This window comes from Lepeophtheirus salmonis, chromosome 12 (assembly GCF_016086655.4).
Source record: "Lepeophtheirus salmonis chromosome 12, UVic_Lsal_1.4, whole genome shotgun sequence".
Lineage (NCBI taxonomy): Eukaryota > Metazoa > Arthropoda > Copepoda > Siphonostomatoida > Caligidae > Lepeophtheirus > Lepeophtheirus salmonis.
Genome location: NC_052142.2, coordinates 11,105,239 through 11,177,327, shown reverse-complemented (window position 1 = coordinate 11,177,327; position 72,089 = coordinate 11,105,239). Strand labels below are relative to the sequence as shown.

Genomic DNA, 72,089 nt, shown 5'->3' with positions numbered 1-72,089 from the left:
GGTTGTAGTATATTCTTTCAATGTCGCCTACATGTCGGGGTTTAGATTAAAAAAGCTATTTAGTTTTATCAAAAATACACGAATCATTTATATTTATAAATTTCAGAGAGATGTTATGATCAATTATAGGCATTGAATTCAAATTTCTGAGATAAATTGAAATACCCAAGATTGTGAACTTTAGTTTTCTCTACCTGACTTAATTTGGCCCAATATTGTCTCAGCAATATAATTTATTAAGTTCGTCATTCTATAAATGTGGTGGTGAATTTTGGCTACTTCAAATACAATTAGCGGTGCCTTAGAATGATTATAATCATTTGTTCGTTGAAATTAACTATAATTTGTTGGAAAATCTATTTCATGTTCAATTGTGAGAAAAAGTATTCTGACTTCCTTTTGGTTTAACGTTGTTCATAAGTTATATATAATAGATTTTAATAATTAATTATGACTTAATGCATCTATATTTACATATGGGATTAAGAGGAGATCGATAGGAATCACAATGGACGTAGCTATTCTACTTCTGTGAAAATAAAATATTGTTATTTTAGTCGGCTATTGGTCTTTTCAACTTTAGTTTGATTTTTTTAAAAGATTCCAATTGATATTTCTGAGAAAAAAAAACTTTGGCACTCCAGATATACATGAAAGCGTTCTCATTTTTCTACATTCCATTTAATTTAACAATTTCAGTTGAAGTATCCGATTATTTTATGCCTCAAAAACTGTACAGCTTCATTTTACGAGTGTGCTAGTGTATGTATGTCTATTCTACAAGCCTGGTAATACCTAATAATTGTAACGGTGAACAGATCACAGAACGAAATGTAGAACGGAACGAAAATAATGGCTGAACACTGAATGAAAAAAGAAAAATTGAACGGAATGCTGAACGGAACGCCAAAATAGCAGAAAGCTTACAAGCCTGATTGGATTAAAGAACCAACACTAAATAACGTCAAAACTATTCACCTGGGAGATTAGTTTTTGGAGAGGATGTTCGATTGTCGCGTACTATATCATGAGAAGAGCGTTCCAAAACAAATAAATACCGCCCACGACAACAGCAACACAAAGAAAAATATTTTCAATTCTGCATTCATAAAATTAATGAACGCTACTCACGTATATGTTTTTGATCCTCCTATTAATTCTTCCTTTGAAAGATCTTATAAAGTCGTTCAGGGGTTTAGAAAAAGTTTCATTATTGAGCAGAATAGTAAAACCAAATCTATTTCAATATATAACCTTAAGGCAAAAACTGGCTGAAGGGGCAGTGTGCAGTGACTGCAATATAAGTATCTTATATTAATATCAGTAAGGGAATTTTCTGTTGTTTTTAATATGTTTGTTTTTTCTATTTTTGTGTTCTTTATAATTGTATCTTAAAGTCAGTAATAAATTAGCACTCAGTATGTTTATTAGTGAGTTTCTATTTGAAATGTCTAAGAACACTACATGGACACAAAATATTTAGGGATATAGATGAAAGTGCAGCCCGCAAATGCATGAAGTGTGTTATTATATAGTTTTCTATAGTCCTTGCAGGGCCTAGTATATTTAATACAATCTGTAGAGATTTGTAACTACATTGTAAACTTTTATCCTTATTTATTCCCCTCAGAGAAGACAATATTTTTCATTTCGAACCCATAGGGTGGCCCAAACGCTTACTATACGGCTCCTAGAGTGCATTCACACCTGTATCAAAGATTAGGGTGGCCATTTTAACGTACCACTGGCGTTGCATTCAATACTATTTTGAATAATTAACAAGTGGAAATCTTATTCTACCATCGTTGAGCAATTCTTCTGAAGTTAAATTATGAGCTGTTTAAATATCTCGTATGATTGTGTGTTCTTTTCCAAATTGAAGTCCTTTAAATTTCTAAAAAATAGCTTTTTATTTATATTTTGTCAAATTATATCAATGATTGAGTCATTTCTAAATGCAGGGATGAGCATCCAAATTATTCTCTGAACTAAACCTCAAACTGGAGAGATTATATATGTAATCTTATTGGTAAGATTAGTCTCTATCATAAGCCAACTGTACAGTTCTCAGTTCGTTATGCTTCTTCTCTATTCTACTGCTGGATTTTTTGAAAATTCCACAAAAGTTTTGGAGTAAATTTTCGGGACTATATGAGACAGTTGGGCTACTCCACCACCTATATGGGATTTAGTTCTTTTCACGGCTTCGATATAATTCTTATTAAAGAAAACCATTTTTTATGTTATAAAATAGATTTTTCAGCTGGTTGTGGACTTATATAAAAATATACTAATTATATACTTTTATACTAAAAAAAATTCTTTTATTGATGGAGGTCCGAATTTTGTTCCAGTTATCTTCATGAATCCACTCATATTCTATTTCATATCCAAAATTACCACCATTCCTCTAGTTTTACAACTTATGACTTTAAGATCCTATTCAGGCTTCCAGGAGCCTAAACGTAAAATAGAGGTCATACTTTTAAACACTACCAATCCTGATTTTTCTTGGAACTTCTGAAAATAATTCTAAAAAAGTTCATAGAATCGGAAAAGTATGTGCGTACAAAAAATTTATCTATTATTGAGAACATTATATTTACTTGACTGGTGTATAACATTGTTTCCTTTGTATTTTCCAAAAGAAACTGTGAAGTTATTGAATGAATTATTTTATGAGCTTTTAAGTCGCTTGGTTGGATGAAAATAGTCATTAAAGTCGCATAAGAATTATTTTTTAAATTTTGTTCTGTATTTATCGTCTTCTATCAACCATTTTGGTATCCTTAATTGAGAAGTTATATAATGTCTGTGTAATTCCAAGCAAATCAATTTATGATCAGAGAAAGGTTCAAGTTATTAAAATGTTTTTTTACTATATGAGTCAAGGAAATGAGAAATCAAAGCTCAGTCAATTTTGGATTCCGTCTCCTCCAAGAAATTCTTTGTTCGGGACTCAATTTTTTTGTCAAGTCAACGAGATTGAACCTAAGAATTATATTTTGTAGAGCCGAAGAAGAAGAGATTTCTGATTTAATATAGGGAAGATAAGCGATGTCAAGATCGATTGACATCCACTGATTCATTACTGGATGTCTAGATCTTCTATCTTTATCCCCTCTCGTATTTAAAGAAATTATTCTATGGATGCCCATATTCAATTTTTGTTCTTTAAAATTTTATTGGAAAAGAAGTACACAATTTGGGCTTATATTTTTTTGTCTGAAAGCTTCATTTATAATAATGTAAAAAATAAACTAAAGGGTAACAGGAGTGGTCAACCAATTATCAAGAAGCACCAGACTGTTTCTTCTCTCTTTCACAGGAAAAATCTTGTTTTCCCAACAGAGGAAGCACGAGTAAGACTCTCCAGAATTGTTTGGACGTCCAAATGAGGCTGAGTTTTTTTTTTTTTTTTTGGTGTCTACTTTCTCCATCATTAGTCTTATCACTTTCTAAAACTCTAAAAGAGAACCTTTGTTTCCCTTATCGGAATAATCGGTATGTACCTGTTCTACATCATCATTTTCCGGATTATTGTTTACTTTGGAAGACTTTGCTTCATCCTTTTCTTCTATAATTTGGGCCTCACTAACTTCTTCAATTTGTTTTTCGGATAGAATATCTTATTCAATTCTAGAAGACTTACATTTTTGTCTTCTACCAATTGGGCCTCCTTATTCTCTACAATTTGTTCTTCTGATGGAAGACGTTCTTGCATGGCCTTTTCAAGAGCCCTTTCATATTCAAAAGTTTTAATTCGTTTTTTCAAGCAATAATGCTTCATGTGTCCAAAATTAAAGCATTTTTGACATTATAATTCCACTTTAGAAAACTTCAGCTTAATTACATTACTTTAACTTTTATACCTTCCCTCTGCTTTGTCATCAATCGGTTATTCTTTGGGATAGTGATTAATAAATTCCCGAAATTGATTCTACCATTCAATACCATTTGCCTCATTTACTCTTATAAAAACATTGACAAGCGTCACAACTAATTTTTTCTTTTCATGAATGTTAATCCTGTCAAATTTTTTTATTCTAAAAGTGACATCCTCGATTGAACCGTCCATATTTTTTTTATTTTCATGACATTGTTTTTTTTAAGTCATCAATTCGACCCCTAACGTCTAAAGGGAATCTAGTATAAAAATAAACTTGATCAAGACTAAATCTAAGATTAGCTCCCGCAATTTCATGCTCTTTTATAACCATATTTCAATACTATATCGTAAATATCAATGTGTTTAACATGATCTCTTTTAAAGCATACACCTTCTACATTTTCCATTGTGAGCACATAAGTATCCCATTTAAAGTTATTATCAGGTTCACATGAACCGTTACATCTCTATGAATGCTTTTATTTCCCTTCAAGACATTTGAGTAACCTCTTCTATCAATCTTCGATGATTTCCTGATATTATAGTCGGGAGGGTTAGTTAACATTATTTTTAAAGTTCCAAAAATTTTTTTGTAATTAAAGAAAGAAAGTTATTTAATATTTATATATGAAAATAAAATATAAGCACCCTCCCAAAGAGAAAAAGAAAAATAAAACACAATGACTACTTTACCTTTGGGATCTCAGGAGACAATCTTCAACTCTGAGAATTTGACCTTCAATACACTGTAATCCAAAGATAACTACGGAAAAAGGAACTTCTAGTACTTAAAACACTTTTTATACATATAAAAAAAAATTTATTATTATATATTAACATTAAATTTCTTAGTTTTCTTATAATACTATAAAAACTATTAATTTTATTTTCATTTAAAAAATTTAAGGATAACTTCTAATAATTAAAGACTGATTCGACTATATTTGCACGAAATGCCTAGTATTGATTATAGTAATAATGTATATTCTTGCCTTTTACAGAACGGATTGATTTATTCAGAAATGTCTCCTATCTTCATGATGATTATTATAAAGGTTCTTCGTTGTGAAGGAATTGGCACCAGGAGTTATATTCAAGTTTAAAGTGGTAGAAGTCTTGAAATAATTTATATGTTTTTAATTTGATTCGATATCTATAACTCCGATTATGAGTCCATAAAGAGGACTTCTTTATTCAAAGAATCGTTTATTACTCGAATGAAATTATTGAGGTTACTTGTGACCAAGATCAAAGTCAGACTCATAAACAAGAGGCATTACACCTTATGAAAAAACGTTGTACTTATCGGACAAGTTGTATAATTTCACACTTATAAATAGTGTTGTAATCTGTGTAAGAGAGATGGATTAAAATATATGGTACTACTGAATTAAGACGTTTGTTAATATCAAAATGAATGTCTTGGAACGCCTGCACGATGAACCCCACATTTATTATTGTTATTTAAGCCGGGGAACACGAATATAATCTGTAAAACTTTCAATCTATAAAGGTTTGGTCTTTAAATCTTCTTTTTTTTTTAAATCAAGTTTTGAAGTATAACTAAGATTCAGTACCATATTTCGACATGAAAAAAACTATATGTATGAAAATCAAAGTAAATAATAAATTGATAAAAACATTTCAGCATCTAAAAAATGAACTATTGTTACTTTATCTTGATTATATTTATTTAAAAATGTGTACAACCACAAAAAATCGAGTAATTTGAAGGACCTTACTTAGATGCTAGTATATATATATATTTTCTTCGAATACTTTATATCATAGTTGAACTTATAAAATAGACCTTATATTTCTATTTAAAAAAAAATGCGTTTAAAAAAGGTCGATTTTGTTTGATTTTTGATCAGTTCAGTTTATTACATTTATTAAGAAATTTAAATATAATAAGCTGGTGAGGCTGCATGAATATAGATTACAATAATAATCCGACGAAAAAATTTATTACTTATTTTAGATTAAAAGAAAGGTTACACCATCATGAAATCGGGCTGGCTAGAATTTTCAATCTGATGTATTGTACCGACTGCTAGGCTAAAGACCCAGGTTTTGGCAAAACACGCAATCACTCATAGTGAATGACGTAACTATTGCTAAAATGTTCAATTTAATTTATCATAGCGACTGTTGGGCAATAAAAACAGATTTTGTCAAACCACGCAACCACTCAGTTACTCTGAAGTGAATATTAAAACTGTTCTTGAAGTCAAACATGAGTTGTACACGCGTTATAGTATAACTTAGTGTATCTGTTTACCTGAATTACTTATTAGTCTATATAATTACATCATTTATATGTAAGGAAATTAAAACAAGTTAATAGATTTTTCATATTCAAATTAATTGATTAGTATTTACTTAATGTAAGTAAATATATAAATACGGTCACTGCATATCCTAACAATTCTGAGGGCGAGACTGTAAGGGATGTTTTTAGTGACATGAGCTGGATGTGAGGAAGAAGGAAGTACTGAACTCTGTCATATTCTTTCCTGTACAGGTCAGTTATCAACTTATCTTTTTTTTTGTAGACAGTAGTGTCAAGGAAAGTTGTTGATTTGTTCTGGAAGTTATACGAGCAAGTGCATTTTATTGTGAGGTGAAGTTCATTGATTTTCTGCATTAAGGTTTTGATTTCTTCCTCTGTACAAATCCATATCAGGAAGATGTCGTCAATCAATCTCTTGTAGATTATGAAAGACATACCAAGAATAAGATTGATCACTCCTTTAATGAATTTGGCCATGAATCTCATGAAGATATTGGCATATGTGGGTGCTACCTTTGTCCCCATAGCAGTCGTATAACCATTTCATTCCTTCTTCATAAGGTATGTTGTAATAAAGGCCAGTAAAATCTACTGACACCGGGTAGGCATTGTTAGGAAGTACTTCACCTTTGTTAATTTCTTCCAAGTCTCTTAAGAAGTGGGGAGTGTCTTTGACAAAAAAAATTAATTGTCAGGGATTAGCTATGGGATATCTTTTACTAGATCTCTAGCAGAGTGATCCTCCAACATACTCATTCTCTCAGTTCTATTCTTTTGGATCTAAAGCTTTGATATCTTCTTAAGAAATGCCATCAGTGACTCCAATTTCCTTTAAGACTTGAGAGATCCTTGAGTTTTTCAGTTCTTTTCGAAGTAGATTTTATTTGTCCAGATGCTCCTTTGCTGTTTCAATGTAGTCCTCAAAGTCTGCGATGACAATCCACGATCCCTCATCATCAGGCTTAATGACCACCACTCTGTCTCTTTCGAGCTTTATCAGTTTCTTTCTCATCTTTGTTCAGGTTGAAAATGGTTTTCTTCTTTTGTGATCCAATGAGTTCACTTTTCACAGCATTACAGAACATGGTAAGTTTTTTACTTGTGCTTGAAGGTAAGTTTGTCTTCTCTGTCTTGAAGATAGATTGTGGAAGTTCTTCTTCGTCTGGATTATCTTCTTTGAAGTGAAAAAATCTTTCTATTTCAGTATTCTTTCATATCTTCTGAAGTCCACCATGACTTTTGAGAGATTTAACTCTAATCGGGCCCCACAACAATTCAGACCTCTGATCAAAAGAGATATCATTGAGGAAGTAAGTTCTACAGGCTGTTTGAGTCAGCTTCTGAGTAGGGGTCTTGTTCACTCTGAAGGTAGGTGGAATTATCTTCTTACTCAAACAAAGCTCCGAGATAACTTCAGTGGACTCTGCTTTGGTTCTTTTTTTTCGTAGAATGATGGTGTTGATGTATTCTTTTATGAGCAAAAGACATTGGAGTGCTTTGTTATATTTATTTAGCATTGTGTTCTGTCTTTTGAAATTATTCTTGATTAGATTCAACAGATTGAAATAAATTATTTTTTGAATAAGATAGATTGAGCTCCAATCAACTTCCTAACATTTTTCTGTTGGGATACCTAGGATATTCTTGAGCTGCTAACTTGTTTGTGGGTAAACAGATGATTAATTTTGGAGTAAGACAACCAACAATTCTCTAAGCTGGTCTTAGGAGACAAAAATACTATTTTTTCTGTATACAAAAATATATTTCACTCATTCTTGGGAGCCTTTTTAATTGGTTATAACTGGTTATAATAATTATAAATAAAAGAAGTACATAATCTGATAATTAAATATTTCCATTTTTTTAAAAATTTATTATTTTCTAGCAAAATTTATTATATATAAATAACCTAATATAAATTCCCAAAAATGAGGGGAAATTACATAAATTAAAGAACTATGAACGTAATTTCTAATTAAGGAAAATATAGTAGATCTTGGAAAATGAGGAAGACTCCAAAAAATTCTATAAATATTTGGGTAGGGTGAATTTTCAAATGATAATGGACTTCGAATTACCAATGATCAGCAGTTTTCTTTTTACATTAATTGATATTAAAATGTTACCCTTTTGGCTAATTTACTTTCATTTCTTGACATAACATAGTATATACTTAACAATGGATAGCTCCTAATTTCAATAGAAAAAAGTTTCACTACCAATTCAATGTTTTGACCTTTTTGTAATGAACTTGTAGAAAAATGTTAAACCGAATATCTGTTTAAGCCTCAGATCTAAACGCTAACGTAAAGTAGGAGTGGGCTGTACAATGGATCATTATATAGATTGTACTTTAGATTGTTTTTGTTTAAGCTTCAAAATATCCTGTCTATTCATATTATGACAAAAAAATTGTGTTGGTATAATAACCAAGGTGAACAAGCCCATTTAACGCGACCGCCTTCTTTATTACCCACGATTCAGTATTATTTAAATTATCAATATTCAATCTCAAAAATGGCAATACATATATTTACTGTCTTAATGAATAAAACAGAAACAAAATTTTTATAATCACAGTCAATTTAAAATTATAAAATATAATATAAGAATTATTAGATAATATTTTCTGGTAAAAAACATGAATAATATTAACTAAAATTTATTGTATATAATTATATCTATAATATTATTGTAAGTAAATGTGCATTTAATTCCTTTATTCAGGGTGAAATATTATTTTTACTGCACTAAGATTTTTTCTGTTAGGGTATTTCAAAACATCATTTGCATATATACATCTTTTTAAACTGAAGTCTTCGTTAATGTTACTTATAATTCTCTATTGGTGTATATAATCGTAATAAATAATTTTCTATATTATAGATGTTGATCTATTGAAGTCCTATACCTTTTCTTAGAACATAATATCCATATCTATCAAGTTACTTTACTTTGTTCCTTAGCTTGTCTCCAAATCATACCAAATATCAAATATTGATTTATTGAAGGTTTTTCCATAGCAAAAACGAAATAATATTATTTCAATTTATGTGCTTTGTCCCTCCTTAATATATCCCAGTCCTGATACAGTGTTGTGTCACCCCTTTTGATCCATCTCTACACATCTCTCACAGAAGGAATTAGATCAAGCTATGTAGATGGAAGTTTGTTGTCCATGTCTACATGCTTTCAGACTATATGGTATTCTTTATGTGTTTCTCCCTAACCCTCCTCTAAGTCTTTATATAATTTAAGAAGATATTTTCCCAGTACTGTCTGATTTGCAATTTCAAATCAATTAAGAATTGGCATTGCAATGTTGTATGTGAAAATAGCAAGAGTCTTAAATGCTGCTATAATGAAATCGTCCTTCATTTATATCGTGCATGCGCGAACAACAAGATTGTTAATCTTTGTCTTCTGTAAGCACTCTTTGAAATATGGAAAGGAGTCATGTACTACTTTAGACTGGTTACCAAATCGAGTAAATAGCTTTTCTTTAGAGAAGCTGAACGACTCGTAAACAATTTTCTCCTCTAAAAGTTGATTGAAGTCATCAGAAAATACTATTGTTTTGTATATATGTATGTGAACTTTGCTAATTTTTCAAAAATTTTGCAAAATAATAAATGCAGCTGTTATAAAATGTTAGTTCATACCAGATGATTAACTATAATCGAATTTAAACATTTCAAAATGTGTTTTAAAGTATTTCGCGAATAAAAGTTCACCTAATAAAGTTTTTACATTGTGTATCTACCCATTATAGCTGCTGTTATATAGATAATACTGTATTAGGACTAAAAAAACGTGATGTGATTCTGGCATCAAAGGGGCTTACACGGCTTATTTATGAGCACAATACCAAAAGTAACCTGAATAAAAATAAAAATTTGCCACTTACAGCCCACTCCTACTAATAGTAAGTTATCTTTTTTGGGTTTTCCTTTGGAAAATATATTGAAAGATCCCGTAAAAAAAACTATGTCAGTCTATAATTGTTAATAAATTGAAGTATAAAGATTGCCATGTGTGATATGGGAATGGGATGAGTTGAAGCATATAATATACAGTTATAAATGTTATATGTTCCGCTGGTATGTTAAAAAAAGTAAAAATTAACGGGGTAGCCCTAACAATTTGAAGAATTTTTGTAGAGGACAGCAGCTTAGAGAGTTAGAAAGAAAGTAAACACAAATATTACTCCGTATGGCCATAGGAAGAAGTAAGAACAATGACAAGAATTACTCCAACGAATATCCTCAATTCAAATCTGAGTCCAACGAGGACTAACACCTATAACTTTAAAACAAATCCTCAGTGGTACTCTGCTTATTTCATAAGCTAACGCAAATTTTCAATCCGACTCCGTGTTTATCAATTCTGTATAAGTAAGAATGGTTTCCCTATTGTATTAGCTATTAAATATCAACTTATTATCCTACTGTGTGTTTATCAAGGATGAACGCTTTGTCAAATAAAATGAAAACTACTCAGCGATGATAATTGACCTTTATCCTATAATGGTAATGCTCTGAACAACCGCATAGAGAGAGTTGATCTTATGGATCCATAAACTGCTGTTTATCTATCGAATCCTAAGTCCTCGACACGTTTTTTTTAATATATAATTTGCATTGAGATCATTAATAATGCAAGGGTTAATTGCTATATAATAAAATTATTAAATATTATAATAATTTATTTGTTTATTGATTGCAAAATTTTTATTCCCAAGAATGAGATTCAATATTATGAAATAGACCAAAAATCACTGATATTTTTGAATTGTTGATACCAATAAAATTATAATCACGTTATTGAAATTTATCTACATGTCACTAGTTTATAATCTTCTTTTACACATGTTCAAAAATTGTTTCCATATAATACACCTTGTACATATATTTCCAAACAAATTTTTCAATTGTATTTATTCAAAATATGTTTTGTTTTTTAGATTGCTTCATTGTTCTTGATGCATAACATTAATATACCCTTTGACTCAATTGAAGTGCTTGGCGTATTAGTCAATTATATTAGATCACCTGAATTAAAATAATATTAATAATATTCACTCCAGAGATGATAATGTTTGTATTTTAAAAGAAATCAGGACAGAGTGTTGTTATTCTGCACAGACTATCAGTAAGACAAGTGATATTAGATCTATTCAAATAAATACTTTTTTAAATGTTGATATGTTTCCACATTTCCCCCATTTTTTAAGATATGAGAAGCTTTTAGGCTAAAGTACCGGAACATTCAAGTGATAGACCTACCTGGTTAAATGTGGGCCTCAAAAGTGAAAAAAGGAAAAATTAAATTGCTGCCCATTTCTGGATATTAATATAGAAGTCTTTGCAACTCAATCATAAACTATTGTATATATTTGTTATCTGGTTGACTGTGAGACAACTGGAGTAATATATTGCATCATTTGCTCAAAACCAATCTGTGGAGTCCAATATATTGACCAAACAGGAAGATCTTTATAAGACAGAGTGCGAGAACATACAGATTACATCAATAAAGAAGAAGAAGCTACTGAATTACATTTCACCGTACCCACAAGATGCACTATATGAAAATACAAATCATTGAAAAAATGACTTCAAATATGGAAGTGATGAAACTGACTAGAGAGGGAAAGTGATTATATTTCAATGATCCTGTTAAATTTTTTAGTAGCTTGCTGGGCAGAAACATTTGAATCAAAAAAGTCAACTAGTCTAGTAGACATGTGCCTTACAAATCCTTCTTCTTTAAGAATCCATTTAGGCACTTTAAAACTTCGAGTTCTCCAAAGGCTGTTGAATTCAATTTCAATTATTTTAGTATCTGAACTAGGTTCCGAACGATACTGGCAGCCTTAATTCTTGACAAAAATTATGCAGACACGAGAGAATGATCAATTCTTGAAAAATGTAGGCTCCTCCTCCAGGAAACTGTTTCATCTGAAGATGTGTCCTTCATAACATCTACTAAGTTAACCTGCCAGATAAATTAATATATAATGTGTTTATTAGTGTAGTATACATCCTCATTCTCCAGATCCACATTGAAATTGCCAACAAGTAGTCAAGGAATGTCATCTTTTATTTGAAAATTAATAATGGACTGAAAAAAAAGTTTACGATTTCTCGTTATGGCTGTAAGGGTTTATGACTGAGAAATAGTAATTAGCATTAGCAAAAAAAAAATTGCGCCAATCACTAGACTAACATGTTCCTTTACTACAGAATATTCATTCAATCTTTTTTAACACTTTCGTTAAAAAACAATCTTTCTTCCTTGCGAATTGAGATCTTGTTGGAGTTAATAAAATTTTCTTGGTATTTATATGGGGTTTCAGTCATCTCTCCGGTGCAACAGGAATAACCTGTTGTTACCTATAAATAGTAAGCCTGGTACATAAATATATTTAAGATATCGGCCTCTAAAATATCATAATGATTATAAATAGTGCAAAAAAGTGAATTCCTCTTGTCAATCTGTGATGCCTATGTCAACAAAAATAAGCTAGTGAATATACTTAGTTGTACTTCAGTAAAAAAACTGTTTATTTAACAAATATCCAAGGGATACTACTTAAACGTAAATAGTTTCATTATTTGACTCAATTCAACTTGTTCAAGACGATCCATAAAAGCAGAAGAAAGAATAATTTCTGAAATCTTATCTTTGAAAGTAGATCAATATGATATCCAAATTGAGAACATTACGGGGAATCTCCCTACTGTACAAATTTCTCGAGGGGATTTTCAACACCAGCAAGGAATAGTACTTATATTGTCGGATATATATGACATTCATTATCTAAAAAATTCCTATGTCTACACATCTCTCAAAATATATAACTATGATATGACCAAACATCAGGTAAAATAATCAAGTAAATACTCAACTACCATTAGTTGTCATAATACCTCCAACTAGAAATGAACTTTGTAGAAGTGAGATAGCAAGTATTTTGGCAATGATCAGAGATTCCTATTAAGTATATAGATCTATTAATACTATATTAAGTCATACTCTAGAATCACTTTACTTGTAGTCGAGGGTATTATGATAGTTTTTAATAAGTAACAGTAATTGTGTATTTACCCTGTATTTAATCCAATATTCTATGAAAAACAATCAACAACATGCAAATCTGGCCACTGTTCCTCAACCTATATTTGTAAAATAGTTGATACACTTTTCAACGTTGTGTTGAAGAATTTTGTGTTGCTTACTGAAGATGAAATATATGGCATTATCAATACAACAACAGAAACATTGCCAAACTGCATTCGAACTAACAGATGATTGTACTTCCAATATTATATTTTTTTTATTATATACGAAATAAAAAATATTTTTAAACTTATGTAAAAAAATATATGCTTAGTTAATATCGAAAGTAATATAAAATAAGTTTTAATTTTTCTGGATATAAAATGAAATTATTATTAAGTTAAAGGATAAACATAATTTAGGGATAAGTTATAAAACTGATTAAGTTAAAGGATAACATAAGGCATTGATTAATTTAAGATTGTGATAAATTGTTACGAGTCGAAAAAATTTATCTATGTTCATAAATCCTACTAGTAATTTTTCATTTTTGTAATTACAGGAAAAGAGAGAGTAAGCCTTCCTGTGTGAGCGCAATATTTTTGTTTTCTTTCGAGTAGTTCTAGTATCCCTAGATCAGTAGCGTTTTTTCTTCATAAAAAGGATCTCAAAGGAAGGGAGAGCGAATACAAACTCTCCATAGGGTAAGCAGGAGAAAGATCACAAAAGGTAGAAGAGAAGGGTGATTATAAAAAACAAAATGAAGTCTTGATGATAATCAGAATCCAAAAGAATAGAATCTAAATAATAAAAATAGGTCAATGATATCACTGATGATCCAAAACTTTTGATAAAAACAAACGCAGTACACTTATAATCACTTATTTATAAACAAAACGTAATTAAAATCACTAAACACGCAGAAATTAAATTAAAATCAAGAGACAAGGGACGGAGCGCTCCTTGACACTTGACATACATAAATAAAACTGTATTTATTTATTTATTTTTATTTTCAGATATTGGCATATCATATTTTTTAGAACTCTAATTATGATGCTGAGCAATATTCGATATCAGGTGTACAATTTTTTTGGAAATTTTTTGACTTGATCATCGCCGATTTCGATAATTTTTGCTGAGGGATTTATCCCAACTAAAGGATTAAACCAAGCAACGTATCGATCCCCATAACCCTGAAGAAATAGTATAGTCAATAAATTGTCATAATATTTTCGCAAGATGTCGCTTTTCTATGACGTCATTCATTTATTTATTGTACGTAGTATTAACAAGTTTGAATAAGTTATAATACGTATATAATTTATTGTTGTCTTAAATTTTTTATACTTACATATTATTATAAAGCAAATTTGAAACAAATTACTCCAAAATAATGGCTCATTGTAGTGTCCGAGGATGCAAAAATAGAACTGGGTCAAATTTCCAAAAGCTTAAAGGAAACGTTCGCTTTTTTTAATTTACCATTCCCAAAACTCAAAAAGAAGTAGAAAGAAGAAAAAATGGATATCAAATCTTAAATGCCTTTCTAATTGGAAACCCGCTGGCTATTCTGTATTTGATTATCATTTTGAATAATAATTCCCTTTCTATAATTGTTGAAGCAAAAAGTATGTGAATAAAGAAGTAAATAAAAGTAAAAACAGTACAGTACTTGATTCATTCACGAGAGAACCAGAAATGATTCTCCAAAATACTAGAAATAATAAAATATCTAGCTGGAAAAAAATGAAATTTTGACCAAGATATATTTTTTCGCTAATAATGACATTAACCTTCGATACGCTACTTGGTTTAATGCTTTAATCCCAACAAAAGTAAACTATATCTGAAATTTTAGACTTATGTGAGAACAAGGGCCCGTTTCATAATTTGCTAAAGTTTGCCCCTTTACGAAGGATATTCGAAATTCAATGGGAGATATCTCCGCTCAGACTCAACTGATATCAAAAACATTATTTTTAAAATACAAACAAGACCAATTGATTTAATAATATTATTTATCCAAAAACTACCATGCAAACATTTTGCAAAATATTAAAAATGGTCCCCTAGACAAGCTTTGAGTTTTATCTTTACCTTTTTTTTGTTTAAAGTTGAACCTACTTATACGCTTTGAGTATACAAAAAATTAGAATGGAATCTCAATGGAATCATCTTCATTTAGGCCTAAATTTGAAAAATGTCATATTGTTTATAACAGTCAGTTCCTCAATTAATCATGAAAAAAATTAATGAGTATTTTTTTAGTATACTGTAGGCTAATTTTTGATATGGAAGACTTTTCTGAAAATTTGTGATCCCAAATATCAAAGTCATTATTCCTAACAGAGGCGAATACACACCTTGGTCTTCAAATACAAAAAATAACAATTTTATGCAATTACTCATGTACTATTATCTGGTACTACAACTGACGTGATCTCATTATGGTACATTTATTCCTGTGCCAACTACTGAAAAATGTTATTATAACATTAGCAAATAATAACTACATTAGCGCATTGCTCTTAACACTATTATTAGTTATTCAAATTGAGTGTATAACGGGCATCTTAAAAAAAGAAATTGAAAATGAACATGGTAACCCTGAAAATTTGAAGAATGTTTTTGGAGGAGATTAGTTCAATTAGCTATGACAAGGGAAGTGGGGTAGAAGGAAATAAACGAGTACATTGGCAACAATTACTCCAATGTTTATGAACAATTTTACTCTTAGTCCAAGAAGGACTTACAATTATACCTCTACAGCAAATTCTCAAGGTTACTCTCCATCTTTTATAAGCACACATGAATATTCAATCAGGTTTTTAAATATAACTCACTCTATTTGGGAAAGGAAGTTCACTACTCAGGAATTAAATAATAATTTAACACTGCTATGGGAAAGAAAATTCATTCTTCAGATTATTAATTCCAAAAAACACAGGCCAGTCACAAAAATTTAAACAATTTACATCACTAGGTATTATAACATCAAAAACTGTCTGTGACGAAAAATCACGGGACCCCTGAATTTATTTCCCTGCTCATGGAAACTTCCTGAAGTCATTCAGATAACGAGTAAAAAAAGTTGACCTTACCGTTCCCCTTCTCACAATAATGTTCTAAAAGTTCCTCTTTTTCAGTTATTGTTCCAAATTTTAGAGCAATTCATATATGATCCGCTCATAAGTATCTCTTAGAAACCTGCAGCTTCAGAAGAGATGTTCAATAGTCTCTGTCGCTTCATTACAAAACGGAAAAATACTTCTTTGGTCATTAAAGATTTGGCTCCAACCTCCAACGTTCCTGAGAGTAGACGATAATTTAGCCATCTCTCAGAAAATGTGAAGTATTTACTCTTTATCACATTGATCATGTAATAACTTATATGCTCCTTTGTTGATGTTTTTACTTCTCAAATAATCAGAAAAAATAACTTAAGTGGATTTTTTCATACACTTCCTAATTTCTGATGTAGAAACTATCTAGGGATTCATCCTGAATGCTACCAGGGGCCTTGTGACAACCTTAAAATTACCTAACTCTGATTAAAAGGACTATTCATACATTTATCAATTAGTGAGGTTGCTCAACGAACGTCCGCGGCAATATTGGCAGAGACAGTTCGCAGTTCCGTAAAATTAAAGCTTTATCCAATGTGCAGTTCCCAACTGAAGGGCAATTCAAACTGTTATTAACATTCACGTACCCTTTACATAGAAAGTGCATTCGTTTGGAGTGTAATGCAATATTCTTGAGAACATTTTTAAAACTAGGAGTTTCCCATAAGAAAGACTTGTCTCTCTTTCAGAAAGTCATTGAGAATAAAACTCTAGGGTTCCTAGATATTCTACATTTTTCTTAACCAAAAAAAGTCCAGAATCTCCCTATTTCTGAGATGGTCATCACATACAGTCCTCAATTATTCAATGGAATGTCAAGCCTATCATGAGAGGTGTTCCTTTTCCTTTTTGCTTAGAGAGGCGAGTTCTCTATAGAAGATGAATTTTTTAGAAGCTTTTCATTCTATGGAAATACTCTTGGAAGATGAACCACTTTTGGGACAATGTAAAAGTTCCAGACATATATTTTGCCCCACATATTCAGGTTGAAATTTGTGAAGAAAGAGGTAGCTTGATTAAATCTCCTGACGGTTTCCTCATTATTCATTACTCCCCACACCTAGAGAGTTTAATGCTACTTGGGGTATGAAAAATTGACCACCCTTTTCTATCAGTCCTCCATACGTCCTGAATGTCTCTATTATTCCTAGATTAATATTTAATCAAGAAGTTAAAGAGAAATTTCTGAGTAGGGTCTTATCTATTATGCAATGGCCAGTTCAATCTCCTGATTTGAACCCAATAGAGCTATTGTGGGAACACTTACACAGAAAAGTTAAGGGAAAACTACCCCACAATTAAGAATTAGTTGTGGAATATTTTTAAGAATGCTTGGAATGATGCCAGACCTCCCTATTTTAAAAAATTAACAGCAATAGTGCCTAAAGTCTGTTAAACAGTTATAACGGCACAGCTAAGACTTTTTGATGAAGCTAAAATTTTAAAAAAATATTTCGTTTTTTGAGAAATGAAAATTTATATCCATATTGAACTTCAATTTTCCTTTATATTAATAACCTAATTACTGTGTTACCTGATGAAAAAGTCATAGGTAGTTAGAAAAATAAGGGAAATTATATTTTATCTAAACTTTTCTTGCCAGTGTATGTGTCTGTCATATACTTATTCTGTTAGTCCATACATAAGAGAAACTTTTGTATGGTTAATAGTAGGTAGTTCATAAAGTTTCTAGGATCCTAGTAATCTTTTGGGTATCAAGACAATCCGTCTTCCCGATGCAAATTGAGGGGAAACCCCCAAAAGGCATCACCCTCTCGTTAGAGGAGAGTAGAACAGGGATCAAGAGGTTAATTAATTTTTTGTAAAATTTAAACGCAAACCCAGACAGCCTGGGGATTTATTAAGCCTAGCATTTTTGATAATGGCATTTTTTGACCTGTTTCTGATATCTCAACATCGTCGCTCGGTTCGCAACTCTAGCCATATAAGTTGAAACAGTTTTTAATATATAACAATACATTTAAAATGACGATCTTGATATTAACATGTATAGGGGTTGGCAGCAAAACGTGACTTCGAGAGGTTGCTTTAGAAATACAACATTAATTTTTTATATTCGATAATAACAAATAAATAAATAATAATACTTGGTAACTCTAATAGCCACCATCAGCGTCAATCACAGCCTTTACACGTCGCTGGAAGGTCTTGCAGGAGTTGCTAACAAACTCTGCGGAAGCCTTGCATATTAACTTGAACTCTTGAATAAATTTTTCAAGCTCAGAACCATTTCTCTTATTTATTGATCCCTCATTGCGTATAGTATCTCTCTTTACAGATTTGGTTATGTTGTTTAGACCCCAAAACAAAATATGAAAATGAACAACAGATATTTAAACGGAAGTATACATAAACTGGCTATATTTCTTATATAATTGAAATTTACAAATATATATATAGATTTCTTATTAATATTAGTTATTAAAATGAATGGCTAAGCACAAATTCTAAATAATCAAAAAGTATATAAGCATGCAACATAAATTATCAATTTAAGGAATATTTAATGGTCGGGTAATCAAAAAGATTTTCATATCATGTATCAATCGAATTAATTTATTCACACTCAGAAACATACGTTCGAATGTATACCTCTTAATAGAATCCCAAAGTTAGAAATATAATGTAACTACTTAGTTATTTCCAAAATTATTTATAAAGACGTTCAACATTAAGAATAATTAATTTTAATTATGAGACGTCGTTACGCTTGCCTGTCTTTCTCCATTGTTTAAAAGACCTTTTGCCTTTACGCCAATTTTTATAACTTCTCTTCAGATAATAAAGAGACGAACTTATGTCTGGGTTTGCCATTATAATGTGATTACTTTTTTCAGGAGGAAATTTTGACATATTGAGAAGAATATTTGTTGGCCATCTAAGAAGTTGATTAGAAAAATCATTATGTTGTTTTATTTGAATTCTGAAAATTAAATAAGATAATGTATAGAATGTTATTGATAATGCAAAATGTTATGATTACACAGTCCAACAGCAAAAATGGTACAAAAAAGTATATGCTCTATTTAATAGAGTTTGATCCCTTGGTTTCAAATATGACCTTATTTTTTCTCTCATAGCCCCGTGGCCTTCTGAAAAAGACGAAACATTTTTTCTTATTTTTAAAGTTCAAAGCTGTTTTAAGACCTCAGTGTTGAAGATAGGGATAAATTATGTTAATATATTTTAAGAGTAAATATTAAAAAATTCTAAAACTATTTTTAAAATGTCTGCATCATACTTTTCACTCGAGTTATCTTTGTTTAAAGTGGAAAATAGGAGCTTTTTGTTCAGAAGTTCATAGCTTCAAGAAGAATAGATTCAAAAAGCTTAAAAGTATTGAATTTGATATCTGAAAGTTGAACTTTTATTTTTTTTTTTAAAAGAGCCTCTCCAAAAACGCTCTATATCGTTGTCAATTTCAGATAAGGCCACGAAAATATTTCAAGGAAAAACTCATTTTGGAATTGATCTCATAATAAAAGTCCATAAGTATTCGTATGTTCCAGCTAGAAGAGATAAAAACAAAGACAGAGAAGAAGAAAAGAGAAATAAATTGAAAAAGGACTCCCTTCAATGTCTGTTTTTTATAATCCCTTGCTCACTACGGGTATGCAACCAGTCAGTCCTCTTGTGTGCATGAAGCTTGAAATTATTGATGAATACAGTTTGAGACATGAAGCTTGAAATTATTGATTTATACAGTTTGAGACAGGAGGCTTAATGTTATAAAAAATTGTATAATATATCTTGTCTTTATCTCCTTTTTCTTTTTACCACTCTCTTTTCTTCTTCTCTGTCTTTGTTTCTATCTCTTCTAGCTGGGCAATACGAATACTTATGGACTTTTGTTATAAAATCAATTCAAAAATGAGTTACATCCTTAAAATATTGTCGTGGTCTTATCTCAAATTGACAACGATATAGTGTGTTTTTGGAGAGGCTCATTTTTTTTAAAAAAAGTTAATACTTTCAGATATCTAATGAGGTACTTTTAAACTTTTTGAATCTATTCGTCTTGAAGCTATGTGCCTCTGAATAACAATCACCTATTTTGCACTTTAAAAATAGATAATTCGAGTTAAAAGTACGATGCAGACATTTTAAAAATTTTTAACATTCGGCTTTAAAATATATTAGCATAATTTATCCCTATCTTCAACACTGAGGGTTCAAATAGCTTTGAACCTTAAAAATAGCCAAAAATAACAAGAAATGTATGTCCTTTTTCTGAAGTTCATGAGGCTATGAAATAAAAAATAAGACCACATTTGGAATCAGGGGATCAAACTGTACTACAATAGTGTGATTTTGTTGGATAGTCTTATTTTAAAGGGTTTAAATTTCACAAATTCCAAAGAAAATATTGATTCAAACAATAAATACAAATTAAGTAATTCACGCATCTAAAATAATATATATATTCAAATGTTTATATCATATTTATTTGAGAATCGAAATTCTACTCTGATAGGAGTATTAAATTTATCTTTGAGTGCAAAATTCAAAACTGATCACAGTTTTTTTCTAATCACTGATTTCTGAGTTATCTAAGTTCCTATTAATTTGTAACTATTATCCTTTTGTGTTACTTTTCAATGCTAATTTAGTAAATCAAAGATATCTTCAATAAAAGTTATTTGCAAGTGTTTCAAGATTTAATATATATATATCTAATTTATAACTCAAGATGTTTCTTTTTTAAGACTGAAAAATAATGAAAAATGTTCTTCTTTTGACCTTTATAACAAGGGGTGTAAATATTTAGTCGGTGAGTTTTGTGTTCATATTTTTCTGACAAATTGGAAGCAGAGAACTGTTATTTTATGTGATCTTTCTCCTTTTTTAATCATTGTTGTGATAACATCTTCTTCTAGTTTACCAATTATCTTAGTACAATATTGAATATAATTAATATTATAAGTCAAATGCCTTAAAAATTTATCCGTTCACCAGGATTCCAATTAATGGGAGCGTTATCTATCCATTTTCCTAGGACTGCATATTTTCCATTTGAATATCCTAGTCACACGCCTTCTTATCCTCTCTTCATGTTCTTTTCAAAAGATCTCGTCTTTTTGTGCCACACTCGGTGGATCTCATCTTCTTTAATGGAAGGATCGTTCAATGTGTAGATGTCCCTTCCCATCAATGTCTGTGATAGTGACTAATGACCTCGTCAATCATTGCTTCTATGCTCAAAAATATATAAATTCCTCCAGATCTTCTACAGAATCATCGTAAACTTCTATAAGAACTCATGAGTTCTATAAAAATACAGAATAATCGACTAAAAGACCCAGTGAAGAACAGAAAGAGTTCTCATCCTCCATTCACTGTTCCTTCATTGAAATTATGAAATCCTTTTCTTCTTAAGTAAACTATGGTTCGTCTTTTAGCTTAAGAAAACTATTCTATTAATAAGAGTCTTTCTGTCTCCTTGATGAAAATAACGTAGAAATAACTTATCTCCATCATATTGATGGCAATTCCATTTATAAGGCGCAGTTTGAGATATATAACCTGGACACAAGCATCACCATTGATTTCTTTATTACTTGTGTGCCTCTTTTGTCTTTGGAAATCAAGTGGAAGATTATTCTTAAAGATAATGTGTCTCTCTTTGCTCAACAGTTTTATCTGCAATGTATATTCTATTCTGCTAATTAGTGTATTTATTTCTGTATAAAAATGTCTCATTTCACTTTGTATATGTATAACTTACATTTGTCGCTAATAATTTGTTAAATTGATGTGTTTCATTTTATTTTAATATCTTCTATATCGTATCATTTGTTATTTTATATTCTTTTGATTCTCTGCATATAAATTTTATTAAAATGTTTAATTATTATTTTAGATAATAGTTTTTTATTTGTTTTTTTATCAGTATTTTTTTAATTTAACCATAATTATTTAACTAACTATCGCAAATATACGTTATAATAGATTAATTTATGCATTTACTAGTAATTTATTCCCACGGGTAAAGTGATAATAGCTACTTTTTGATTTCACATCGTAGAATATATTATGATGCTTGCAACTTTAAGGGAAGAAATATAAGAGATCTCAATGTTAGTAGATTTATACTATAATATATGAGCAGAAACAATTATATATATATACATTTACATGAAACAGATCTAATTCTTATACTTTATAGTTTTATAAAAAACAAAAATAATTTCCAGTTATTAATTAGTGTCGTAAAATATTTTTTTTTAAATACTAATTTTATACATTTTTATTAATATAGGTAAAAGGAAGAAGACGGAAAAAAATAAAAGGATAAATAAGAGGGGGGAGAAGACGCACAAACATTGCCTTGATACAAAATGAGTGGAAATATTCTATCTTTCAAAATTATTGTATCATTTGCAGCTGATTTTTTAAAATAAAATTCAATCAATAATAGTATATGTCTCACTTACTCTCGCTCACTCATTGTAAGTCAGTCTTCCCTCTACTTTTTCAAAAATGTGTAGAATGATTTTTTTCCGATTATATAGTATCATGTTGTCATTTAAATTATTCATAATATTATTTTATTCACATGCTAGGATGTAAATCAAAAGAAAATGAAAAATAGGGATATTAACTCACACTCTGTACGATCAAATTAATTCAGTATTAACCAAGTCAAGTTATTGGGTCGTGAAATATAACACTTAAGTGGATTACAATTTTTTCAATTATAAAATAAGACTAAAAACATATTCAGAAGCTTTGAAATCCCCTGTCGTAAGAAAAACAAAAAACAAATACTTCAAGATGATAAACAAGTTCCTAAGTTTATCAAGATTGAATGGAAAATCTTAGAGACATTTCCTGTCAGCACTATGGGATAAATATTTCCAAAGGAACTGGTGGCAATAAGTTATAAGCAGTGATGAATATTCTATGTCCCGCCGGTATGTTAAAAAAACCAAAAATTAACCTGGTAACCCTCACAATTTGAAGAATGTTTGAGAGTAGAACAGCTTAGCTGTGATGACGTTTTATTTATTAGCTGTGAGCAGTTCTTAGAGAGATGGAAAGAAAGAAAGAAAATACAAAATATGCTCCGTATGATGCAATCTCTGAAGCTCACCTTTTCAGTTGTTATTGAAAGGATATTGTTTATTACTGTTGTGATACTTATGACTTTTAATAATGCCATTAGGTACATGTGTGTGACTCGTATAAAGTAAAGGAATCAGTTCCTGAATGGCAGCAAGTCTTCCGGAGTCCTTATTTCTTTCTCAAATCACCAGGCGGATAAGTGTCTACTTCATTGTCGTCATATGGGATTCAAGATGCATATTTTACTCCGAGAGAGCAAGTGTATTTCCTTAATTATAATGGCGGAGGATATCCTCCTCCTTAGAGAAGGACTTAAATGAGAGGAAGATGAAAAACGCTAATCTGAACCCACATTAATTTGGATTGTCTTTTTTGACCTTAAAATTCATCAAGAAGGGATAAAATAATCTATGTAGGTGGATACATTTAAGGATAATTAGTGCATCGAGTTTTCCTAGTTTACATACTACAACATCAACATATATTATTATATTTACGGTATCTTTATTAATGATCAAATACGTTGAGGTTTTCGAGGAAGAGTTATCAGCATAAGCGTACGAAGATATATCATGTTCTATTCATATATAGCCTTATCAAGTTATAGGGATTTTCTGGTGGTCCACCGGCGTGGTTTCCTCCCTACAAATGAAATAAGCCTGTCAATGACTCTTCTTAGGCCATTTTCCTTATCCCATTAATTCCAAACCTTACTTTCATCCTATGGCCATGACTCCAAAAAATATTAAATTGCAACGTTCATATGGTAACTCTTTTTGTCGTTGCCTTTACTGTTGATTCCATCATTGATTCGGCATAAGCCCCATATCAATATATTTTATTCTTGATAGATAATCTCCTATTAATATAAATTTGACATTTCAACTTTTTCAAATGCTATAGAATTAAAGCTTAAGGAAAAACGAAAAATCCATTGTTGAAGGTTACCAGATTATGTTATTTGTGAGCTCCTTAATTTTAATTATTGTATTATTTGATGAGTCTTACAATTCAGATTGAGTGTTTATAAAATTTTAATATAAAATAGTTGACACTGTGACTGGTCATTTTAATTGCTTGCTCGAACTTAATATAGTTATAAAGAAACTTACAATTACTTTGCTTCATCAATATTTCAAGAAAGTTAGATGCCAATTCAGAATCTAACTACTGAGAAATATAGATACCTATTATAAACGATCGGAACAACGCGATAGTGTCCAATTAAACGAAGCATATTGCCATTTTAAAAACGTTCATATTATCTTTATTCAACCATAAACCTACTATTTACATAGTCTGTTCTAAATTGTCTCTAATTATTTGATTTTGAACCGCAAAACCTAACCAAATAAGGAAATTTGTGTGTAATATAGTGATGATTATTTTTATACTTTTATAATACAATTTATAAAAACGGAAATATATTGTTAAAATTTATTGCTGGTTATGTTTATTGTATTATAAAGCTTTTTTTGATAATTTAATTTTTTTTTATTATTATATAAAACAATAAATAAATTACTACTTTCAAAGCTCTCCATTTTTGCTAGAAAATCGATGAAAAAAAAGCTTCTTATGCTCTTTAACATCTTTTCAAGCAACTTTTCCAATTTTACAAGACTATAACAACTATTCATGTAGATGACAACTAATTTTTTAATAAAAAATACTATTATAAAATTTAGTATTAATTAAATTTAGAAGATTTATACGTATAATTATAGTCAGTTATATTTATATTGTTTATAAATATTTACATTAATTTTTTAAATCTAAAATACTCCAATGTAAGAATTGTAGCTCACTCCCTGTTTGAAAATTCAAATACAATTATTTATTTATGTCATCATTCAATCTATTTATGAAGGACTAGTAAAGATTTAACATATTTTTCCTTCGATATTATCAATAGAAAAAGGTGAGCTTCTGAGATTTTGCTGACTTATAAAATTTTCACTCATGCATATATCTAGTAATTCATGTATAATGGTAATGCTTGGAGCAAAGGTATGGAGAGAGTTGGTCTTATGCACAAGAAACTGCTGTTTACAGTTTATCGAATCCTAAGTATTTGACACGTTTTTGTTAAATAATTTTTGTGGACACCATTAATAATTTAATTCTTCTTAATTGCAAAATTATTATGGCCAAGAATCGGATTCATTATTATAAAGTGCACCATAAATAATTTCCGTTGTCATCGTTGAGACAAACAAAATTATAAAAAAGTTATTGAAATTATTATGTATATCACATATTTACTCGAGTTTCATATAAATATAAACGAAATTGTTTACTGTACTTTTAAAATAGATCTTATGTTAATTTGCTAGTTTGTAATCTTCCTTTACGCATGATAAAAAAATGTTATCATATAATGCAACTAATACATATATTTTCAAAAAAAAAAAATCAATTGTGTTTATTCAAAGGCACTTTTCATTGTACTTACAAGGCTAATATTAGTTATTTTTCCATTGAAGAAAGTATAATTAGTTTAAAGTAAAAATAAATGTAAAATTCATTAACAATATTGTAATTAAAAATTATTTCATATTTATGTAATATCTTTCAAAGGGTAAATGAATTGATAAATATTATTTGATCGCTGATAATTTATGTAAAAATATATGGAGTTACGACGAGGATTCTAGATTTTTGGCATGCCATCTTTGTAATTCTAGTCCAGAAGATGTTCAAAGTAGAACAACACAGTAAAGCCCAAATTCACGAAAGGGATTTGAAACTAAATACAAGTCATATAATTTATTCCAATTATGAACATTCCAATTTTACAGAAGATATAACCAAATAAATGATTCAGCATATAACGATCGAAAAAACGATTACTTCCATAAACAAGCTTCAAAATATACTGCCCTATATGAAATCTCTACACTCTCCATCAATGCACGAAATAATTTCTAATTCAGTTAATGATATGAACATGTTTTTCCAAATTCGTCATTGCACATCAACTCTCAGCTACGAAATAAAATAATGTTTATCTCTGAACAACTCGTCCTTCTAAAATCCAATCCAAACCTCAGACGCTTTTCTCCTACCTATCTAGCAACTTCTCTCGTTTGGAAAAATACAAGTCCTGCACTTTATAAGCAGATGTCCACTGATGGGATAACTTTGCCATCACCAAACCACTTGAAAAGACTATCATCGTCTTTTACTATGAATGTTGGACTATCTTCTTTATTTAAATACTACTTATCTACAACAGCCAAGTCACTATCTGATAATGAGAAAATAGTTGTACTTTTGGTCGATGAAGTTTTTACTGTAGAAAGAGTGGAGTTTTTTTGGAGGAAGATTAACAGGGTAGGATAGAGGTCAAATTAAAAAAACTTTACTTGTTTTTATGATTAAATCAACGTGTTCAAGTTACTGGGATACTGTTGCACTTTATCCTATGGTTAACCTCAATTCCAAAACACTTTATGACTTGTTCATACAGATATACTCAGAGCTTTTGAATATTGGGTTTAATGTAATAGCTGTTTCTATGGACAATGCTACTCCTAACAGGAAATGTTACCTCAAGTATTTTTGTAATGGATCCTGGAAACCACAAATACCAAATCCAGCAACTCCATAATTTCAAAAGCATATATAACTGTTTCCAAAAGAGAAAAATATTGAGATGACCTGATTTTGGTGATATTAACCTCTTATCTCCAAATTTTCAACAAATCATTGAATTATACCAAATGGAAAAGCATAAAACTGTCAAAATTGCACACAAGTTAATGTCAAAAGCTATGTATCCAACTCCTATTGAAAAAACCAACGTTTTACCGGTTGAAAGTATTTTCTATGAAATCACAGTTTCAGCACTTCAGTATTACTCCTCAACGTATCCTGCATGAAAAGTTATTAGAAACTTTGTCTCCGTTGTAAGAAGGTATTGCAATATCGTAACTTGTAAGATGCCTTCTGTGGGAGCTCAAAAAAGGGATACTTCAATGGAAAAACTCAGGAAAGGACACGATAATTTTAAATATCTTTCGAAGTTCAATGCTTGCTAAATTCTATGGCAGGAAGAAACAAAAAATCACCATATGTGACTTACAATGGAAACCTTTACAGCCTTGAAGTAAACTACAAGTGCAGCCATAATACTTGCTCAACATCTACTTATGAACTGGGACTTTAAATACGTTCTTCTCGGTCAAGTACAAAGTGATTTTATAGAAACTAGATTCAGCCGATATCATTAGCTCTCTGGAGTAAACTATTATGTTTCAGTAAGATAAATACTTGACACTGAGAAGAAAATTAGAATACTGTTACTTGCTAAATTTGATGGGCTTAATATGCGAGAAATAATGAACATTCATTCAAGTGGATCTGGAATTCAAGATGTGGACATAAACAAGTTCAAAACAAAATTTTTAGCTTCAACGGAGGAAAACAAAATGACTTATGAACTTAAAAGAAGTGACGAAGCTCTTTTTTATGTAATTTCTGGCTATAATGCATGGTCACAAACTTTAGGACTAAAATGTAATGATTGTTTCGACTTTCTTGTATCTTCAAAGATTTCCCTTGGTTACTTTCAGTGAATCTGGTCTCGGAAGAGTCTAAACATCAATTCTTGGAGCAAATAAATAGAGGAGGTCTCTGTTCTCCAACAGACTTTTGTTTGAATATGATCACCAAAGTATTTGTGGTGTATCAAATTATATCCATAATTATGTCTCAAGTAGGTTTGATGCTTCATTCGTGGAAGCCTGACCATATCCTTCCAACGAGGAAGCTTCTAATTCTCGTGGGATGGTATCCCAATTTTTTGAGGGATCGACTCTCCTTCTGGGGACTCACGTCTGTTGGATTGACGTTTTGTAATAGTTAGACTCCATCAATCCAATGAAGCGTTTACAGAAATCCCATGCAATAAAATCCTATTCTCTTCCGAAGGAGTGACTTAGTTCGTTCCTTGCTCTGCGAGAGTCTGACTCCGTCCTTTAAACGAAGTGGCTCATGCAAGCTGTGATAGTTCGACTGTCAACCAAGGAAACAGCTACAGAGCACCTTTGGTATCGAATATCAATCATTTTCTATAATATAATGTCCTCTAGGACAACACAGAAGCCAGTGGTCCTGGAGAACAAGGATCCTTAGGCATAAAGACTCACATCACTGATAATTAAAGGTGATAATTTTGGTAAGAATAGAAAAACGTCCAAGGAGAAATAAATAAATACGCTTGGCCTCATTGATTAAATAATATACATCTTCTTCTATCAATCAAGAAAGTTATCATTCCCACCTTTATTATTCAATATTAATATTATATTAGATGGTTATAGTCGATAGAGACTGAATAAAATGCCTAAAATAATGTCGCTTTCTGTCTGGATTTATGAAAATGGAGGCCCAGGAATTTGGAAAATACTTACCGGATGAGAAACAGATAGCTTGTTGGATTTGTAGATACAAATGTGCCTTTAGTCCCCTATCTAGGATTACACGCCACTCATTATCCTCATCTCATATCAAGAGCATAGATATTCATCAAAAATCAAGTTAATGATGAATACATCAAATCAGATTTTAACTCTATCTCAAAAGATGCTTATTGGATGTATATACCCTTATCCATTGCTAATCATATACGTTCAAAAAATTATTTGGATCAATCTGTTATTTCAATATTCTGTAAATATAATTTATTGTAATTAGTTATATGATTCCAATTGTTTAATTTTGTATATTTAAGATAAATGCATGATGGTATATTTTTTATTATGTAGATTATATTTAATTAAAGCCTTCTTTTTTAAACTTGGAACTTCAAATATATTTCGAAATACTCTACTTTGTCGTTTCATTAGCTATTATTCTGAGAAGAAAGTTCATAATGAAGTACAATTTCATGCAGTGTGACGTTTTCAAATCTACTTTAACAGATTAAAAATTCTAATTAAATTATACATAGTATATCTTAATTAAACATTTTGCTAATAAATACTTTCGTTATACCCCCAAAAATCATAATAAAGCAGGCAGCTGATAATCACATCAGTATTTCAAAACAATGATACCATATGTTTCCCCCCCCCCTTTTCCTTGCAAGCGGTTTTCTCTACAATATTATCAACTTTACTGATAATAAACAATAAACAGAGGAAAACAAGTAGTCAGTAGGAGAGTAATAATAATAGTCTGTCTACTTTAATACTGTAAAAGAGAAGAAGGAAAATTTGACCCCAACGTGGAATAACAAAAAAAAGTGGGAAATTTTGTTGCGTCTTGACGAACGAGAGAGTCAAACTTATTTATAAGGTGGAGAGATCCAGGATGACCGAGAGACAAATGAGAAGAAGAAATGGCGTCGAGGAATAAGACTACACTGTTTATAAGATCATATGCATAACAAATTTCCATGTCTCTAGAATTCCATGGATAACCAAATGATACATTGATTTAAACTTTGAAGATAGTTGAATGATTTCATAATTTTTAAATATAATAATATTAATAAATAATCAAACATTGTTACTTTAATTTTAAATAATAAATACCAATTACATTTTACAACGATACAATTATGAAATTTTTCTACTAAAAATATAAGAAATTAATTTGATAAAAACTAAGTCAATAATAATAATACTTCTATGATTTATGATAACATTTACCTATCTTCATAAAGCAATGTTTCATTTCACTATGATAATATCCTTGACAAGACCCTAAATCACACGGGACCTTTTCGGTATATCAAGTGTAATATCTTGCCATAGATTTTCAACAATAGTTACACTTGTGAGTAGCAGAATCTCTTTTCTAATGATTTAATGGCTACTTGTATCTGATCCAAATTGTTTTGAATAAACATTATTTCTGACAAAATGGACTCATTCTTCAAAACATCTTTTACTTTTTTTATTGTATCATTATTTTCATCCATTCCATTAATATACTGTTTGACTGAATTGAAGTGATTGGCATAGTATTCCATTGCTTTAAGCCAAGATCCCTAACGCGTTAGGATACGTGCTGGTGAGAGGGAAACTTGGCATAAAGCAGTAAATTTACGTTTCCTATCACTGGAATTAAAAATACTTTCTTCCCTTCGGAGATGAGAGTGTTTGTATTTTCAAAATAATCAAGACAGAGCGTTGCTATTCTGTTCAGATTATGAATATAATTTACATTGAATTGAACTTCTTGATTTATATAAGTTAATGTAAACATAAAAACCCTACGTAATACCCTTTTGGATGTCATAATAAATAGAGTCAGCTGTTTTAGATACTACAATAAGCAACTTATGAAAAATGTTGAAAAGAAAATACATAAGATCTTTGTTTATTTCAAAAAGTCGATCGTTTACTGTTATAGGGAGGAGTAAATTAAGAGTATATAGAGAAGTCCTTCGTAAAACACATAAAAAGAACTTTAATATTTCTATATTATAGATCTATTAACATTGAAATATCCTAAATTTCTTGCCTTAAAGCTGCTTATATGATATATTATACAATGAACAATCAAAAACTAATGGCTAACACTTTAGCCGTAGCAATAGATTACTAATAAATTGATAAGTTAAAGTATTATAACATAGATTTGTGATGTTAAGTTAAAAAAGTATGGGTAAAATAAAAAACAACTGAAATAACGATTAACTATTACAAAAATAATTAATTAACAAGCTGCCCATGTATAGAGACGTCCTTGCAATGAATACATAAAGTAAAAGGTAGAATAGAGTACCAGATGAGATATGAGATGGGTATCGAAACGAGGCAATAATAATAAACAGGTGAAATATGTTTTGGCCATAATTTACTTTTTTGTCCACCAAAACTAGTGACTAGGTCATTTGAATCGCTTATCTAAACCTATGTATTTCCTGAAAAACGAGCACTCTTCATGTATATAGTGCTCCCTTGGTTTTTCTTTTGCTGGCATTAAGATATATAGAGACAAGATACTACAGAGATGTTCCTTTCAACCTAACAGAGCAGAAAAGGTCAAATGATGTCAGCAAGCATGTTCTCAGTATAAAAAAATACTTTGGTTACTAGATAAACTAAATATATTCATAAATAGCTATGAAAAGAAATAGTAATAAAAATTAATTGTTGTAGGTAATTTTTATGATATTTTATTATTTCCCATATATATATCAATTTACGGAACATTTTGCTAGTCAATTTTTCTTCCTTTGAAAAGAAAATCTCCCAGATAATCTTGTTAATTATTTTTTACAACTAATTTATTTTCTTTAGTTGTGTTAATTGATTAATTGAAGGTGGTCACAGAATTAATGAGAATGGATGAAAGTGTAAATTTAATTTTGGATTCATCTCCATCCCTGAAAAGGTAAAATTATCGTCCAAAAAATTATGTACTGTCTTCAATTACCCAAGTTCTCATGATGCATCTTACCTTCATTCCCATGTGATTCTTGTTTAAGAAGAAATTAATTGGAGAATACGAAGATAAAGAAGAATCCATTTACTATTTCAAAATGATAATTCGTTTGAGACATCCATATTAATGTATCAGTTGATTCCTGAAGCAAATTTTAAAGGAATGGTAATAACTTAATTCCAGCCAAATTTTAATTTATTAAACTCTATTTAAATGAAAAGTACTCAAGAACTCTTAGAGAAGAGCAGAAAGTAAAAAAGTGATATATTGTGTCATTTATGGGGGTGCCTGACAGTACTTTCTATGATTCGTCTTAAGGTTAAGGATCCATAAATAACAACTTAAAGACTAGGCTCACCAGTTACTGGTAATAATATTTACCTTGTAAATATACATGAAAAAGCCAAGGAAGATATTTTCAAAAAGAAGTTGTCTATTTTTGAAATTTTGAACTTTGTTGAACAAACTCAAGAGTCAAAATCTGCTATACTGAATATCAACTGAGGAGTTAGTGACTCAAAAGAGCTTTAAAGTTGGAGAAGAAAAGAAAAAAGCCAAATGCATCTCATTTAGTTAAAGATGTCCCTGATAAGAAAGGCCACAATAAAACAAAAGTTAACTTTTTAGCTGGGAAAAAAAATTGTACTCGAAATTTTACAAAGAAATAAATCATTGATGGTCTTGTTTCAGAAGCATATTCCTAAGAACATCCAAGTTTTTAGGAGTATAAAACTTTTTCGCTTGAGGGTATTATGAAAGTTTTTGATAGGCAACAGTAATTGAGTTTTTACCCTGTTTGTTATCCAGTATCATGCGAAATACTATCAACGACTTGCAAATCTGGTCACTGTTTCTCTACCTACATTTCTAAAATTCTTGATAAACTTTTTAACGTTGTGAATAAGAATTTTTTTTAAATTTTAAACAGATATCGAAAGTAATATAAATTAAGCTATAATTTGTCGGGCTATAAAATGAAATTATTAAGTTAAAGGATAAATATAATTTTAAATTAGTTAAGAAAATTGATTTCTTTAAGATCGTGAGACATTCTTACGAGTCGGATAAATTTATCAATCAATTTTTATAAATCAAACTAGTCATTCCTCATTTTTCTCTCCTTTCCTGTTGAAAATCCTAGCAAGGTCGATTACATGATGGTCTAATCTAAAGTATAAAACCAAGTATCACATCAAAGGCTAACGTCATTATTAGCTGAAAAAAAATATTTTTTCCTGTTCTTTCGTAAATGACTCAAGTATTATACTGTTTCTACTTTTATTTACTTCATTATTCATATACTTTTTGCTTGAAGAATTATGGAAAGGGAATTATGATTCAAAATGATTTTTTCACATACAGAATGGTCAACAGGTTTCTAATTAGGAAGATATTTTAGATTTGTTATCAATTTTTGCTTCTTGCGACTTCTTTTTAATTTTTGGGAATGTGAACGTTTCCTTGTAGCTTTGGGAAATTTGAATCAGTTCTATTTTTGCATCCTCCGACACTACAATGTCCCATTATTTTGGAGTCATTTGTTGCAAATTTGCTTTATAATAATATCCTATATAGGAAGGAAGTAAGGGAGTTATTGTCAGTATGTATGTTCAAGTTTCATTTTATTTATGGTTAAAGAAGTAACATGGCAAGCTAGCAATGGCAATGAGAATAAATAAATCACATGGTCAAACATTTGAAAAATTGCATTGTATTTACCAAAATCAGTATTTTTATTTAGTCAATTATATTTTGCATTTTCAAGAGTGTCAAAAGAGAGTGCAGGTTTGACTATATTCACATCAAATGGACAGAAACAAAAAAAAAGTTTTATACAAGGATGTTTTACAATAGAAATTTACATATTATAGTTTATAGTAAATCGTTGTAGTTTATAATTTTAACATAAATAAGATATTTTTCATTGGGTATCTTTAAGATAGCGTTTTTGTGCTAGTGTAAATATAAAATATTTAAGACAAGAATAAATTATATACGTATTTATTACTTATTCAAACTTATTAATACTACTTAGTAGATACAATAAGTAAATGAGTGATGTCATAGAAAAGTGATATGTTATGAAAATATTATGACACATATTGACCATTCTATTTCCTCAGGCTAACAGTGATCGATGCACTACTTGGTTTAATGCGTTAGTCTAACCTTAAGGACTCTAGGGAAAGATTGGACACTCAGTATAAAAATAGTATGTTTTCTCCTTCTCTTTGGTGATTGGTTTAAAACTGTTTGCTACCATTAGGTCTATTTTAAAGGCCTTGAAGTCCATTTATGTTCTTCTGTATGAGCTTAATTTAATTTTTGATCATAATTAGCCAATCCTTCTTATCTCCAGGCTTATCCCCCCTGAAAAGGTTTAATTTTCTAAAAGACATCAATCGAAAGAAGTTGTAGATCAATGTTATCGTACGTACTAATTGTAATCCCGACAAAGACTTACGATTTTGCAAAGTGATCAACTATTTTACTATGTGAGGATGTGGAAATTAAATTAATAGTTTTTTATGAGAAAAAAAAAATTCTTGGTAAAGAAATTCATATTTTGTTTCAACCAAAATGTACCTTTTTTTAAAAATTTACACTCACCGTAATGTATATAATATTCTCTTGTATGAAAATTCTTTTTATTTAAAAAAAAATCCAATTAGTCATTTTGTTTATTAAAGAAAGTAATCAAATATGTAAAAGTATTAAAATTTTTTAACAATATCAATTACCATAGAGGGAAATATTTGAAAAAATAAGGTCCACCTACTATTATTTCCTTCCATAGTAATCTAGAATAATCGTCCATCAGTAATATTGCTTTCAAATTTCCCTAGCCGAAATGCCTCTTTAAAATCCTTTTCTCATAGAACAGCCAATAATGTACAATATTTTTTAAAGTATTCCATCGAGAAATCCTCTGTTCCCGGAGATTTATTCTTCTTATTATATGACATTAAATAGTCTTCCATGGGTTTTTGGGATATAAATATGTCCAAAAAATCTTTAATAACTTTAGAAATCTTTGGCATGTTTTTTTTTATAGAAATGATCGCCTGATTTATATTTCCATTGAGTATTATGTTTCTCCCACATTTCTTCTTCTCTACAGACTGATATTTTGAAAATGTTCCATTACAGCAAAAGAAATTTCCTTAGAATTTACAATAAGTTTTCCATTTCGTCAACTTAGAATTTACTGGCTTTCTGGCAATTTGACTACTTTCCATTTTCTCAAGTTGCTCAAAAATTACATTTTCTTTTCATAAAAGCTTATTGTCAATCCTTGTTGCCTTAACATTTTCACCCTGTATTTTGCTTCCTCAATAGTACCACCATCTTTATCCACACATTTATCTTTCAATTTCCTTTTGTTACTGAGCCTTACTCTAAGTTTTTATATATTATCGTCTTGAATAATCCATAATTAACTTCAAAGCATGTGAAAATGTTTTAAATTCTCTCTTAGGGTACATTGCTGCTACTCTTTAGTGTTAGAGATGACTAGGTCTTAGTTTTGTGAATCTTAAATTAGTCCAAGAGGGGAGTTATAGAGATTGTGGATATTGAAGGCACTATTCCCTAATTAACATAATTGCCTGTGAACTCCTAAGATTTTCCTAATTGCTCTCAAAGCAATTATTCCCATTCACATCTTTAATGAAGAAATTGAACATTTTGTTACGCTTCCTACGATCTGTTGGCGGCCAATCCATTGAAACTCCTTCTTTTATCCTATTAATCTATTGTTATTTATGTAAATTGTACGCCCAATAAGTAAGGCAGATAATTTTGGTAAGAATAGAAAAGCGTGCGAGGACAAGAGAAGAAATACTTATGGCATCATTGATCAAATAATATACATCTTCTTCTATCAATCAAGAATGTTATCATTTCTGCTTTTATTATTCAATATTAATATTATATTAGATGGTGATACTCGATAGAGAACTGAATTAAATGCCTGAAATAACGTCACCTTCTGCCTGGATTTCTGAAAATGGAGGCCCAGGAATTTGGAAAATACTTACAAGGAGGAAACAGATGGTTGCCAGATTTGTCGATATAAATGTGCCTTTAGTACCCTGTCTAGAATTATAGACCACTCAATATCCTCATCTCATAACAAGATTCATCTATAAAATCAAGTTAACGATGAATACATCAAGTCAGACTTTAACTCTGATCTCACAAAGATGCTTATTACATGTAATATACCCTTATCCATTGCTAATCATCTACGTTCGAAAAATTTATGAGAAATACACTGGTAAACCTATCCCTTCCCAAGGAACCATCATTAAATTAATGGAGCATGTTGGTACTGATGTCATTTATAGAAATACATATAAAAATATTTTGAGTCATCCACACCAAATGACGATCAAGTTATCAGTAAAAAGTATAAAATATTTACTAATTTCGAAATGGAAATCTGAATTTTGTACTATCTAACAGTAAGTATTCAATTTTTTTTTAAATCTAACCCTAAAATATGATTATATTTTAGCCAAAATTATCAAGAATTATCATACACAACTCATTCAATGGCAAAAAAAGGTGCTTCAATGGTCACAACAACGAGAGTAGTAGCTTTGGATGGTTTGCAACTAGTTTGTCTGAGACTAGTTTCTTCACTTAAAGACTTGGGTATGATAGTTAGGTTTTCCAATATTACAAGGCCAATAAATATTACTTTTTTTATCACTTAAGGCTTAGCTATGGTTGATGGGCTCCAAGAAATGGTGTTCAGAAAACTCATAAAAGGTAAAAACAACTGCTTAAACGGTCACAACAACAGGGGTAGTTATATTGGGTGTAGCATTATAATTAGCAATTGTGTATATCCTTCATGATAATAGTATGTTGTTATATAAGCATAAATAACGGGGAAAATATCTTTTTTGAAGCTCTTAATAAGGAGTAATATCGCCGGACATTACTTCATAATTAGCTTTTGCTCTAAATCTTTAAGATGGATTTATTCCTAACATTTTGTTTATTAGTATATTTATTGTCTAATTTTATGATCTTGACATTTACTTTATTAATAATAATTAGTTAGATCTCATTGGTAGAGATATATCTATCCTGTGCACAATTGTATATAATAACTTCATCATGAAGAAGAGGGGTGATTATCTTTTTTTGATTAAACTCCACGTCTTACTTGTGTTTTGCAACCTAAAGTTATGACATATTTTAATAGATTCCGGTGTCAGAACAAGAACAAATTATTTGGATTAGTCTATTATTTCAATATTCTGTATATATAATTTATTGTTATTAGTTATATGATTACAATTGTCTAATTTTGTATATTTAACATAAATGGATGATGGTTTATTTTTTAGTATGTAGATTATATTTAATTAAAGCCTTCTTTTTTAAACTTGGAACTTCAAATATATTTCGAAATACTCTACTTTGTCGTTTCATTAGCTATTATTCTGAGAATAAGGTTCATAATGAATTACAATTTCATGGAATGTGACGTTATAAAATCTACTGTAACGGATAAAAACGTCTAAGTCAACTATACGTAGTATATCTTCATTAAACATTTTGCTAATAAATACTTTCGTTATAACCTCAAAAATCATAATAAAGAAGGTAGATGATAATCACATCAGTATTTTAAACAATGATACCATATGTATTTTTTTCCCCTTCTCCTTTCACGCGTTTTTCTCTCCCAATATTATCAACTTTACCAATAAGATATAATGTAACACAATAATTGATTTTAGTGAACTTAATAATTTTGTTGGCTTAAACAAGGGCTTGAATTTAAGATGATTTATATATTATTCAATAATATATGTAGATAAAGTATTTACACATATAACAAATTATAAATATGATAAATATAAATATTTGTTACATTTAAACATACGATAACTTATTAATTTTTCTTGTACATGGGCAATTTTTGGAGTTTGAAGAATGTTTTTGTTTTTATTAATGTTTTATATTATCATTAGGGTAAGAAATAAAATTCTTTATCATTACATTGAAAAACTTTTTAGAAATTTTTGGAAAAAAAGAAGAAAACGAATACCCATTCTCACAAGTAATTTCTAGTTAGAAGCTAAAATAATTCTCCTCTTGAATTCGTATCATGAATAGATTTGCAAAAAGTTCATTTGATTGATGAAAAGAAAAAACCGAGACTTTGTTTCTTCGTCATTCATAATTTCCATATACGATTTTACACAAAATCGAAAAACAGATAAACTATGTCTGATGGTGTTACTAATCCACCTGTATTTACCATATTCATTAACTCTTCTTTTAAATCATCAAGTCCTTTCATTTGGCTTTCATCAGATGAAAGGTCAAAAACTGGAGGTATATCACTGCCTTTAAAAAAATTAAGACAACCCTCTCATGTATTCAGCTTGATAATGGATTTTGCCACATATCCAGATATGTAGTAAACAACTCCTTTAAGACTACTTACTTCTGTGCTTAGCTTTAGAATGGGAGCGTTATCGACTATTCGTACAATCTGGCTTAATTGAAGAATTGATCAACTTTAATTGTTCAATAGTCATTTTTGAATGTGAGTTAGTCTAGTTTTTTTCTTGGCTTCCAGAAGTTGTTAATTGGCGATGTAGTAATTAGATCATCCAAGTTGACGATATTTTGAAAAAAACAAGCTTCGATAGGATCAGAATTAATTTTCCTTAATAGAACATAATCCAATCCTTCAATTTCTAATAAATAAATAAAGAGTTCAATTAAACTCATAATTGAAAATCTTATAGTAAAAAATGTCTTCATGCTCAAGCCACACTTTCCTGAGTTCTGCCAATCGTAAAAATGTAGCCATTGTAGCAGTAAAGGGCGCCCATATCGAGAAATAACTTTGTAATTGTTTTTTTTAATAATACTGGGTGCAGCGAAAAAATCTTTACACTTCGTTTTTGCTACATAAATCAAAGTTTTTGTGAATGTGGTAAAATTGTTCCGGTCAAATTCTAAAAATAAACAGAAAAAACTTGATCTTGCTAATTGACTAAGAAGCCCAGAAAATGCCATCTAAACGTCACCAACAAATTTCGTTCCTTTTTGACCACTGGCAAGAAACCAACAGAAGTTGCGAACCAGTTGAGGATCTCCAGGCCAATCGTCTATGCCGTTATGAAGTCGAAGATGGTGGACAGGAAGTTTGGGTTGAATAGGAACATGAAATTGAATCTGAAAGAAGTCAAGGGGAATACCAGGCTAATCCTTAGAAGCGATGCAGGAGCACACCAAGGACTATAGCGTTTCAAACCCAACTGTCTGCAGGACCATCAAAGAGGTAGGGGCTAGAACCTTATGAAGTTGGAGTGGCCCCTCATAGCACCAGCTATGAAATAGACTTATCTCAAAGTTGCAAGTCTTTGTTGAATGACCTCGAGAAGGTCAAGGCTAGTCGGGTTGTGATCTTCAGTGATGAGAAAACATGGACAGCGGACAGGGTGCAAAACCACCAATATGACAGGTATTTGTCCTTTTCTTTATTCTTTGATGAGTAATGATATTGTTTTTACAAGTTTATAGTAGATAATATAGGAATAATAATTTAATGACATTTTAATATAGTATTGGTTGAGTATATGTATGTTTATGCGGATGGTTATTGTAATTAATTAAGTGGTACTATTATTCAGACAAAAAAAATAATTGAGTAGGATATTAATTTTACTTGTCTTCGTTTGCCACCATCCTGTGGCTTATGTTTTCTATATCACTAACTCTCCAAACTTGCTCAATATTTCATTACGTATATTCATTTTTTTTTTTTTTTTTAAATGAAGCACAGTTAATCTCGGAATAACTTTTTGTTGAAAATATCAGCTCCAAGTCTGAAATTATGTAAAAAATCTGCAGCCAAAATTGGACAACCACTTTGTACCATTATAAATTTCTATTGGAAATCTCATCAACAAGGGCTCCTCCATATCCAATAATAGGGGAGAGTTTTTCTCGAACAAGACTTTTACGTTTTTTAAATGGAATAACAGACACTTGCACTCCTGTATCTACCAGAAAGTTAACCAATTTTGAGTTATCTTTGATAAAAAAGAAGTTTGATAGTTAATTTACAACCTCCGTCCCGTGCAACCGAGGGCAATGAAAACAAGTAAAAAAAAATGGCAACAACCTTATGAAAAGGTAGTTGCGTTCATTCCAAATTTAGAATGATAATAGCAGATATTTTTTTCTCCTTAGATTTAGTAATTTTGGACGTGTTATGAATAAGTCTTTTGAAAATATGATTGATAAGAGGCGAAGCGGACTAGTCTTCAACAGTGGAAATATGTGAATTGCTAACTTCTTTGGCTGCAAAACACATTTGCTTCAACTCTTAAATTGAATGGGACTGTGCTCTTAAGTACCATCACTGGTCTCCAGGCACATTTCTGATGAAGGCCTACGGTAGTAAATGATGACGCAAATCATGGATGTATTCCTTGTCAATGAGACGCTCAACTTCATATATAACTTCCTCAGGGTAAAATCCCAATGAATTGCACAGCATATCAGAAATTTCTTTAATTTTATCTGAAGGTGAGAGACCCTATTTCTGTAAAATTGCCTTTTTTGCACAATCATACATGAGTCCTTCTTTTTTAATAGGAATAGACCTAAAAACTTCACTAGATATTGTTAAAGCTATTAAACAATATTTGGTCTGATCTTCATTCATCTTCCTTATCAAAAAGTCCAGCTCAATTCTTCCAAAACCAATTTTCCGCATCCATCACCGAGAATTTTGGAAGACGTAGTTCCACTGCGGAAAGAGTTAAGTTGCAGACTTCTTCCGCTACGTACTTTTGTTCTATCTGAGGGACTTTGTCCACAGGGTCTTGCCCATCAGAATGAGATTTTTTCGGAGGCATGATATCACGTCGGGATGGTCAATGTTAAGATTTAAATATCTTTATATTAACTCAGTAAAAATGATGTTTCCTTTATACGAAAATAAAAAGGAAAAACCGAATACAAGGTACTATGATGAATAATTAATATCGTCGAATCAAGTCAAACTCATACATCTATATGACTGTCTCTTCTCCTCACATTGTTAGTGACTAGTATAGGGCCTCCTGTATACTTCAGAAACTCCAATAAATACTACTTAAAATGATGAATTTGTTTTACAAAATAAGGCTATTTAAGAACAAATTTGAAATTTATTTTCTAAAATTCTATTACATAATTGAAATTAATATAAGTATGATAGTTACTAGTAATTGATGTATTATATACATATACGACACACAAGAAAAGTGTTTTCTTATAGTAGAAGATGAATCAGAGGTGACTTAAGGAAGAATGGACCCAATAATTTAAATGAAGTAGCTACAGATTAAAAATGAAAAGTCTCTTTGTTCTTCATTATTATGTGTCTTTATGAAAGTCCTTAAGTCTCAGATGCATGAAAAGCAAAAACATATTCCATATAAAATCTGGATTCAATCAAGGTAAATAGAAATACAAGGTTATACCACTATGTAATGGGCTTGCTAAAATTTTCTATCCGATGTATTGTACCAACTGCTATTCAAAACAGGCAGATTTGGACAAATCACGTAACCACTCATAGTCTGTGACGTGACTATTGTTAGAATTTTTAAGTTAATGTATCATACCGATGGCTGGGCAAGAAAAACAGATTTTAACAAAACATGCAATCACCCATATACAATTATGTCAATATTGAAAGTGTGGCAGAAGTCAAACCTCAGTCATACACGTATTATAGTATAAACTTATATTTTTATTACCCATGGATTAAAGGATGTATTCTAGAGCATAGAGGCAATGACTATAAGGTTAAAAGTATTATCAGAGACTTTGATGATAGTGGATATCTACAGAATGAACGATCCTGCCATTAAAGGAAATTAAACTTGTTATTCAGCTCAAACTATGACAAGTGCAAAATGTTGTAAAACTGGTAATTGTGATAAAAACTGTCCCAGTAAGTATCAGAAGTTAGCGGATTACTTAACGAATCAAGAAAAGGGAAGATTCTCAAGAAAATGATGAAAGTAATAATACTCATGAACCGAAAAACAGTGATGAGAAAGATCAAGAGATTCTGACAAATACGGAAAGATCTGGTTCAAAAGAGTAAACCAAAAATCCCAAAAGACAAGAAAGTGATAATACTAATGAACCAGAAAGCAGTACCAGAAAGGTCAAGATATTCCTACAAATATGGAAAAATCTGCTACAAAGGAAAGGACTAAAATTACCGAAATACAATCAATTTTGTTGTGAGTACGGCTCCATATGAGGGATAGTTATTCTGCAGTGAAGCTATTGAGAAAATAAAAATATAAGATTTTGGAATAAGGTGGTTCATTATTTTATATCATGTAGGCTTGTATCTACAAGAGAGAAGACATTGGGGAATGGAGAGGATTTTATATACTGGAAGAGTTCCTTATCCCTTAGATTTTGTGTTGGAGTACACAATATATGTGGTAAGGTACAATTTTTAAGGTTAGTTAATATTTAATCAAAAACTAAATTGGGAAATGGATAGATATAATAGTTTTTTATTGATCTTGCAGGAACTGGGAACAAAATTTCTTCTCGTCCGTGATGGTACTATGATGATGTCAATTTGTCGTTGTTTTTTAGACTTGTAATAACTCGTTTTTGCTACTTCTCAGACTAGAGAATGTAAGTAATGTATAAGTAAGTTAAAAAATGTATAACAGTAGCATCTGGAAAAATGCATTGTTAATATTGCTTACTCTAAATGGGAAATTGGATAGATATTATACAAAAAAAAAATAATAAACTAACCACTCATTAAAAATATTGTATTAAATCTTTAAATTGGGCATAAATATGTAACTTAATACACAACAACATCACAAACGCACTGATAATATATGGCTATAAAGTTGGATATAACACTCGAAAAACTAAAAGCAGCAAAATACGTCACTGCTTTATGTAACTATTAATGTATATATAATGGTCTTCAGTAATGCACAATAATGTCAAAATGCAAAAATATATATGTGCAATATTCAAAGAAACTAAGGTAAATTTTCGAGAAATGTTATTGCCTCTACGGGGAGAATCAAGGGAGTAGCACCTGTCCATACGGATTTCAGGGTTTGGATTTTACTTTTGCAATTTTTCGTAATTAATTATACACAACACCTGGATGTAGTTGGATGTTGATATCCCTGGTACAGCAGACTCAGTTCAGAGTTCGTTTTGTCTGAAGTCCCAACAAAAATGGATAGTGGAGAATTTTTTGTGACTCTGATTATCTTATTAATTTTTGTTTTTTCAATTGATTCCGTCCCCAACAAGAACTCGTCCTTGGTAACTTTGAGGTTTCCTTCATGGGTCTTTCAATCATAAAAGTCAGGCGCTTCAATTTGCTTAAGAATGTATAGCTTCGGTTTTTTTCGAGCTATCCCTACCACAGAAGCCTAAATGTATATGCCCTTGAGGAATCGTGCAATAGTAGAATGCATGCAATCTCCTTTGAACTGGCCATGGTGGGCTTCAAAAAAGAAAAGGTCGACATTGTGGACATGTACTGCCTACTGAACGAAGTAGTGTTACATCACAGGCATATTGGGTTCATACTTTGTCCCAGAAAACCATCACAAGACAAAAGCTTTAATTCCAGCCCAATCCTTATGTTTCAGCCAGTTGTAGATTACGCTGCTAACTTCATAGGCTCCACCATGAGATATAGTGTCCTGCAATAGATATCAGTGGCCTTCATTTGAATTAACTTCGTATATATTAGGAAGTTATATATCCTGCTGGAGATCGAAGGTTCCCACCATATATGAGGAGTCTTCCTTTGGATTGACGTTTGGATGCTTCCTTCAGTGTTCTAGAAACATTTTCTCTTCCGGGTGAGTGTTGAAGAGTTATTTACTGAAATATTTTGCTCTTCATTTGCATCGTAGTAGTATGTGCATATCGGGCACATGTCCATTTGTGGGAGGTGAAATGACAAGTACCTTTTAAAAGTAACTATGCCCCAAACTGAACTGTCGTACTGTGATAACTGTTCCATGAGTTATCAAAAAGTGACAATTGGATATAACTTTTTTGTTAAAGCGAATTTTAACGTAATTTTTCTACATATTATAGATATCATATATTAAATATTAGAACAACCATAAAAAAATCCTCAAAATCGAGTTATCATAAGTGTACCAAATAGAAATGAATTGCATTAATTGGTCGATTGAGAGAGGTTATGCATTATGCAATGGGATTTCAGCGGTTCCTCAATAATACTTATTTTTTTAGTTTTAGGTTATTATATCGTACTTTGTTGTATTGTGATCTCAGCCATTTTTGTTATCTCCTCTATTAATTTTTTGTTTGACATCTCTTCAGTATAACTATTTAACCTTTGACGCTTGTCAAATTTGTTTTTGTAAAATTCTGTTCTTGATTATGGTATTCATTGTTGAATGATTTTATAGATGCTAGATTGCTGATTTTATTTTCGGTTTCGTTTTACCAAATTAAGAAGTGAAAGGATTGGTTCTTCCACAGAGACAGAGTCATCTATATTTCTGATGGGCAATTAGAAGAAAGTTCCCATGTTGTATTTTTGTATAGGTATTTCGTTTATGGCGTTATTGAATTTGTGGCTTTTTTTTCCAAAATCGAAGATTTGGGAAATTCTATTTGAGTGGGTTGAGGAGGGATCAGGATTTCCTCCAAAACTTCCATAAGTGAACACTTGATACCAAATAACCGGAGATTTAATTGTTATTTGTTTGGGAGTTGAATTCTTCTTGTGTTTATCACATGGAAAGTACCGATAACAAAATAATCCTTGTTTAATCTTGGTCTATCATATAACCCAGTATAGTTCTTTCATACATTCACGGATGCTAAGAAGAATAGGAAGATTATCCAGAGTAGACTGGACTACAGCCCTTTATCATCATCTCATGCATCTTTCAAGGCATTTTCAATATCCAAAAACTTATTTCCTTTAAATATTAAACAATTAGATACTTCTCAGATAAAATGCAGGAAAAAAATTACCTACCCTTCCACACATTAGAAGGGTTCTAGGCAAATTGTAAAACTAATTAATTTCTTATGAATGGGTTTCCTTTTCTACTTCATACAAGCTATTGTTAAAATTCTAAATCCTTCTTGGACACAAAGTAGAATTGAGTATTGGCATCGGAGTAACTCTTGCCTCTCTTCCCCCATTGTCAACGCTACTTTTAGCTGATTCGATGAAACCGCACGACATCTAAGCTGCTCTCGTCCAAAACATTATTGAAATTGTCAGGGTTACCATTTTAATATTCGCTTTATTTTTTTAGCATAAAAAAAAATTAGCACCACTGGGATGGCACACTCTGAAATTCCTTCGGAGAAAAGAGAAATTATTTTATTGTTTGATTTCTCCTTTTTTTGAATATCCAAAAGCTGAGAATAGTATTTTTTTATTATATATTAATTAACTTTACTTAGTAATATATTTTATTATTATATAATATAATGATAAATGTGTAATTTACTATTCAATTGTCAATTATTGGCAGAGTTGGGGACTTGGTTATTTTACTTCAAATTATAGCTCTGAATCGAAAATATACTTATTAAAAAAACTAAACCTATCGTTGTTGAAGGTATTGCTGGTCATTTTTTAGTTCTATGGCTTAAATAAGAATAATAAATGTGGTTTTAGGTTTTTGGGCAAAAATGCAGTTACAGAGTCTTATTGATGTGTTGTAAGGTGCAAGAGATCTACTACACTCCGAAATTTCCAACCTTTAGCCGGAGTCTAAAATCTTCTCTCATTCTTTGCCTCTTAGAGGATAATCTTTGAAGGCTAAGGATGAAAGCTGCTATCTATAGAAAGGATTAGACACCAACCCAGAATTTAAGAGTATGCCTATTACAGTTTTAAATATATACATTGAAGACGACCGAACAGATAAAAAATCATGGTCTATTAAAAAGAAAAAAAAGATAGTTCTATCAATATTTACAACTGAATCACAATAATCTTCCAAAAGATAGAAATACAAATTGGGTATCTTCTGAAGAAAGACACAGCAAAAAATTTAAACGATCAAATGAAAAAATATACGTTCTTCAATTCTACAATAATTTAAAAGTTTGTCAGATATCCAATTAAGGTTTTTTTTTTAGCAAGAACTTACTTTTTATCCATATCAAAACCATAAAAAGCTTCTACCATCAAAGATTAAGTGCATTGTGAGGTAAAATAAAGTTAAGATTGTTGATGCCGTTTACCATCATAGGCTATTTTAAAGTTAAACTTCAGGAAAAAAATTAAAATTTAATTACATTATAGAAACAAAAGAGATAATTCAAAAATTGAGGAATTGATTGCTTATAATGTCTTGTGTTCCAAACAGTTGTAATTTGCGAATATGCTATCACTATCATTAAGGACGGAGGAAGATTAATAAATACATCAGACTTTGTTTTTTTAAGTTCTATGTGCCTAGTAAAATTATATAATTATTTTTTAATTTATTGAACTGATTTCTAAAGGTTTAATTGTTTAAAGTTATACTCCCTCGATTAACACGAATGAAAATAGGAAACATATAGTGTGATTCTGGACAAAAAAAAATTGAATAAATAGTCAAACGTCAATACCCAATTCTTTGAACGGTTTTAAATCTAAAAACTATTGATTTATCATTATAATTATAATCTATTATATTTTAGCAAGTAAATGTACATTTTATTTCTCTATTGAAGGTTGTTTTTTTTTTAAATGCATTTACATTTTTTTTCTCCTGGAGTCTTTATAAATGTACTATTGGTTTATATAATATGTTGCTAAATTATAAATATTGATTAATTGAAGTTATAAACTTGTTCTAAGAACCCAATTTTTGTGTATATCAAGTTACTCCTCCAAATTGTTCATTGTCTTGTCTCAAAATCATGCCAATGAATAAATATATGTAAATATTTATTAAATGAAAGTTTTCATTACAATAAATAAGAACTTTTTATGAATTCAATTTTTCATATTTCATCACTTTTATTATTTCCCAGATTTAAGCTAAAAAATTAAGAAAAAAAAAGAGGCTGTGTTATAAGTTCCCGACACTTCTAGCAAAAGTTGTGATAAAGTATGTCAGAAGAAGAATAATTAAAAAAGGAAAAAGATGAGCATTGAAAAATATACTTTACGTACATCAGTTAACCTAGTTTTACAACCCTTATTTTTTATTTCAGTATCATTGGTTCTATTTACGCGTTTATAAGTTAGTAACACACACATACATAAGAAGAAGAAAAAATTATCACTGATCAGATTTTTAACTTTCACAATCTCACATACTTCTATAATCTTATTTAACTTGCTCAAGTGATCAAAGTATTTAACTGCTTAATTCTTGATTTTTTTTCCAGGCTAAATAAAAAATAAAAGTTAAATTCATTATATTTTTAAGTACTTAAGTTGGGATTTTTAATTACATTTTTATAATTATCAAACATTTTGAGGAACATTGTTTTTTTTGGTTAATTGAATATACAAACAAAATTTTAATTTTTCCAAAAATTTTCGAGTCCGTTATTCAATTTTAATATTATGCAAAATTGTAATAACTTTTTCCGTATAAACTCTGGTGTCCGATAATTTTTGTAGTATTTTTACTACTTTTATAGGTTTTGAAACAACTTTTGAGTGAGGAAAAAATATATAACTTACATGAAACTTAGTTTATTCTTTGCAAAATTTTATGTTAATTTCAATTATATTTTTATATACAATGATAAAATCTAAAGAAAATACAATTGAAAAGTTAAAAGACCGCCATATTTTCGGGTTTTGTTTGAAAAGGAATTACGCTTCTTTTTTCATTTGTGCTACGGCAAAAAAAGTGCAATTGACGTGTGACAAATAACTCATTTTAAAATTGTACTTGTTTTTAGAGGGCATAGTTTAACTTCAATGTTACTTTGTTTTCTATTTTATTAAAAACAATCAAAAATAAATTAATAAAAGAATATATAAAAATCTAATTGTTTACCTATTTGTATTTGAATAAATTTGTTTATTTTCATACAATTTGAGTCATTATTACGGGTTTCGAAAAATTTCACCACTTAACCTCGATAAAATTCTCCATCAAATGAATATCTTCAAATCAATATTTTAGTCAAAAATTATTTTAAACAAAAAGGTTGGACTGAAGAATACGAAAATTTCCAAATATAGAAAAACATATGTTATTATATTATATTAATTTGCTAAATAGCCATCGACTTTAAGCCAATGAAATGATTTGGCGAAAATATTTTTTGACTTTTTCTAATATTGTTTTCTAATTTACCAAAATTAATATGAAGTTAAAGATGAAAGAGGCAGTAATATAAATTTGATGTACCTGCTTTGCTGATCCAAATATTATTAATATAAAGAAACAACTTTAAAGGCGGAATATTACTGACACTATATCGTTTGAGGCCTCTCAGCTTCTAAGTTTGTAATATAGAGCTCTTATTAAATAAAATTCAATTTATATAGTTGCATATCCTATAATTTTTTAAAGTGTGATTTATTTTGTATTTGACATTTTGAAAAAGGTGTTCTATTATATTTTGAGGTATTTATGACTTAGATACACGCTGAATAATGTCTATATGTAGTGATGAAAAGGTTTCAGTAATTGTCATTTTAAATGAAGAAACCGAAAAACAACATGGTAATCCTAACAAATTGAAGAATGTCTAAAAGGAGAGGAAGAATAACGCTCATAAAGTTTCATTAGATCAGCTACAGTCAGCTGTGACAATGAAGAAGGGAGGAGAAGGAAATAAGCAAGCACCTTATCAAGAAATATTTTGATGTCGATCCTCAATTCTACTCTGAGTCCAACAATTATAACTCTGAAACAAATAGTAAAGTTTACTCTTTGTCTTTTAGGAGCACACACGAATGTTCAATCAGGTTTTGAATATAATTCAACTAGTACAAAAATAAGTTCTTAAAAATTGCAGGGTTACCATGTTGATTATCTTTTTTTTTTCCTTTTTCACATAACGAAATGGCTTTGAATTTTAATGATCGATGTACTCCCTTTAAAATTTCCTCCATCGTAAAGCATGAAACCAAGTAGCACATCGAAGGCTAACGTCATTATTAGCAAAACAAAAAATATCTTGATCAAAATTTACTTTTTTTTGTCCCCTAGAGGTATTATTATTTCAAATATTTTGGATAATCACTCCTGTGCTCTCGTGAATAAGTCAATTGATGTACTGTTTCTACTTTTATTTACTTCATTATTCATTTTTGCTTGAACAATTATGGATAAGGAATATGATTCAAAATTATTTTCTCATATAGAATGGTCAGCAGGTTTCCAATTAGGAAGATATTTAAGATTTGGCATCTATTTTTTCTTCTTGTGATTTCTTTTAGATTTTTGGGAATAGGAAGTTAAACACAACCATCGTGTCCTTGAGGCTTTTGTAAATTTGACTCAGTTCTATTTTTGCATCCACTGACCCATTATTTCGGAGTAATTTGTTTTATGATAATAAGTAAATATAAAATATTTAAGACTAGAATAAACTATATACGTATTATTACTTATTCAAACTTATTATTACTACGTAGTACGTAAAATAAATTAAAGAGTGACGTCATAGAATAGCGACATCTTGCGAAAATATTATGACAAATATTGACAATACTATTTCCTCAGGTGAACGGTGCTTGATTCGCTACTTGGATTAATGCTTTACTCCATACTTAGAGGGAATTTTTTGGAATTATACAATATTTTTCACTAAGTAAGGAAGTAGTAAAATGTTGGAACTACTCTTTGAAGATCGAACTCTGAAATTAGATATTTTTTTAAGGGAACTATTGATCATTACAGCAAAAGTTCAGCATTTTTATTTTATTTTAATCACAAAATTTCTTTTAGATTTTTTAGGGTAACAAAGACTATGTGGGGACAATGGCTAAAATTTATTGAGTAAATAAACAAATATACTCTCTGTTAAGTTTTTTTAAAAGTTTCATTCAATTTTTTTAATATAAATTGCATCTTAAATATTTTAATTTAGGATTGTTTTAGGGATTAATACTTTAAAAAACATTTACTACTCTTTCGTTTGGGATGCAAGGATCAGTCTTCAAAGATGATAATTACATTTCCGTCACCATAATAAGTAATTATCAAACAAGATCCTCTATTGCACAATAAATCCTGGAGATCGTTTAAATACTTTCTAGTCGACCTTCCAATTAATTAAAAAAGAATTGTAAAAGTTCTTGCTCCAGCTATTATCTAACTAACAGAAGGATTTTTTCGACATATGGTATATGTCTAAAGATTTGATGTGAACCAAAAATTATATCTAACCAAAATAAGTCCATAAATATATTAAATGATTCCTTAGATAAATCATCATGAAATACAATTTCAAAGACCCTTAATGGTTATGTCAATGAAACTCTCATAAAATTGACAACTGCTTTTATACATTCTTATATATTCCTATATATTGAAAATTGAATAAAAATAAACTGGAACCGATAAATTATTCTGAATCATACCCCAAGTTATATATTTTATGAAATTGTTAATATTGATTGATCTACTTAAAATAATTTCATACGGTTTATTTTAGTAGAGAAGTAAAGGTTAAATATATCACAATTTATTGTATTATACAATGAAAAGGGGTTTCTGACTCCCTATCTATATATCTTGTACACCATCACAATTACTCATTTTATACAATTTGGAGGACAGTACAGTGATAAGTTAATGAATAATATTTTTATATAATATAAAGATATCATATTCACAAATAAATATAGACTTGCATGGACAAGGTCTCCATCTTGATCTATAAGTCTTGTACAATCCTTGATGTGAGTCAAGATTTCAATATCTCTTCATGTCGTTTTGATGAAGAAATTGACTGCATATGAATGTTAATTATTATTTGCAATGGAACGTAGCAGTAGCATTCTGTGATTCCTTCACAATGCTTTAAAACCTACGTATTATATATAATTAAGGGTTGAAGAATTGTTATTGTCTAGCTTGTTTATACTCTATCCTCTGCTTGAATTTGAGATTTGTTCGTAAAAATTGAAAACTTCGTTAATCTGTATCTTAACCATTTATCTCGGATATTATAGAACTGATTTCTAAAAATCTTCTTTTAATTAATCTTAACTTGTTTTGGAAGGTATTTAGCATAGTTAATAATTAGTTAGATTTGCGTGTAATAAGATCTCGGGGCATACCCTGGCCAAGTTATGGCAGAGAATCAACTGAAAAACACAGGCATTTTTATATAAATATATTTCACAATGTTTACTACAATGTATGTTAAACATTAAAAAAAATATATATTTGAAGTCAGTAATTAAATTTACTTGATCTAACTAATTCGTTTGATTTGAGTTATGCCAATATTTCCTATATTTATTTGACAGTTACATAGTAATTTGAATTTTTGACAGATATTACGACTTCATCTTCGTATTTAAAATTTGAGATCCCATGAAGAATTGCCAATTCATCGGATAGAAGGCGCCCTAGAGGCCATTCTTGTACGTCAAATAGTCCTTAAAGGACTATACGCCTCCTCTAAAAAAAGATCATATCACCGGCATCTGATGTTATCAAAGGTCTTAAATTAGTAGCACCATAAGCATAAGTTATTTCCTAGAAAATTGGAACGGCATTTTTTATTTGGCAATCTGAACAAGGTTTTTATTTTCCAAAGCTGTTATCATTATGTTTTAATATGTTTATTTCCTATAAAAATTTTAAGCATAAACAAACAAATTTGCTCAATTAACATATATATCTACGAATATTGAAATATTGCACTATATAGAAAAATTGATATAATTCTTTTTGGAAAAAATAACAATACAAATTTAAATATCAGGTATATATAATTAAATTTGTATAAAAAATAAGACTGGGGCAATTTTTTGTTGAAAATTTTTCCAAAAGAAAATTTAAGTTTGGTAAGCACAAAAGTTGATGACAATGTAAATTAACCCATTCAAGATGTTATGAGCTCAAATAGTTTAACTGTAGATTTAAAAAAACTGTTAAGTCACAGATTCCTCAATCTAGTATTTTTTTATATTGGGAACAAACATTTTATTGTATTCCATGCTCCCACCAAAGCAGACGGGAAATTTGTAAAGATAACTTTCGACAAAGTCAACAGTACTAACTAATTTTCTCTCTTTATTGTCAACAACTAGGCAATGTTAAAATAATTGCTGGCCGTTATTATCAAATTTTAGCAAGAGCTGAATATTCTGAAGAACGAGCATGTTTAATAATGTTGGATTGGGAGAGCCGTTTGAGAGGCTAAGTAGGATTTTTGTGACAGTCTCTTCTACTTTGTAGTGTTCTCTATGAACTGATTACGTCAAAATGAGCCCTCATCTTTAGAAATTATGGATTTTAATGTTAGGCTTACAAGATGTTTCACTCTCAGATATTTATAGAATAGAAAATTTCCATTTCCGTTTTACAAAAAGAACACTTTCTTTCACCTTCCTTTTCCATAGATTTATTGACAAATATCGAAGATTTAACAAACATATATTGAAACAATCCTCTTTTCATACTCGAAAAAGGGATTAAAAATATTATCCTAGAGCTGTGAGACTATCGTACAGCAGCTGACAACTTAAACAAAAGGAACGATTATGAACTATTTTGATTATAGACCCACCATTCAATTTTTAATGTATATTTCCTCGAAGCTTTGATTTTTGAGCTCTTTTTCATGATGAATTTGATCAAAAATTGTCGTTAAACCCCTTGCGTTTTACATCGTAGTTCATAAACCTCATCTGAAAGCTATGAAGTTATGCAAAAAAATACCTTAAACAACTTTTTTTTAATCTGTTATATAAGAATATGGCTGACATCTACCCTATTTTTTTACCTTAAATATTTCAAATTTAATATCCTCTAATTTTGATAAAACTTATATTAGTACTAAATAATATTAATTAATATATCCCTTTAGAAAAAAGGATTAGAGTTGTAGATCAATTGATGTTATTGATAAAAAAGGTTTAATTTGTTTATTTATATAAAATTATATGATAGAATTTTACATTTAATGATTTTTAGTGGGGTAATGCTTATAAAATTATGCGAATTGTGTGATTTCATACTAATTCACTTATAATATTTATTCTCATAAATTGTGTTATTATTATTTATTTATCAACAATAGCCAATGGTTTAGTTGAACCTTTGGTGGTATAAATGCTATAAAGCTCAAAAATAATGAAACAAAGCTTCTTTTTTAATAATTAAACAATTGAGGTAGTATAATTTTTAGATTGACGATATTATATAAGCATTACTTCTCTAGAAGCGATTATTTGAGAAATAAAATTATCTGAACAAATCAAATTTCTTATGTTGGTTATAAAGCAGCTTTTATCTCTAAATTATTATGCATAAATTAGTTGGATATTAAAATGGAAGCTTGGTTTATTTGATTATTTTTTGGCTGATTAATAGAACCAACCCATTGTTATTGAGTAACAAATACATTCTAACAATAACCACTTATTAAAATTAATATTACAAGGGAATTTGTATAAAATCACAGAATTGACTCACCATTATCAGCCCTACTCCTCTAAAAAAAAACCATTAAGAGTGCAATTTTGATACTATGTTTGAGATATTTAAGGGGGGGGGGAATATGTTCAAGGTTAACCATACTTTTTATAACAGAAAAAACCATTATAAAAGTGGGCCCGGATTTTTTCAGTTGTTACCTGATTAAGTGAGAGTGCCCCATGCTTCAATGTATATTTATTTAAGAAAGCTATCATTATCTTCTTTCTTTCTTTCTTTTTTCTCACCACACCATTACTAAATCTATGGAGTCCAAAATTAAATTACTACTAGTATTGTAAAAGATTAAGGAATAAATTGTGGAAAAAGATATCTTACCTTAGTCGAGACTACAGGTAGATCCAGAAATTACTTATTTCCTCAATGATCGGGAGCATGAAAACTTGGACTTGACCTGAACACTAAAAAGGCGGACTCAAACACAGCTATAAATATTCTATCTAATGAATCTTTACTCTTTTCTTTTATTATATTTAGAATGAGTTATTAAAAATTATTGATGGAATATGAAGAGGATTTATAAGGAAGAGGCAAAATAACTAATGACAATTATGAATATAGGTAGATACGAGTATACTATTATATCTTAATATTTGGTTTGTTATATTGATGGTACTATATAGGTTTTATGGATGATAACCTCGACGAAAATGTGTAGTGCCCTTATTCATCAGTACAAATTTAAGCTGTGCATACAAATTTGCATATAGCAGAAGTTTTATATGCCATGAATGGATAATGATATCGTTGTTGATTGATTGATTTCATCACTGTTTTCAGCCCTAACATTGAGATTGAATTGAATTACTCAGCGAAGTAATTAATCGTTTTTATCATCATAATTAGGAAATAAAATATTTACTTCAAAGATATGAGTGTTGGTACTTTCGAAGTTATTAGGAAAGAGCGTTGCTATTCTGTTCAGACCATGAGCGAGACATTGACATGCAACATCATTAAAAATGATTGCTTAAGGTGCCATTGATAATGAAACCCCTAAGTCTCTCGCCACAGAATTTTTTCAGTTGTCTACCTTCTTAACATCTTCCAAATTTTTTAAATAAGGTCAACCTATCAATACTACAGTCATGGATCGTGGTTTAGTATAAGAGAAGAAAATTGTCATTTCCTACAATATCTTTCTTAATCTTTGTGGGAATCCACTAACTTTGTGATAAGGTAGCGAGAAGGAATGGTTTTACCAGTATAAAGTTGTGTAAATTTTACTAAATTTGGATGACTATCAATATGGAGTGGTACATTGCCGGAGACATGCATCATGTTCATATCCAACATAAAATTAAAAGCATTAGGACTTTTTTCAATTACATTCTTTGAATATAGCTTCAAATTATGATGGTGAATACGACTTAAATTATGCTGTTGAAATTCGAATTTTCTGAAGGCTTGGCTCCCAAAACCACAAAGGCCATATAACAAAATTCTATAAATCTAGACTTTTTCCGCTACATTATCGGCAAGAAAGGAATCAAAATTAATAATTATCTAACAATTATATAATAAAATTGAATATTATTCAATGTTAAAAAAATAAATTTAATTGTTATATTTATTTGTTCTTATTACATTAATAATCTTTTGTTTAAAACATGTTCAACTTCTTCATAAAAAAGTAATATTGGAATTGCTCATACAATAAGTCTTAGATTGAAGTAACAATTTAAAAAATTAAACTACATACCATATTGCCATTATATTTTATACAAATGGAAATATTTTTTATAATTTTATCTTATATTAAGGAAGACATACTAGCTATAAAATTGACTTAATTATTTATTTTTAAATTGTGTATCTTTTTTATTTAACTTTTAATCTAATTTCGGAAATTTCCATCACAATTATACATTTAAACAGTTTTTTTTTTTTTTTTGGGGGAGGGGGGGGCTTGATGTTGACAAAGGAATAGTTCTCTGACATTGAATGCGATTCATGAGAATGACAATTTTGTAATTGAGAGGCTAATATGATTTCAATATTTAAAGAACAGGACAATTTAATATTTCAATATCAAAGATCCATATCCTTCCCATGTCTTTATTGAGAGCAATACCATTGAAGGACACAAATGCTCCAGAACTGGATCATTTTCTTCAAATTGGAACAAATGGTAAGTATTTAAATCTTGATGAAAACTGAGTAACATAATTAATGGATTAATATTGTAACCATTCTACGCTATACAACCTTGGCTGGGAAGTTATGATAAAAAGTCTTTGTTGGACTAAGACTGAAAAAAAGGGATACTTACTACTGATAATTGAAAACTTTTTTTGAGGTGAAAAAATATTACTATCACCTAGCTAATCGTTAAAAAACGAGAATTGGCTCTAAACGGAATTGAAATGGCGTAGTTAATTATTATTGGATTAGAATTCAATATTCATAATTAATTGAGAACAATACCTGCTACATTTCCTTCTACAAAGTATAGATTAAGATACAATGAAAGACAATATTTTTTGTCAAAGACTACCTATGAAACTCTCATCCATAGTTGAATCAAGGTTATTTTATTATACTTAGAGGAAAGATTAGGAACAGAGTAAAAATTTACGATTATGTAGCAAACATTTTACTGACAATTTGAACTGACAGATTCTTTAGAACATCAAAAAGTAACAGTAATTTTTGATGGAGTATGTTTTTTTAGACGCATCAACTTTATTGATGGAAATAGATTTAAATTTAGAAATGTAATCAATGAAGCCGACAGCATTATACATATGGCAAGATAAAGATCATTATCACATAGTCCAATTGTTAAATCAAATTCATAATCTTAAATTTGTTATCAATTCTATTTCAATATCAATACATTAGTTTTAAGATACTTGAGTTTAATTAAATCATTACATTAGCTTACTAAGAAAGTTTTGAACTACATTTAATCCTAAAATTTGTTTGCTCAAGAAATCCTAATAAATAGTCAGTATTTTCATTCTTTTATGTATCGTGATCCTTTAAAAATATCACTATATGCTGAGCGGAATGACAATGAAAGAATGTTTACAATTAATTATTCATGATCACTATAAGTATTTATGCGACCTCTTTATTACATATTGACTTGTTCTTTAATGCCGGACGTGACAAAGTTACATGATCTTTTGTTAGATTCAATTCCACACATTCGCTAACGCGTCTCATTCTAGTATCTTCTAATTGATGAAGAAGGCTCGTCATAATTGATAGATATCCTATCAAATGATAGTCAATACAAACTAGTAGTTACAATACATATGGGCATACTACATTTGGTCTTAGATTGAATGATAGAATTGATGACAGCAAGACTAAAGAGTTAACACAGAATAAACCTTTTATTTCATTTTCCTAATGGATTTGATTGAAATCAGACAGTATTTTTCGTTCCTCGCTGCAATCCGCTATGGAAAAGTGATCCTCTTGAGAAATTGTATTTTTTTAAACTATTCGGATACATTCAAACATTTACAATTCAAATATCTGTTAAAAATGTAACATAGGCAAGGATGTTGAACAAGGAATACAAAACACGACTACAAAATGATTAAGGTGTACCCCTTTTCTTTTCTCATGCAGATGAAGTTAAAAAGAATTAGAAATAGAAAAGGGAAGACACACCACTTACTCTTTTTGTAGACTTGTTTTGTGTTCCCCGTTGGATACTCTTAAACATAACGTAGAATACAAAATTAATTAAAACCTTAGCTAACCTGTAAACAAATGACAATTAAAAACACTATTATAATATATACACGATCAGGAATATTTAAAACTAAATATTTACAAAACAATATTAATTGATGATGATTTAAAACAAAAAATCTCAATTTTCATTAGAATATGTGTGTAAAGTTTAACAATAGGAAAAATTCTATCAAAGGTTCTGTTCTTTTATGTTACATAATCTATAAACAATATATTGTGTTTTTATAATTATAGCAGTAACTTTTTCATTATTCAAATAAAAGAGGAAGTTTCCTTGTTGATTGAATAAGTTATTAAACATTTTAAGAAAGTTTCCATAACTTTTTGATAAAAATTTTATCGCTACAGAATATGATTAGTTGTTTCCTTTGTACATTGGCAGAAGAAAAAAAATTAACATTTGTCATTAAAATGCTTATCAGCCACTTTAAGAGAACCAAAAAGTATTATGTATTGAAACCCTCTTACTTTTGGCGTAAAAAAATTATTTATTATTACCAGCGTTTTCGGAAACACTTTTTTATGCTGCATCGTCCCAAGTATACGTTAAAAGGTGTCAAGTTGTGCATGTATGCATATCTTTTTGTAAGTAAGATGTACTAAAAAATATATATACAAAAAGGGATGAATGCACGCCCTCCTGAACTGTTTTTTTTTTTTTTTTTTTTTTTTCAGAAAATAGACGAACAATTAAACAAGCTATTTTATTCATCAGAAAATTTTTAAAGTTTAGATTCACAGTAATATCAGAGTTACAAGTGCAAACAAAATTTCAGTTGGCACATCCGATCGTAAAGATTGTTCAAACTTTCTTGCTATTTTAGAATATGCTTGGAGTATAATAATAATACTGTAAGGAAATTTAAAATTCCTGAATATAAGATTAGAAGAAATTCCATTTGGCTTAGCTTTAAAGCTATATTCAGATAAATTTTCCAAAAGTAATCTTTTTCGCATAGCTTTATTATCCAATAGAAATTCAGAGATTTATATTCATAAATAAGAGATAAACTAAAAATATACACCTACATACCTATACTACTAATTACTAGAGATTAGTTTTAAGCAGTACAATTATCATTATGCATATACATATTCAGTCATATATTTTAATAACCTTATATACAGGATTTAACATAAAACACTTTTTCATTTAGCGCCATTTGCCATAAAAACTCTTTCTTCTTTTTTTAATTAGCACTAATATAGTTTGCTGTAAATATAAAAAATATCCTGCACCATAAAAGACCAAAAGGATCTCAATTCTTGAACTTTACGTACAAAGCAGAAATATAACTAAGATGAAGAACGAATTAGACTGTTTCCAAAACACTGTGGCCTCAGTAATTAAAAAAGGACACGACTGAAATTCCCCAAGAGGAGTAGGGACACGACTGAGGACGGTTGCGTTTCAAGGGGCTGTTTATGCTACAATTACAAAAAAGCTTCCGTAGTGCCATGTTTTTGGTAATCAGGTATTTCCAAAAATTGATTAACAGTTTGGAACAACTTGAATCCGGGAACAATATGGAGCTAGGCCACACACAGCTAACAACATCCAAAATTTCATCAAGAACAATACCCCAGTTTTCTTTCATAAGGATTATTGGCCTTTCTGTAAACTAAAAGTACTCACCTTTACTATTCTATCCTAGGGTGGCTAAAAAAGGATGTTCCCTGGAATTAATTACGTATCAGAGAATATGCTAAAGTCAGCCATCTCAGAGACATGATTTAATCTTGAAAAGTTTATTCATTTATTATATATTCCTTGATTTGGTCAGATGGAGTACACATTATTGTATTACAATTGCTCCATCCGGCCTAGGTGTTAGGTGACCTAGGTGTCTTTGATATATATTTTATTTTCTTGAAGCGAACGAGTATCAAATTTTTCGCAGATTTAATTCAAGAGAATAATTTATATCGATTGTGTTGATCATTAAGCTATGTTGCTCCATCTTGATAATGTTGATTTCAAGTACTCATTCTGAAATGCCCACCCCTTTCAATATATTCCATGTTATAATATTAACAGCACCTCAAAAAATTATCATCACCATGCGCCACTAAAACAAATCATGATGTATCGGTAATAAATGTTTTAGATTAGACAGGCTTTCTTGGATGTCTTAAAAAGCAGGTAAATATCTTTCTCAGATTATTGAATAACTAGTTGGATAATTAAAGTGCAGTGAGAAATTTCAGGATTACAAAGTAAATTACATGTGTGGAACAGTACATCAGTTACTTAAGGGATAAAATTTTTGAAATATATAAACCCTCCTAACACTAGAATGAGAATATCGACGACACTGAATAATACAAAATCTAAAATACTTTTATAGTTGATACTATAGGATAAAAATTTTTATTGATTTATACTAAGATTTAACTTTGGTCATTCAAACCTGACCAAAGTTAAATCCTAGTATATATTTAACTTTGGTCATTCAAAGTTGAATTATACTATTTCAAAGCTTCTTTCTTTGAAAAAATATTTCAAATATTAGGTATTGTTTAATATAACTATTTTCTTATACTTTGAGCTATAAATGATAAAATTATTGATTATTATATCAGGCGTTTTATTATCATATAATACCCTTCATTCAATATCTTAGCAAAGTAAATTAAATAAATAACCAATGGTAAGACTATCTAAATACAACATAATATTGCTTGTTTAATATTTTTACTTACAAATAATATCCTGGGTTATCTAATAATTGTTGAGATTCTTTATTAGTATTAAGACCTGCTATTATTAATGACTTGATGGATAAAATAAATAATAAATTATATCTCTTCATTTTATCGTTTAAATGTGTTGGTGGGAGTGTTTCTCATTTGAATGATTTCATTTATACTCAATGCTTAATGTATTCATAAAACACGCGTTTAAGAGTATAAAGAAAACTCTTTAACAATTGATAAATGCTTTCTAATACAATATTATGATTTTTTTATAAAAAATTCCATAGTTTCTTTACGAATTTCATTAATAAAATGTATAAATATTTACAGAATAGTTAAATATATTTTATTATTTTCCTTTTAACTTTTCATCATTGAGCTAAAGTCAAATATAGACAATTTAATTTTTGTGCTTTAATAATGACCGTGATGGGACTGGTTTATTTATTATAAAAGGGTTTTTTGGGGTTTTATTTTGAGAAAACGCTAAGCATGCTACTAATAAATTTGATACTTTGACAATAAATGAATTATTAATCTTTTAGTTTTAAATCAGGCTTTTAGAAATACTGTTTTTTTAAATTAATTGCAGTATCTATTTTTTCATTTAATGTTAATTCTTAACAAATTTGACTCGAAAGTATAAATATGTCTTGACCTTTAAAGTAATAGGTACTTACCTGAGATAATTATTCTAACTGATACTCGATATTGCCTTGAAAAACCTTTTTCGATTCCTGTCTCTTATGTATCCTTCTCATCCTTTAATTTATACAAATTTGTATTCAAGAGAGGTATTTCCTTACTTATCAAGTCGAGCTTGAATCTGAAAATTATATTGTGATGTGGAGACAGAAATCAAATATTATGGTGCACTTTTTGACATAATTTGTATAAACGGCCCTAACAACGATAATACAGTCTTCTTCGAAGAGAGACTGATGTCAATCATTTTAAGGAAACCCACCATCACGGGTTGATATTTCAAAATAAAGCTAAAAGTTTGTAAAAATTTTATACTAAGTTCATTAAATGATCATGCAAATTCTACTATAATACTGAAGGCTCTAATATCATCGTTTGGATTCTGTGATGCTTGGAACATTATAAAACATTATTAACACATGTAACAAAAAACAGTTTGGCCTTTATTTATTTTTTAACTTTATTTTAGGCTGTGTAACATCATAATATAATATTCCAAAATCCTTTGTTTTTAGCCATAAATAATATTGGCCAACGATAATAAGAAAGGAAAACATAATTTTCTAGACATCTGCATATGTGGTGGATCAATTAAATAACAGCTTGATAAAAAAAAATCATTCCATTGACAAATTCCAATTTTATTTATTTACTTCATAAAAATTAACAGCCAAAAAATAGCTTAAAGCCTTCAGTTGAAAAAGATATAACTCTGTCAAACAGATTTGGTTCAGTTTTATACGATTTGTTTAAACTAATAAATTTTCTCTATATGAAAATTTCAAGAAAATATCATTATCAAGAACAAATATATGACTTTTTAAAGATTAGAAAATATAACTATCTTAAACAATCGAGTATTGTAATCGTATTCGAAATTTAAAGATTATATCTTTCAAAATAAGGATTTTATAGGGATTTACAGTAACACTGCGTTTCCAGGAGGGGATTTTTACCCTGGACCTGGATTTGAAATTCCATAACCTTGAACAACCATATCTCTATTCTATTGATATTGGCTTGGAATGTTGTATAGAGTCTTATCAGTTTAAACTAATGGTGTAAAAATGAACCAAATCTGTTAATTACGCCATATAATTTTAGACAAATGGAATAATCTCATATTATTTTTCTTTTTTTTTCTTTCCATCCCCTCTCGCAGGAATGGCGTCAAAAAATGACTTTGTTTTTTTGTTTCCTTTCTTTTATTAGCCAATCGACAATAAAAACTCTACGTGATTATTCAAGGTCTTTAGAATTATATAGATAGTGTTACAAAATACTTTTAAAAAAATTTTGAACTTACCTTTAAGCTTTAATTTATCATATTATAGCCTCAGATATTTAGCACAACGATGTTGTTATAAGTATAGTTGATAATATTGTAGAGAAAAACGCGTGCGAGGAGACAGGGGGGAGAAAGACACATGGTATCATTGTTTAAAATACTGATGTGATTATCACTGATAATCACATCAGTATTTATCAGTTGCCTGCTTTATTATGATTTTTTAGGGTGTAACGAAAGTATTCATTAGCAAAATGTTTAATAAAGATATAATACATATAATTGACTTAGACGATTTTTATCCGTTACAGTAGATTTGGAAACGTCACACTCCATGAAATAGTAATTTATTGTGAACTATATTCTCAGAAAAATAACTAATAAAACGACAAAATAAGAGTATTTCGAAATATATTTGAAGTTCCAAATTTAAAATAGAAGGCTTAAATTAAATATAATCTACATACTAAAAAATAAACCATCATACATTTAAGTTAAATATACAAAATTAAACAATTAGAATCATATAACTAATAATAACAATAAATTATAAATACAGAATATTGAAATAATAGATTGATCCAAATAATATCTTCTTGTTCTAACATCGGAATTCAGTTCAATATGTCATAACTTCAGGTTGCAAAATACAAGCCAGAGGTGGAGTTTAATCAAAAAGAGTTGCATATACAATTGTGCACAGGATAGATATATTTCTACCAATGAGATTTTAATAATTATTAATAATAAAGTAAATCAAAAAATAATGTTAGATTTCAATCCATATCTTCTTCCAATCTTAGTAAGAACAGCTTTTAGAATCCCACTTTCATTTATTTCACATTTATCTAAAAAAAGGAAAAGTTAATCCATGCAGTCAAATTTAACTGATAAGACAATTCAGGCAACCATTCTTGACTTATTGTAGTTTTCTAACATGACATCGTAAAGATTTAGAGCAAAAGCTAATTATGTAGTAATGTCCGGCGATATTACTCCTTATTAAGAGCATCAAAAAAGATTTTTTTCTCCACTATTTATGCTTATATAACAACATATATACAGAATTGGTAATTATAATGCTACACCCAATGCAACTACCCCCGTTGTTGTGACCATTTAAGCAGTTGTTTTTGCCTTTTATGAGTTTTCTGAACACCATTTCTTGGAGCCTATCAACCATAGCTAAGCCTTAAGTGATAAAGAAGTAATATTTATTGACTATGTAATATTGGAAAACCTAATGATCATACCCAAGTCTTTACGTGAAGAAACTAGTCTCAGACAAACTAGTTGCGAACCATCCAAAGCTACTACCCCCGTTGTTGTGACCATTTAAGCAGTTGTTTTTACTATTTCATGAGTTGTGTATCATAATTCTTGATATGTTTAGCTAAAATAGAATCATATTTTAGAGTTAGATTTAAAAAAAAGATTGAATACTTACTGTTAGATAGTACAAAATTCAGAGTTTCATTTCGAAATTAGTAAATATTTTATACTTTTTACTGATAACTTGATCGTCATTTGGTGTGGATGACTCAAAACATTTTTATATGTATTTCTATAAATGACATCAGTACCAACATCCTCCATTAATTTAATGATGGCTCCTCGGGAAGGGATAGGTTTACTCGTGTATTTCTCCATAAATTTTTTGAACATAGATGATTAGCAATTGATAAGGTTATATTACATGCAATAAGCATCTTTGTGAGATCAGAGTTAAAGTCTGACTTGATGTATTCATCATTAACTTGATTTTTTAGATGAATATCCATTCTCTTGATATGAGATGAGAATAATGAGTGGCGTGTAATTCTAGATAGGAGACCAAAGGCACATTTATTTCGACAAATCCGACAAACCATCTGTTTCTCATCTGGTAAGTAATTCCCAAATTCCTGGGCCTCCATTTTCAGAAATCCAGACAGAATGCGACGTTATTTTAGGCATTTTATTCAGTTCTCTATCGACTATCACCATCTAATATTATATTAATATTGAATAATAAAGGCGGGAATGATGACGTTCTTGATTGATAGAAGAAGATGTATATTATTTAATCAATGATGCCATAAGCATTTATTCTCTTCTGCTCGCACGCTTTTCTATTCTTACCAAAATTATCACCCTTAGTTATAAGAAAATTCGAGTGGATACAAGATAGCTTCATTCACCAAGAAACAATATTATGTTTATGTCTCTTAATGTGCTTTAAATATAATATTCCACACCATTTCTAATAAGTTTCTAAATGTTGTGACATATCGATATACGAGGACTTTAGCGTAATATAATTTATTTTTATTTTCCTAGGAAGAGTCTCAGATTGGAGTAATTCTAACCCAAGTCCTTGTTAATTTCCTTTTCCACCAGGGTTACCATGTTGATTTTCGCTTGTTTTAAACATACCTATTATGTATTCTTATCCTATTTTTATACGATAATAAATATCATCATTTATATTAGATCACCATAGTGCATGTTTGATTTAAAAAAATATGTATATCCAAGAAGCTTGGCTCAATTTTTTTTTTTTTTTTGAGTGATCCTATTTTGTATGAGGGTGTACAAGCAAATTTACAATATTATTCTAATAATATTTACTATTTTAATCTGTTAATAATGATGTTGTATCCCGTATTAAATAATAGTAATTAATATCACAATATAATACCTTACTTCGCACAAATTGAAATAAAGTACTTAGTAATCATGTTTGAAATATTTAAATTTCCTACTCATCTTGAATAGATATTTTCATTGTTTCGATCCTGGATTTTTTTTCCCGAGGAAAGAGTCGACTCTGCTCTCTTGGCTGCCTGTTGGTTTTTCTTGGATTAATTTTCATCTGGTCGTCCCTCGTGGAATACGGAATTTGAATAAGAGCATCTCGCGAGATGGATGTTCAAGTTAGAAATGAATCCTTCGATTCCTTCTTTTTTCCTTTGGTCCTATTGATGTCGACGTTGCCTATGTAATATATTATGTAGAAAAAAGAAAGTTTTCTGAATAATCTTCATAATTCCAAAAAAAATGTATTTGATTTTAACTTTCCAGGGCATTTTGTTTGTCACTTTCCTCCCAGCTTTTAGCTTTTCTCAATCATTAGACTGTCATGCAAGGATTTCATGTCGCTTTTCTTCATTTCCTGAAGTCCATAACTATCTAAAAAATGAGAGAGAAAATCAGAATAACAATAGTGAAGCAAATACACATCTAGGGTATTATGGACCTACATATATTACTACTCCTACTTCAGGGAGGGAAGATTCGTCCAAGGTATCATCCTTGTTCAGAAGAAAATGCAATGATTCTTCATTCTTCCAACTGGGTTAGAATAAATGAATATTTATATCATTTGATTTTGTGATTCTAAGTTGCTATTACTTATTTCAATGTAATCAAATAATTAAAAGTAAAATTGCAACTTCACTTCTTCTTAAGAAGTACTCTTCATTTTTTCCCCTTCAATTGGCTACATAAAAGTTGAAAGGTTGCGTTAAATATATACCAAATTTGGTCAGGGAAAAGCTATAAACAAAAAAAGAGGAGAGGCACAAACTTATTTGTCCCATCAGTGAAACAAGCTTAACAGTATTATTCCGTTATTCCTTCCAAATCGTTTAAAGCCTACGTATAACAGTTTAAAGAATTGTGATTGTCTTGTTTACCTTTTTTGTTTTTATAATTTATCAATGTTGGAATACAATGGCAAAAGTTTTGTAAGTAGTATTCCAAGGCAAAAAAGTATAAATGCGGAAGGGTTTCAAGACAAACTGTACAAAGCAAAAGCGGCAGAAGGATAAAATGTATAAGTAGAAAACGTCACACAAATACACACTAGGGGGCACGTTCATTTCAAAATTGTTCAAAGCGAATCCCCCTAGACCAATATATAATATGTATAAACACTCATGTTTAGATCAGGGGTACGATATATATTGCAGTATTTCAACTGTAATTCGTTATTGTGACACTTTGGGTTTCAAATGGGATATAATGGGAAATCCAAGCGATGTTTGATATATTTATTAAGACCATTATCAAAAAAATATCCTCATTGTTCGGAGAGAAAAAATAATCCTTCAAGTGATTGGAGATTGAAGACTAACTGCAGTATTAAAGAGCACTTGAACCATGGCCCAAATAAACGCAAAACTTATAGAGGGAGAGTTGAATATTAAAAAAATCATTAAAAATATTTTACGTTTAATAACTAGGGAGTTCTTTGAAGCCAAATATAATTGGAAAGACACATTCCATTTATCTTTATAAAGTGAACCTTTTTCCTAAATTGAGAATTAAACAATAGGAATATTGAACAAATAAATTTATTTAGTGACACTAAGCAGGTATATTTTTATTACTTATGTTTTAAGTATTTGTAATTTTAATAAACTATTAAAAAAGGCTCAAATTATGTAGAATGTCTCTTATACCATGAATTGCAACGTATATGGCGTGTTCTGAGAGATGAAATTCAATGTGATAATTGTGGATAGAAAGTTAAAATAAATAAATAAAGTTTTTTCAATATTCCTTAATATAATAATAAAATATAACATAATAGCTTTTGTAGCATAAATAGTTATTTTTGTTTTATTTGATTAAATTTGTATAGGATTTATATATTTTGACATCCCATTGAGCGTTTGTTTGATTTTTTTTCTTCGTTCATCGTTCAACTATTATTTCTGTTCCACGTTCCAATCATAAGGTAGTATCATATACACATTATAACAACAAATCGTGAATTACACTTTGATAGTGATAGGGAGGCTGCGTTTAAGAACAAAGTTTCAAAAAAATTTAAGGCAATAATTCGATAAATATTAGTGTTCAAATGAGCTACAATTGACAAAAATCAGTTCAGGTATTGTCGTGATGGAGGTCAAAAGATAAAATATAGCTGATTTTATTTGCACCCAGCACAGTAACAAACAAGATCAACATTCACTCCAATTTCGAAAAGAATGGTATAATACATTACCATGGCTGGAATGGAACTGAAAGACTAATAACAGAAATGTTTCTGGATTCTTCTATACTTGTCCACAAGCTAAGCTGTGAAATGTTCCCTGCAATGCCAAATGTAAATAAAAAAAAGTTGAACAAATTTTTTTCAGAAGTTGGAAAAATCCTACCAATAAATTCTTGAATTCCTGGCCATCGACTGTTGAGCTACAAGATGAGCAAACTCTGGCAGGGTGAAAATATTGCAAGAAGACTAGACACCAATATGCAAGAAGAAAGTAAATAAAACACCCAGTATTTACTAACAATAGTAATTACGTTGAAGCCCATAGCAAAGCAAGGACGAGCTATCTGAGCAAACAGTGATCAGAACAGTAATTGCATGCCATTATTTCAAGTTCGCTGAGCAGGAGTCAAAAGCTAGGATAGATGGCTCGAAAGGAAGGCCTCTAAGACATCAAATCAAAAACAAGAAGAAATTATTAACACAATGTATTTAATAGTAATGTGTCAGCTAGCTGGAGAAATATATACCATCCCATTCACTGTACTGGCAGATGAAGCTACTGATGTCTCAAGAATAGAGCAATCAACAATCTGTATTCTGACCGCTTCGGAAAACTTGGTACTTGAGGAAAACTTCCTAGGACTATACGTCCTACACCATTACGACGCGGAATCTATTTTCAAGACAATAAAGGATACCTTGACGAGGTTCAATCTTCCACTGAGACTTTGTCGAGCAGCATGTTTTGAAGGAGTCGCTTCGTTTCAATGTAAGCACACTAGTGTTGTAACTAGGCAGCAGGAAAAAGAACCATGAATCACAACAACACACTTACATGTATTCAGTCAATCTTTTTGTACAAGGCATGATACAAGCATGTTCCTAAGCTTAGAAACTTCCTCACAACAGTACGGAACGATAAACTTCTTTAAAGATTCCTCAAAGAGAGCTTCCATAGTCAAGACTGTGGCAGAAGCTCTTGGCTGTCCGTAGACTCATAATAGGCCTCTCTACCTGACACGTTCCTCTGTTTTAACAGAAGACTCTGAGCAACATCAAACAGCAGCTACCAGCTGTGAAGGAAGCCTTGATTACAATAGAAAACATCGTCATAGAGAGAGACAAACAACCTAGAGCAAGTAGATTTTAGAAATTTCCACCACCCTTGAATTCTCCTTTTGTCTTTTCATAAGTATCGCCGTTTTCGAAGTAAGCAAGAGGCTCCGCAATCACTTCAGTCACCAGATGCTTCAGCAGGGCAAGGAGTTAAAATTACCCAAGTAGCTATTGAACAACTGCAGAACATGAGTGGGGGATGAATTTTTTGATAAAGTTAAGCAACAATCATTGGAATACACACAAAAACATAGCCAATAAGTAACAAAACAGCCGAGAGAGTCTATGGCTAGACTTTATTGCAAATGAAGATCTGGTTGACACAAATCGAAGAGACGCTTTTACTGTCATAAAGAAAGTTCAAATGTTCTTCGGTGTTCTAGTCTAAATCGAAAGTTTAAAAAGTTCTCGTATTTTTTTCAATCCTTTCAGAAATTGATGTTTTCGAAAGCAATTTTAATTATGATAGTTGTATTATAAAACTATATTATGGGAAAATAATATGTTATACAATTCCCAACAACACTTCTATTGGGTACATATTCAATATAACAAACATTAATAACTTTTCACGAATTTATTTCATATAAATTTTGCACGCACACGTATGTATGTGCCATTCTATGTGAATGCATGTCATATAACTTGAACTTGTGTCTCAGGTGAGTGCATTTGGGTTTGAACCTATACCAATAGATATCGTGAGCCCCCCGCCCTATGTTCCCAAAAGGTATAAAAATCAGGGTTGAGGAGTAACAGGGTGTCGTCAAGAAGGTATTCTTGCCCTGGGCGAAGTCCAACTACCTACAGGGAAACTATGTGTTATAGTTGGACTAAACTGCAACACAAAAGAACAAAATTTGTTATTTTTAGTAGCCCATTTGCTTAACTTCACGGCCAAATGATGAACCTTGTCCACATAATTAATAATTATTAAACTTGTCAAGTTCATATGTTCGAGTTAAGGTAGTGTACTAGAAACTTTCATGTTCAATAAGAGCTTTAAAAATCCCCCTCCCCCTAGCCACTCCCTCAAAATAGATCTTCAAAGTGTTTGTCTTTGTTTTATCAGTCCTTTAAATCATAATTAAACATCTAAAAAAATATATAAAGTTTGACTTCTTTATTAAGTACTATTGGAACGGAACGCTAAAATCTCTGTATAGAAACTCTTTATATAAACCAAAGAATAAATAAATAAAGAACTAAAATAGCAATACGGGTAGTTCTGATGAATTGGTAGTGTACTGTTGTGGTGTGTAAAATTGCAGAAATCCAAGTCAACAACTGATTATATGTCTTAAAAATATTTCAATCGGTCTGGTATTTATCATAGTTATTATTACTTATTAGTTAATCATTATAAATATTTTTTTATGAATATATCTTCTCCTAAAAGATCAAACGCATCGTTGCTAACCCATTGCTTCTACGCTCAAGAATGGATAAATTCCTCCAGATCTTCTACAGAATCTTCGTATAATTCTACATATATGTGACCTATCGAGTTCTATTAAATGACAAAATAATTGACAGAAACTACAGTGAGGAAAAGAGAGAGTTCTCATCCACCATCCACTGCTCCTTCATTGAAGTTAGTGAGTCTTTCTCTCCTTAAGGCAACTCTGCTTCGTCTCATACTTTAAGGAAACTATTTCATTGACAAGTATTCCTTAAGTATATAATGTAGAAATAATTCATCTCAATCATATTGATATCAATACAATTTATATATTGGAGTTTGAGATGTATGTTCCATATGGACAATTATATAACTTTAACACTTTAAGCGTCATTCCTAATTAGTGATTTCTTTAATACTTGTGAGTATCTTTTGTGATTGGAAAACAAGTGAAAGATGATTTTAGACTCTATAAGAAAAATTTGTCTACAAGGCATACTCTATTCTACAATTGCATATAAACAGTTATTGTATCTTGTATCAAATCAATCTATACTTATATTATTGAGCAGAAGAGTTACACAAAGAAAAATATAATGGAAAATACAATTAGGAACAAAAAAAATTCCTTTTCCCCCCACAAATCTTCATTGAAACTCTTGTGTTTAATCTTTCTAAAGTGAACTCCTACTTTAAACAAACTCTTTCCTTGATAAGAGTCTTATAGTGTCCTTAATGCCTATAACGCAGAAATCACTTCTAAATAGTCTCTATCATAAATATCAATTCCATTTATAGGCTTGAATTCGTGTGTTTTACAAATATGGACAATGATAAATTTTATCACTTCAAGCCTCACTTCCAATTTCCTTAGTACTATTTTCCCTTAGGAAAACAAGTAAAAGATTATTTTAAACACTCAATGGAAATGTGTTCCTCCTTTCTCTATATTTTGGTCTATAATGCATTATTCTATTATGCTATTACATATAAATAGTTATTGGGAACTGTTATGGGACTATGTGCTTTAAAAAGTAAAAGTGACTTCGTAACTTTTATAAATTTCTATTGTGATGTCTTATGTCGTTGCAATTACTAAACTTATCGACTCAGGAATCTTCTTCTAAACAGCTAAATTGCTTATAAACATATCGGAATATTACTCTCTCGATACCTAAGATCTTTACAAAAATAAATAAATTACTAAATATGTGCCATACTCGATAATTATAAGTTGTTTGATTTAAGATAATAATTGAAATGTATCAAAGTAACAATAAAATTGATAAATAAAAATAAATACAACATCAATGGTATTCTTCTAAATCCACATTGTTGTCCATTCTTGCCCAGCAGTCAGTGCGATACATTAGATTGCAAATTCTAGTAATAGTGACGTCATAGACTATGAGTTTTTGGTCCTTTGACAAGATCTGCCTGTGTTGCCCAACAGTCGGTACAATACATCAGATTGAAATTTCTAGCAAGCCCGATTACATGATGGTCTAAACTTGTACTTATAATAACTTTGTAATGTACTAGAACATTTTGTCTAGTGAATTACTGCATTCGATTCCTTATTTTTTTTAACATCTCAGAGGAAAAAATAAAATAACTTATGAACAATCTCGCGTTTTCTATTTCTTGTAATAAAAAAAACAATTTATCTTAAAATCTATACAAAACGAAACAAACTTCTCCAACACAAAATTAATCAATATTCCTTCTCCTCAACTCATTTTTTTGTTTACGTTTACTTCTTCTCAATTCACCTTTGGGGAAATATACTCTAATAAAGAGATAACTTCTACATTATTTGATTATTACTTAATACGTTAATTTAAAAAAGAAGCAAACTTAATGATATAATTATGAACTACTAAATTTCCTTAAATTGATTATAAAATTAATATTTTAAACAAAATGTAAAAATTCGGTATATTTTATTAAGGATGAAGGAACTAAAGTGTGTAAGAAGAATTCTACAATTAATATTTCCTTATTTCGGTTGTGATAGCAACAATGTGAAAATTTTAATACATATTTTTGTAAAATATCTTTAAAAATATTATATTTATATGTTAATAATAATAGACCAAATATTATATTTTATTGTTAATAATCACAAAAAAATTATTAGTTTTTAGTTGAATATTTTTTGGCTGTCCCTAATGGAGTAATATATTTATACTGAGATGCAAATACGAATATTTATTCAGTAATTAATCTAAGTCAATTTAGTTTTATACCTAAAAGCGAATAAAATTTAATGACATTCTCATACTAAATAATAGTTAATTCCAGTTAAAATTCCCTATTTAGGTCGAGTTTGATATTGTGATGATTGAAGCCGAGTCAAGTTCGAGTAAGGCGATGATACTCATATTCAACTTCGAGTTTCTAAAATCGGGTTCGAGTTTTTTATCAAGAAAAACCATAAATAAGATAAGTTAAATTGCTTATTAATCCGATATATATGTATAGCACTGGCGCAAGTTAAGTCACACACAAAGAAAATTATTTCAAAAAGTTGATGCATTAGCTTAGCTTATTGAATTATCTACACTTTAATACTATACTAATCGAGGTTATCATGAAGGTTAATGAGCATATCTACTACATCGTATTAAATC

General features: G+C 29.8%; 5 long non-coding RNA genes across 6 annotated transcripts; 2 read left to right on the top strand and 3 right to left on the bottom strand.

The window, feature by feature from the left end:
* The first annotated feature begins 4,573 nt into the window (after positions 1-4,573).
* LOC139906882 (uncharacterized) lies at positions 4,574-5,531 on the top strand. The gene is made up of 2 exons (XR_011783009.1): positions 4,574-4,673; positions 4,891-5,531. It is a non-coding gene; the product is annotated as an uncharacterized lncRNA (long non-coding RNA).
* Positions 5,532-18,725: 13,194 nt separating this feature from the next.
* On the bottom strand, positions 18,726-22,183 carry LOC121126959 (uncharacterized). The gene is made up of 2 exons (XR_005867369.2): positions 19,377-22,183; positions 18,726-19,316 (listed from the first exon to the last, which is right to left on the bottom strand). It is a non-coding gene; the product is annotated as an uncharacterized lncRNA (long non-coding RNA).
* A 544-nt stretch (positions 22,184-22,727) lies between these two features.
* On the top strand, positions 22,728-29,293 carry LOC139906782 (uncharacterized). Its single transcript, XR_011782708.1, has 2 exons — positions 22,728-22,842; positions 22,957-29,293. It is a non-coding gene; the product is annotated as an uncharacterized lncRNA (long non-coding RNA).
* A 27,290-nt stretch (positions 29,294-56,583) lies between these two features.
* LOC121126960 (uncharacterized) lies at positions 56,584-57,571 on the bottom strand. The gene is made up of 2 exons (XR_005867370.2): positions 56,824-57,571; positions 56,584-56,768 (listed from the first exon to the last, which is right to left on the bottom strand). It is a non-coding gene; the product is annotated as an uncharacterized lncRNA (long non-coding RNA).
* Positions 57,572-62,820: 5,249 nt separating this feature from the next.
* On the bottom strand, positions 62,821-66,280 carry LOC139906779 (uncharacterized). 2 transcript variants are annotated; one of them, XR_011782705.1, is made up of 4 exons: positions 66,165-66,280; positions 63,399-65,122; positions 63,205-63,344; positions 62,821-63,142 (listed from the first exon to the last, which is right to left on the bottom strand). It is a non-coding gene; the product is annotated as an uncharacterized lncRNA (long non-coding RNA). The 2 variants fall into 2 exon arrangements; XR_011782704.1 differs by having other exon boundaries at positions 65,194-66,261.
* Between the last annotated feature and the right edge of the window lie 5,809 nt (positions 66,281-72,089).